The 72,089-nt window shown below is 31.3% G+C and overlaps 3 protein-coding genes across 3 annotated transcripts; all 3 read right to left on the minus strand.

Moving 5' to 3' along the window:
• Positions 1-22,288: 22,288 nt before the first annotated feature.
• Positions 22,289-25,234, minus strand: LOC123673397. The gene has a single exon (XM_045607883.1). It carries the CDS (start codon positions 25,232-25,234, stop codon positions 22,289-22,291), a length of 2,946 nt encoding a protein of 981 aa, XP_045463839.1.
• An 8,749-nt stretch (positions 25,235-33,983) lies between these two features.
• LOC123673398 lies at positions 33,984-41,981 on the minus strand. Its single transcript, XM_045607884.1, has 2 exons — positions 41,686-41,981; positions 33,984-37,053 (listed from the first exon to the last, which is right to left on the minus strand). Exons 1-2 carry the CDS (start codon positions 41,979-41,981, stop codon positions 33,984-33,986), a joined length of 3,366 nt encoding a protein of 1,121 aa, XP_045463840.1.
• A 1,097-nt stretch (positions 41,982-43,078) lies between these two features.
• LOC123673399 (craniofacial development protein 2-like) lies at positions 43,079-44,491 on the minus strand. Its single transcript, XM_045607885.1, has 2 exons — positions 43,580-44,491; positions 43,079-43,516 (listed from the first exon to the last, which is right to left on the minus strand). Exons 1-2 carry the CDS (start codon positions 44,489-44,491, stop codon positions 43,079-43,081), a joined length of 1,350 nt encoding a protein of 449 aa, XP_045463841.1.
• Positions 44,492-72,089: the final 27,598 nt, after the last annotated feature.

Here is a 72,089-nt window from a genome sequence, read left to right on the forward strand (position 1 = left end):
AGTGTAGGTACATTTAAAATATTTATTTGTCATATTTATAATGACTTACCTAATGAGGTTGACGGCCATTCTGAAAATTTTAACTATCTAATGTATTATCAGATGAATAATTCTTGGAATGTATCTGTCAACAAATAAGAAACGACAGTTTAACCCTTTTTTGAAATATTTATTTTTACCAAGGTGATAAAATAAATCAGATATAATTGAACGAAAATAAAAATCATATTCTCTTTTCACATTGTTTAGATTGAATTTCGAAACGTTCAACTAAAGAACGAAATCAGTTTGAGTAGTTTGATACTTCAAAATAAATATCGATATGTAATTAATACACTTTGTTACTTCATATAATGTGAAAATACAAGTAAATGAATGGGGACATTTTTTATTCTATTCATTCCACCTTCAATGCATTTTGTGAAAACCCATATTAATGAACGGCAAAAAAAAATGACGTCCCAAAATGGCGGAAGAATCTAGAATTTCCCCCCCCCCCCCAAAAGTGGGTCCTGGATCCGCGCCTGACGTATTTGAGTACTTAAGTGTGTTGGTACGCTTACTAGCTTAGTATCAGTTCAACAGTGGTGAAGTACAGAACAGATAATTTTAAAGCTAAAAAGATGTCTTTGGATCATTTATATGAGTTCAGTTTCGAAAAGTTGTACAACGACTGTACAGAAAGGTAATGCTTTTACATCATTGTTTTCTTTAATTATTTTTGAAACAATATAATCGAATGTTATCTTCAGTTTCTGAATGTTGCATTTTTATAAAGAAATTTTTGTTCAATATATGTGTATGAAATGAACGATAACCATATTGTACCTATCAAACAGCGAATTAATATGTACTTTTTTTTTCCTAGGGGTATAACTTTTGAGGAAGACTGCAGCGTATGTCTGAGTAGGTTGACTGGAGAACTGTACCTAACCGATTGCAGGCATTGTTTTCACAAAGAATGCATCGACAGGTGGTGCTCCAGTTCTTCCAAATGTTGTCCGATGTGTAGGACAACGTTAATTTTCGAAGGTACCTTCACTATCTTCGATACAAATTGGCAGAATGTCAATATACATCGTTTCGACAAGATGGACAGTGATGAAGAATATGAAGAAGATGAAGAAAGTGTTGAAAGTGAAGAGGAAAATGAAGAAGATAATAAAGAAGAAACCAACAGGGAAATTTAATTTAAGAGTGATGTTTCCTTCATTAAATTTCCCCTGGTTTATATATCTATAAACTCTTGTTATTTTTGTTTGAGAACAATTCCTATTTTCAGGATTGTAAAAATGTGAATCCTACCAGGATAATGATTGAATATCTATTACCTATTCACAGACTAACGAGTACAGAGCGTAATAATTACTAAATCAGTATGAAACTGTTCAATCATTTACCTAGAAAAATAAGATCAATTAAAGAAATTAAACTCTTCAAGAGACAATTATTCGAACTGTTAATTAAATGTGAACCATATTCTTTAAATGAATTTATAGTCTTTTGTCATGTACAAATATCATAGATATATTAGTTCATTGATTTATTTTTTTGTAAGGAATTTGTGACTTGTTTTTATCATTTTGTAATGTACATACAATTCTGGAAATAAATACCTATTATTATTATTATTATTATCCTAAATTTCAATCTATAACCTTCAAATTTAAGGGAGATAAGGGGTGTGTACCATGATCCTATTACGCCCGGTATGTATATTGATGACCATAAGGTTAGCTTCCTCCAAAACAGTTTCCATTATGCATACAGTACCAGGAATACGAAAAAAAAAGATGAAATATAATGACTGTCATTTAATTTTCGATTTAAAATGAATTTCGAACAAGTAGAAACCAAGCCAATCCACAGTATTATTTAGAATTAGGATAAAATATAACAAAATGAAAAAATTGTTTTCCGAGAAGTAAATCAAAAATTTTCACAGCCTTGAAGTCACAGATAAAGGCCACTCCTACTGTTTTTTTTGAGCTGATTCGCGTGTGAGCTTCTCCTACTATCGGTCTATTTGATTGAAGATGGTTGAAATATGTGCAGTCAGTTTTTGATAATTACCTGAAGCACGCAAGATTTGGTGTTTAAACACGAAATCCAATAATAATCCAAAGACAGTTTGAGGTCGTTTATACAAGAAATTCGTAATTGCCTCTGAAAAGATAAATGATTGTTTTATTGTTGGTTTTTTTCATTCAGACTCAAGACAATTATCTTGTCTATGTCTGTGACCTTTTTCATTGAGGAGAAATATAAAAACTATGAAATTTGTGACAAGAAGTAAATAATACAACTCATTGTAGCTTTTCATCGGAAAAATTTATCTAGGATCAATCGAGTAATTTGAAAAGGAAAAAATTTTATTCGAATGTCTAATATGTATTTAGATATACATATATGTGTTTGAAATGAAAATAACCATATTGTACCTTTCAAACAGCGAATTACAGCCATCTATTAGTAAGTTATTATTAAATGCCATTTCATGAGCCATAATAGCTTGACAAATAAACATTTTAAAAAACTTGTAAGAAGTCATCAAACAATAGTGACTTATCTGATAACATCATGCATAAAAAATTATTAATCCATTTTTTAATTACAAACAGATAGTTGAATAACTTTAAGAAGAAAGTATGAGAATTATTCAACTATCTATCAGTAAATAATTAAATAATGCTTTAATGACCATAACGTGATCAGATAAGCAGAAAAAGTTAGACGCTTTTCTTGAAGTTTTTTTAAAATGTTTATTTGTTTTATAATTTTTTTTTTCGTGGTATTTATTTATCACTGACCCCTGAACAATAAGAATTTAGTTGCTGATATCAGGACCTAATTTAGTTTATTCACAAATTCTTATGGATACCTCTGTTATCTATTAGAAAGTTAAATAATGGTTTAATGAACGTGGCATCATCAGATAACCAACAAAAGTTTGACTTAGGTACTCTTAATGAGTGTAGGTACATTTAAAATATTTATTTGTCATATTTATAATGACTTACCTAATGAGGTTGACGGCCATTCTGAAAATTTTAACTATCTAATGTATTATCAGATGAATAATTCTTGGAATGTATCTGTCAACAAATAAGAAACGACAGTTTAACCCTTTTTTGAAATATTTATTTTTACCAAGGTGATAAAATAAATCAGATATAATTGAACGAAAATAAAAATCATATTCTCTTTTCACATTGTTTAGATTGAATTTCGAAACGTTCAACTAAAGAACGAAATCAGTTTGAGTAGTTTGATACTTCAAAATAAATATCGATATGTAATTAATACACTTTGTTACTTCATATAATGTGAAAATACAAGTAAATGAATGGGGACATTTTTTATTCTATTCATTCCACCTTCAATGCATTTTGTGAAAACCCATATTAATGAACGGCAAAAAAAAATGACGTCCCAAAATGGCGGAAGAATCTAGAATTTCCCCCCCCCCCAAAAGTGGGTCCTGGATCCGCGCCTGACGTATTTGAGTACTTAAGTGTGTTGGTACGCTTACTAGCTTAGTATCAGTTCAACAGTGGTGAAGTACAGAACAGATAATTTTAAAGCTAAAAAGATGTCTTTGGATCATTTATATGAGTTCAGTTTCGAAAAGTTGTACAACGACTGTACAGAAAGGTAATGCTTTTACATCATTGTTTTCTTTAATTATTTTTGAAACAATATAATCGAATGTTATCTTCAGTTTCTGAATGTTGCATTTTTATAAAGAAATTTTTGTTCAATATATGTGTATGAAATGAACGATAACCATATTGTACCTATCAAACAGCGAATTAATATGTACTTTTTTTTTCCTAGGGGTATAACTTTTGAGGAAGACTGCAGCGTATGTCTGAGTAGGTTGACTGGAGAACTGTACCTAACCGATTGCAGGCATTGTTTTCACAAAGAATGCATCGACAGGTGGTGCTCCAGTTCTTCCAAATGTTGTCCGATGTGTAGGACAACGTTAATTTTCGAAGGTACCTTCACTATCTTCGATACAAATTGGCAGAATGTTAATATACATCGTTTCGACAAGATGGACAGTGATGAAGAATATGAAGAAGATGAAGAAAGTGTTGAAAGTGAAGAGGAAAATGAAGAAGATAATAAAGAAGAAACCAACAGGGAAATTTAATTTAAGAGTGATGTTTCCTTCATTAAATTTCCCCTGGTTTATATATCTATAAACTCTTGTTATTTTTGTTTGAGAACAATTCCTATTTTCAGGATTGTAAAAATGTGAATCCTACCAGGATAATGATTGAATATCTATTACCTATTCACAGACTAACGAGTACAGAGCGTAATAATTACTAAATCAGTATGAAACTGTTCAATCATTTACCTAGAAAAATAAGATCAATTAAAGAAATTAAACTCTTCAAGAGACAATTATTCGAACTGTTAATTAAATGTGAACCATATTCTTTAAATGAATTTATAGTCTTTTGTCATGTACAAATATCATAGATATATTAGTTCATTGATTTATTTTTTTGTAAGGAATTTGTGACTTGTTTTTATCATTTTGTAATGTACATACAATTCTGGAAATAAATACCTATTATTATTATTATCCTAAATTTCAATCTATAACCTTCAAATTTAAGGGAGATAAGGGGTGTGTACCATGATCCTATTACACCCGGTATGTATATTGATGACCATAAGGTTAGCTTCCTCCAAAACAGTTTCCATTATGCATACAGTACCAGGAATACGAAAAAAAAAGATGAAATATAATGACTGTCATTTAATTTTCGATTTAAAATGAATTTCGAACAAGTAGAAACCAAGCCAATCCACAGTATTATTTAGAATTAGGATTAAATATAACAAAATGAAAAAATTGTTTTCCGAGAAGTAAATCAAAAATTTTCACAGCCTTGAAGTCACAGATAAAGGCCACTCCTACTGTTTTTTTTGAGCTGATTCGCGTGTGAGCTTCTCCTACTATCGGTCTATTTGATTGAAGATGGTTGAAATATGTGCAGTCAGTTTTTGATAATTACCTGAAGCACGCAAGATTTGGTGTTTAAACACGAAATCCAATAATAATCCAAAGACAGTTTGAGGTCGTTTATACAAGAAACTCGTATTTGCCTCTGAAAAGATAAATGATTGTTTTATAGTTGGTTTTTTTCATTCAGACACAAGACAATTATCTTGTCTATGTCTGTGACCTTTTTCATTGAGGAGAAATATAAAAACTATGAAATTTGTGACAAGAAGTAAATAATACAACTCATTGTAGCTTTTCATCGAAAAAATTTATCTAGGATCAATCGAGTAATTTGAAAAGGAAAAAATTTTATTCGAATGTCTAATATGTATTTAGATATACATATATGTGTTTGAAATGAAAATAACCATATTGTACCTTTCAAACAGCGAATTACAGCCATCTATTAGTAAGTTATTATTAAATGCCATTTCATGAGCCATAATAGCTTGACAAATAAACATTTTAAAAAACTTGTAAGAAGTCATCAAACAATAGTGACTTATCTGATAACATCATGCATAAAAAATTATTAATCCATTTTTTAATTACAAACAGATAGTTGAATAACTTTAAGAAGAAAGTATGAGAATTATTCAACTATCTATCAGTAAATAATTAAATAATGCTTTAATGACCATTACGTGATCAGATAAGCAGAAAAAGTTAGACGCTTTTCTTGAAGTTTTTTTAAAATGTTTATTTGTTTTATAATTTTTTTTTCGTGGTATTTATTTATCACTGACCCCTGAACAATAAGAATTTAGTTGCTGATATCAGGACCTAATTTAGTTTATTCACAAATTCTTATGGATACCTCTGTTATCTATTAGAAAGTTAAATAATGGTTTAATGAACGTGGCATCATCAGATAACCAACAAAAGTTTGACTTAGGTACTCTTAATGAGTGTAGGTACATTTAAAATATTTATTTGTCATATTTATAATGACTTACCTAATGAGGTTGACGGCCATTCTGAAAATTTTAACTATCTAATGTATTATCAGATGAATAATTCTTGGAATGTATCTGTCAACAAATAAGAAACGACAGTTTAACCCTTTTTTGAAATATTTATTTTTACCAAGGTGATAAAATAAATCAGATATAATTGAACGAAAATAAAAATCATATTCCCTTTTCACATTGTTTAGATTGAATTTCGAAATCAGTTTGAGTAGTTTGATACTTCAAAATAAATATCGATATGTAATTAATACACTTTGTTACTTCATATAATGTGAAAATACAAGTAAATGAATGGGGACATTTTTTATTCTATTCATTCCACCTTCAATGCATTTTGTGAAAACCCATATTAATGAACGGCAAAAAAAAATGACGTCCCAAAATGGCGGAAGAATCTAGAATTTCCCCCCCCCCCCAAAAGTGGGTCCTGGATCCGCGCCTGACGTATTTGAGTACTTAAGTGTGTTGGTACGCTTACTAGCTTAGTATCAGTTCAACAGTGGTGAAGTACAGAACAGATAATTTTAAAGCTAAAAAGATGTCTTTGGATCATTTATATGAGTTCAGTTTCGAAAAGTTGTACAACGACTGTACAGAAAGGTAATGCTTTTACATCATTGTTTTCTTTAATTATTTTTGAAACAATATAATCGAATGTTATCTTCAGTTTCTGAATGTTGCATTTTTATAAAGAAATTTTTGTTCAATATATGTGTATGAAATGAACGATAACCATATTGTACCTATCAAACAGCGAATTAATATGTACTTTTTTTTTCCTAGGGGTATAACTTTTGAGGAAGACTGCAGCGTATGTCTGAGTAGGTTGACTGGAGAACTGTACCTAACCGATTGCAGGCATTGTTTTCACAAAGAATGCATCGACAGGTGGTGCTCCAGTTCTTCCAAATGTTGTCCGATGTGTAGGACAACGTTAATTTTCGAAGGTACCTTCACTATCTTCGATACAAATTGGCAGAATGTCAATATACATCGTTTCGACAAGATGGACAGTGATGAAGAATATGAAGAAGATGAAGAAAGTGTTGAAAGTGAAGAGGAAAATGAAGAAGATAATAAAGAAGAAACCAACAGGGAAATTTAATTTAAGAGTGATGTTTCCTTCATTAAATTTCCCCTGGTTTATATATCTATAAACTCTTGTTATTTTTGTTTGAGAACAATTCCTATTTTCAGGATTGTAAAAATGTGAATCCTACCAGGATAATGATTGAATATCTATTACCTATTCACAGACTAACGAGTACAGAGCGTAATAATTACTAAATCAGTATGAAACTGTTCAATCATTTACCTAGAAAAATAAGATCAATTAAAGAAATTAAACTCTTCAAGAGACAATTATTCGAACTGTTAATTAAATGTGAACCATATTCTTTAAATGAATTTATAGTCTTTTGTCATGTACAAATATCATAGATATATTAGTTCATTGATTTATTTTTTTGTAAGGAATTTGTGACTTGTTTTTATCATTTTGTAATGTACATACAATTCTGGAAATAAATACCTATTATTATTATTATCCTAAATTTCAATCTATAACCTTCAAATTTAAGGCAGATAAGGGGTGTGTACCATGATCCTATTACACCCGGTATGTATATTGATGACCATAAGGTTAGCTTCCTCCAAAACAGTTTCCATTATGCATACAGTACCAGGAATACGAAAAAAAAAGATGAAATATAATGACTGTCATTTAATTTTCGATTTAAAATGAATTTCGAACAAGTAGAAACCAAGCCAATCCACAGTATTATTTAGAATTAGGATAAAATATAACAAAATGAAAAAATTGTTTTCCGAGAAGTAAATCAAAAATTTTCACAGCCTTGAAGTCACAGATAAAGGCCACTCCTACTGTTTTTTTTGAGCTGATTCGCGTGTGAGCTTCTCCTACTATCGGTCTATTTGATTGAAGATGGTTGAAATATGTGCAGTCAGTTTTTGATAATTACCTGAAGCACGCAAGATTTGGTGTTTAAACACGAAATCCAATAATAATCCAAAGACAGTTTGAGGTCGTTTATACAAGAAATTCGTAATTGCCTCTGAAAAGATAAATGATTGTTTTATTGTTGGTTTTTTTCATTCAGACACAAGACAATTATCTTGTCTATGTCTGTGACCTTTTTCATTGAGGAGAAGTATAAAAACTATGAAATTTGTGACAAGAAGTAAATAATACAACTCATTGTAGCTTTTCATCGAAAAAATTTATCTAGGATCAATCGAGTAATTTGAAAAGGAAAAAATTTTATTCGAATGTCTAATATGTATTTAGATATACATATATGTGTTTGAAATGAAAATAACCATATTGTACCTTTCAAACAGCGAATTACAGCCATCTATTAGTAAGTTATTATTAAATGCCATTTCATGAGCCATAATAGCTTGACAAATAAACATTTTAAAAAACTTGTAAGAAGTCATCAAACAATAGTGACTTATCTGAGAACATCATGCATAAAAAATTATTAATCCATTTTTTAATTACAAACAGATAGTTGAATAACTTTAAGAAGAAAGTATGAGAATTATTCAACTATCTATCAGTAAATAATTAAATAATGCTTTAATGACCATAACGTGATCAGATAAGCAGAAAAAGTTAGACGCTTTTCTTGAAGTTTTTTTAAAATGTTTATTTGTTTTATAATTTTTTTTTCGTGGTATTTATTTATCACTGACCCCTGAACAATAAGAATTTAGTTGCTGATATCAGGACCTAATTTAGTTTATTCACAAATTCTTATGGATACCTCTGTTATCTATTAGAAAGTTAAATAATGGTTTAATGAACGTGGCATCATCAGATAACCAACAAAAGTTTGACTTAGGTACTCTTAATGAGTGTAGGTACATTTAAAATATTTATTTGTCATATTTATAATGACTTACCTAATGAGGTTGACGGCCATTCTGAAAATTTTAACTATCTAATGTATTATCAGATGAATAATTCTTGGAATGTATCTGTCAACAAATAAGAAACGACAGTTCAACCCTTTTTTGAAATATTTATTTTTACCCTTAGGGAGATAAGGGTTGTGTACCATGATCCTATTACACCCGGTATGTATATTGATGACCATAAGGTTAACTTCCTCCAAAACAGTTTCCATTATGCATACAGTACCAGGAATACGAAAAAAAAAGATGAAATATAATGACTGTCATTAAATTTTCGATTTAAAATGAATTTCGAACAAGTAGAAACCAAGCCAATCCACAGTATTATTTAGAATTAGGATAAAATATAACAAAATGAAAAAATTGTTTTCCGAGAAGTAAATCAAAAATTTTCACAGCCTTGAAGTCACAGATAAAGGCCACTCCTACTGTTTTTTTTGAGCTGATTCGCGTGTGAGCTTCTCCTACTATCGGTCTATTTGATTGAAGATGGTTGAAATATGTGCAGTCAGTTTTTGATAATTACCTGAAGCACGCAAGATTTGGTGTTTAAACACGAAATCCAATAATAATCCAAAGACAGTTTGAGGTCGTTTATACAAGAAATTCGTAATTGCCTCTGAAAAGATAAATGATTGTTTTATTGTTGGTTTTTTTCATTCAGACTCAAGACAATTATCTTGTCTATGTCTGTGACCTTTTTCATTGAGGAGAAATATAAAAACTATGAAATTTGTGACAAGAAGTAAATAATACAACTCATTGTAGCTTTTCATCGGAAAAATTTATCTAGGATCAATCGAGTAATTTGAAAAGGAAAAAATTTTATTCGAATGTCTAATATGTATTTAGATATACATATATGTGTTTGAAATGAAAATAACCATATTGTACCTTTCAAACAGCGAATTACAGCCATCTATTAGTAAGTTATTATTAAATGCCATTTCATGAGCCATAATAGCTTGACAAATAAACATTTTAAAAAACTTGTAAGAAGTCATCAAACAATAGTGACTTATCTGAGAACATCATGCATAAAAAATTATTAATCCATTTTTTAATTACAAACAGATAGTTGAATAACTTTAAGAAGAAAGTATGAGAATTATTCAACTATCTATCAGTAAATAATTAAATAATGCTTTAATGACCATAACGTGATCAGATAAGCAGAAAAAGTTAGACGCTTTTCTTGAAGTTTTTTTAAAATGTTTATTTGTTTTATAATTTTTTTTTCGTGGTATTTATTTATCACTGACCCCTGAACAATAAGAATTTAGTTGCTGATATCAGGACCTAATTTAGTTTATTCACAAATTCTTATGGATACCTCTGTTATCTATTAGAAAGTTAAATAATGGTTTAATGAACGTGGCATCATCAGATAACCAACAAAAGTTTGACTTAGGTACTCTTAATGAGTGTAGGTACATTTAAAATATTTATTTGTCATATTTATAATGACTTACCTAATGAGGTTGACGGCCATTCTGAAAATTTTAACTATCTAATGTATTATCAGATGAATAATTCTTGGAATGTATCTGTCAACAAATAAGAAACGACAGTTTAACCCTTTTTTGAAATATTTATTTTTACCAAGGTGATAAAATAAATCAGATATAATTGAACGAAAATAAAAATCATATTCTCTTTTCACATTGTTTAGATTGAATTTCGAAACGTTCAACTAAAGAACGAAATCAGTTTGAGTAGTTTGATACTTCAAAATAAATATCGATATGTAATTAATACACTTTGTTACTTCATATAATGTGAAAATACAAGTAAATGAATGGGGACATTTTTTATTCTATTCATTCCACCTTCAATGCATTTTGTGAAAACCCATATTAATGAACGGCAAAAAAAAATGACGTCCCAAAATGGCGGAAGAATCTAGAATTCCCCCCCCCCCCCAAAAGTGGGTCCTGGATCCGCGCCTGACGTATTTGAGTACTTAAGTGTGTTGGTACGCTTACTAGCTTAGTATCAGTTCAACAGTGGTGAAGTACAGAACAGATAATTTTAAAGCTAAAAAGATGTCTTTGGATCATTTATATGAGTTCAGTTTCGAAAAGTTGTACAACGACTGTACAGAAAGGTAATGCTTTTACATCATTGTTTTCTTTAATTATTTTTGAAACAATATAATCGAATGTTATCTTCAGTTTCTGAATGTTGCATTTTTATAAAGAAATTTTTGTTCAATATATGTGTATGAAATGAACGATAACCATATTGTACCTATCAAACAGCGAATTAATATGTACTTTTTTTTCCTAGGGGTATAACTTTTGAGGAAGACTGCAGCGTATGTCTGAGTAGGTTGACTGGAGAACTGTACCTAACCGATTGCAGGCATTGTTTTCACAAAGAATGCATCGACAGGTGGTGCTCCAGTTCTTCCAAATGTTGTCCGATGTGTAGGACAACGTTAATTTTCGAAGGTACCTTCACTATCTTCGATACAAATTGGCAGAATGTCAATATACATCGTTTCGACAAGATGGACAGTGATGAAGAATATGAAGAAGATGAAGAAAGTGTTGAAAGTGAAGAGGAAAATGAAGAAGATAATAAAGAAGAAACCAACAGGGAAATTTAATTTAAGAGTGATGTTTCCTTCATTAAATTTCCCCTTGTTTATATATCTATAAACTCTTGTTATTTTTGTTTGAGAACAATTCCTATTTTCAAGATTGTAAAAATGTGAATCCTACCAGGATAATGATTGAATATCTATTACCTATTCACAGACTAACGAGTACAGAGCGTAATAATTACTAAATCAGTATGAAACTGTTCAATCATTTACCTAGAAAAATAAGATCAATTAAAGAAATTAAACTCTTCAAGAGACAATTATTCGAACTGTTAATTAAATGTGAACCATATTCTTTAAATGAATTTATAGTCTTTTGTCATGTACAAATATCATAGATATATTAGTTCATTGATTTATTTTTTTGTAAGGAATTTGTGACTTGTTTTTATCATTTTGTAATGTACATACAATTCTGGAAATAAATACCTATTATTATTATTATTATTATCCTAAATTTCAATCTATAACCTTCAAATTTAAGGGAGATAAGGGGTGTGTACCATGATCCTATTACACCCGGTATGTATATTGATGACCATAAGGTTAGCTTCCTCCAAAACAGTTTCCATTATGCATACAGTACCAGGAATACGAAAAAAAAAGATGAAATATAATGACTGTCATTTAATTTTCGATTTAAAATGAATTTCGAACAAGTAGAAACCAAGCCAATCCACAGTATTATTTAGAATTAGGATAAAATATAACAAAATGAAAAAATTGTTTTCCGAGAAGTAAATCAAAAATTTTCACAGCCTTGAAGTCACAGATAAAGGCCACTCCTACTGTTTTTTTTGAGCTGATTCGCGTGTGAGCTTCTCCTACTATCGGTCTATTTGATTGAAGATGGTTGAAATATGTGCAGTCAGTTTTTGATAATTACCTGAAGCACGCAAGATTTGGTGTTTAAACACGAAATCCAATAATAATCCAAAGACAGTTTGAGGTCGTTTATACAAGAAATTCGTAATTGCCTCTGAAAAGATAAATGATTGTTTTATTGTTGGTTTTTTTCATTCAGACTCAAGACAATTATCTTGTCTATGTCTGTGACCTTTTTCATTGAGGAGAAATATAAAAACTATGAAATTTGTGACAAGAAGTAAATAATACAACTCATTGTAGCTTTTCATCGGAAAAATTTATCTAGGATCAATCGAGTAATTTGAAAAGGAAAAAATTTTATTCGAATGTCTAATATGTATTTAGATATACATATATGTGTTTGAAATGAAAATAACCATATTGTACCTTTCAAACAGCGAATTACAGCCATCTATTAGTAAGTTATTATTAAATGCCATTTCATGAGCCATAATAGCTTGACAAATAAACATTTTAAAAAACTTGTAAGAAGTCATCAAACAATAGTGACTTATCTGATAACATCATGCATAAAAAATTATTAATCCATTTTTTAATTACAAACAGATAGTTGAATAACTTTAAGAAGAAAGTATGAGAATTATTCAACTATCTATCAGTAAATAATTAAATAATGCTTTAATGACCATAACGTGATCAGATAAGCAGAAAAAGTTAGACGCTTTTCTTGAAGTTTTTTTAAAATGTTTATTTGTTTTATAATTTTTTTTTCGTGGTATTTATTTATCACTGACCCCTGAACAATAAGAATTTAGTTGCTGATATCAGGACCTAATTTAGTTTATTCACAAATTCTTATGGATACCTCTGTTATCTATTAGAAAGTTAAATAATGGTTTAATGAACGTGGCATCATCAGATAACCAACAAAAGTTTGACTTAGGTACTCTTAATGAGTGTAGGTACATTTAAAATATTTATTTGTCATATTTATAATGACTTACCTAATGAGGTTGACGACCATTCTGAAAATTTTAACTATCTAATGTATTATCAGATGAATAATTCTTGGAATGTATCTGTCAACAAATAAGAAACGACAGTTTAACCCTTTTTTGAAATATTTATTTTTACCAAGGTGATAAAATAAATCAGATATAATTGAACGAAAATAAAAATCATATTCTCTTTTCACATTGTTTAGATTGAATTTCGAAACGTTCAACTAAAGAACGAAATCAGTTTGAGTAGTTTGATACTTCAAAATAAATATCGATATGTAATTAATACACTTTGTTACTTCATATAATGTGAAAATACAAGTAAATGAATGGGGACATTTTTTATTCTATTCATTCCACCTTCAATGCATTTTGTGAAAACCCATATTAATGAACGGCAAAAAAAAATGACGTCCCAAAATGGCGGAAGAATCTAGAATTTCCCCCCCCCCCCAAAAGTGGGTCCTGGATCCGCGCCTGACGTATTTGAGTACTTAAGTGTGTTGGTACGCTTACTAGCTTAGTATCAGTTCAACAGTGGTGAAGTACAGAACAGATAATTTTAAAGCTAAAAAGATGTCTTTGGATCATTTATATGAGTTCAGTTTCGAAAAGTTGTACAACGACTGTACAGAAAGGTAATGCTTTTACATCATTGTTTTCTTTAATTATTTTTGAAACAATATAATCGAATGTTATCTTCAGTTTCTGAATGTTGCATTTTTATAAAGAAATTTTTGTTCAATATATGTGTATGAAATGAACGATAACCATATTGTACCTATCAAACAGCGAATTAATATGTACTTTTTTTTTCCTAGGGGTATAACTTTTGAGGAAGACTGCAGCGTATGTCTGAGTAGGTTGACTGGAGAACTGTACCTAACCGATTGCAGGCATTGTTTTCACAAAGAATGCATCGACAGGTGGTGCTCCAGTTCTTCCAAATGTTGTCCGATGTGTAGGACAACGTTAATTTTCGAAGGTACCTTCACTATCTTCGATACAAATTGGCAGAATGTTAATATACATCGTTTCGACAAGATGGACAGTGATGAAGAATATGAAGAAGATGAAGAAAGTGTTGAAAGTGAAGAGGAAAATGAAGAAGATAATAAAGAAGAAACCAACAGGGAAATTTAATTTAAGAGTGATGTTTCCTTCATTAAATTTCCTATTTTCAGGATTGTAAAAATGTGAATCCTACCAGGATAATGATTGAATATCTATTACCTATTCACAGACTAACGAGTACAGAGCGTAATAATTACTAAATCAGTATGAAACTGTTCAATCATTTACCTAGAAAAATAAGATCAATTAAAGAAATTAAACTCTTCAAGAGACAATTATTCGAACTGTTAATTAAATGTGAACCATATTCTTTAAATGAATTTATAGTCTTTTGTCATGTACAAATATCATAGATATATTAGTTCATTGATTTATTTTTTTGTAAGGAATTTGTGACTTGTTTTTATCATTTTGTAATGTACATACAATTCTGGAAATAAATACCTATTATTATTATTATCCTAAATTTCAATCTATAACCTTCAAATTTAAGGAAGATAAGGGGTGTGTACCATGATCCTATTACACCCGGTATGTATATTGATGACCATAAGGTTAGCTTCCTCCAAAACAGTTTCCATTATGCATACAGTACCAGGAATACGAAAAAAAAAGATGAAATATAATGACTGTCATTTAATTTTCGATTTAAAATGAATTTCGAACAAGTAGAAACCAAGCCAATCCACAGTATTATTTAGAATTAGGATAAAATATAACAAAATGAAAAAATTGTTTTCCGAGAAGTAAATCAAAAATTTTCACAGCCTTGAAGTCACAGATAAAGGCCACTCCTACTGTTTTTTTTGAGCTGATTCGCGTGTGAGCTTCTCCTACTATCGGTCTATTTGATTGAAGATGGTTGAAATATGTGCAGTCAGTTTTTGATAATTACCTGAAGCACGCAAGATTTGGTGTTTAAACACGAAATCCAATAATAATCCAAAGACAGTTTGAGGTCGTTTATACAAGAAATTCGTAATTGCCTCTGAAAAGATAAATGATTGTTTTATTGTTGGGTTTTTTCATTCAGACTCAAGACAATTATCTTGTCTATGTCTGTGACCTTTTTCATTGAGGAGAAATATAAAAACTATGAAATTTGTGACAAGAAGTAAATAATACAACTCATTGTAGCTTTTCATCGAAAAAATTTATCTAGGATCAATCGAGTAATTTGAAAAGGAAAAAATTTTATTCGAATGTCTAATATGTATTTAGATATACATATATGTGTTTGAAATGAAAATAACCATATTGTACCTTTCAAACAGCGAATTACAGCCATCTATTAGTAAGTTATTATTAAATGCCATTTCATGAGCCATAATAGCTTGACAAATAAACATTTTAAAAAACTTGTAAGAAGTCATCAAACAATAGTGACTTATCTGATAACATCATGCATAAAAAATTATTAATCCATTTTTTAATTACAAACAGATAGTTGAATAACTTTAAGAAGAAAGTATGAGAATTATTCAACTATCTATCAGTGAATAATTAAATAATGCTTTAATGACCATAACGTGATCAGATAAGCAGAAAAAGTTAGACGCTTTTCTTGAATTTTTTTTAAAATGTTTATTTGTTTTATAATTTTTTTTTTCGTGGTATTTATTTATCACTGACCCCTGAACAATAAGAATTTAGTTGCTGATATCAGGACCTAATTTAGTTTATTCACAAATTCTTATGGATACCTCTGTTATCTATTAGAAAGTTAAATAATGGTTTAATGAACGTGGCATCATCAGATAACCAACAAAAGTTTGACTTAGGTACTCTTAATGAGTGTAGGTACATTTAAAATATTTATTTGTCATATTTATAATGACTTACCTGATGAGGTTGACGGCCATTCTGAAAATTTTAACTATCTAATGTATTATCATATGAATAATTCTTGGAATGTATCTGTCAATAAATAAGAAACGACAGTTTAACCCTTTTTTGAAATATTTATTTTTACCAAGGTGATAAAATAAATCAGATATAATTGAACGAAAATAAAAATCATATTCTCTTTTCACATTGTTTAGATTGAATTTCGAAATCAGTTTGAGTAGTTTGATACTTCAAAATAAATATCGATATGTAATTAATACACTTTGTTACTTCATATAATGTGAAAATACAAGTAAATGAATGGGGACATTTTTTATTCTATTTATTCCACCTTCAATGCATTTTGTGAAAACCCATATTAATGAACGGCAAAAAAAAATGACGTCCCAAAATGGCGGAAGAATCTAGAATTTTCCCCCCCCCCCAAAAGTGGGTCCTGGATCCGCGCCTGACGTATTTGAGTACTTAAGTGTGTTGGTACGCTTACTAGCTTAGTATCAGTTCAACAGTGGTGAAGTACAGAACAGATAATTTTAAAGCTAAAAAGATGTCTTTGGATCATTTATATGAGTTCAGTTTCGAAAAGTTGTACAACGACTGTACAGAAAGGTAATGCTTTTACATCATTGTTTTCTTTAATTATTTTTGAAACAATATAATCGAATGTTATCTTCAGTTTCTGAATGTTGCATTTTTATAAAGAAATTTTTGTTCAATATATGTGTATGAAATGAACGATAACCATATTGTACCTATCAAACAGCGAATTAATATGTACTTTTTTTTTCCTAGGGGTATAACTTTTGAGGAAGACTGCAGCGTATGTCTGAGTAGGTCGACTGGAGAACTGTACCTAACCGATTGCAGGCATTGTTTTCACAAAGAATGCATCGACAGGTGGTGCTCCAGTTCTTCCAAATGTTGTCCGATGTGTAGGACAACGTTAATTTTCGAAGGTACCTTCACTATCTTCGATACAAATTGGCAGAATGTCAATATACATCGTTTCGACAAGATGGACAGTGATGAAGAATATGAAGAAGATGAAGAAAGTGTTGAAAGTGAAGAGGAAAATGAAGAAGATAATAAAGAAGAAACCAACAGGGAAATTTAATTTAAGAGTGATGTTTCCTTCATTAAATTTCCCCTGGTTTATATATCTATAAACTCTTGTTATTTTTGTTTGAGAACAATTCCTATTTTCAGGATTGTAAAAATGTGAATCCTACCAGGATAATGATTGAATATCTATTACCTATTCACAGACTAACGAGTACAGAGCGTAATAATTACTAAATCAGTATGAAACTGTTCAATCATTTACCTAGAAAAATAAGATCAATTAAAGAAATTAAACTCTTCAAGAGACAATTATTCGAACTGTTAATTAAATGTGAACCATATTCTTTAAATGAATTTATAGTCTTTTGTCATGTACAAATATCATAGATATATTAGTTCATTGATTTATTTTTTTGTAAGGAATTTGTGACTTGTTTTTATCATTTTGTAATGAACATACAATTCTGGAAATAAATACCTATTATTATTATTATTATTATCCTAAATTTCAATCTATAACCTTCAAATTTAAGGGAGATAAGGGGTGTGTACCATGATCCTATTACACCCGGTATGTATATTGATGACCATAAGGTTAGCTTCCTCCAAAACAGTTTCCATTATGCATACAGTACCAGGAATACGAAAAAAAAAGATGAAATATAATGACTGTCATTAAATTTTCGATTTAAAATGAATTTCGAACAAGTAGAAACCAAGCCAATCCACAGTATTATTTAGAATTAGGATAAAATATAACAAAATGAAAAAATTGTTTTCCGAGAAGTAAATCAAAAATTTTCACAGCCTTGAAGTCACAGATAAAGGCCACTCCTACTGTTTTTTTTGAGCTGATTCGCGTGTGAGCTTCTCCTACTATCGGTCTATTTGATTGAAGATGGTTGAAATATGTGCAGTCAGTTTTTGATAATTACCTGAAGCACGCAAGATTTGGTGTTTAAACACGAAATCCAATAATAATCCAAAGACAGTTTGAGGTCGTTTATACAAGAAATTCGTAATTGCCTCTGAAAAGATAAATGATTGTTTTATTGTTGGTTTTTTTCATTCAGACTCAAGACAATTATCTTGTCTATGTCTGTGACCTTTTTCATTGAGGAGAAATATAAAAACTATGAAATTTGTGACAAGAAGTAAATAATACAACTCATTGTAGCTTTTCATCGAAAAAATTTATCTAGGATCAATCGAGTAATTTGAAAAGGAAAAAATTTTATTCGAATGTCTAATATGTATTTAGATATACATATATGTGTTTGAAATGAAAATAACCATATTGTACCTTTCAAACAGCGAATTACAGCCATCTATTAGTAAGTTATTATTAAATGCCATTTCATGAGCCATAATAGCTTGACAAATAAATATTTTAAAAAACTTGTAAGAAGTCATCAAACAATAGTGACTTATCTGATAACATCATGCATAAAAAATTATTAATCCATTTTTTAATTACAAACAGATAGTTGAATAACTTTAAGAAGAAAGTATGAGAATTATTCAACTATCTATCAGTGAATAATTAAATAATGCTTTAATGACCATAACGTGATCAGATAAGCAGAAAAAGTTAGACGCTTTTCTTGAATTTTTTTTAAAATGTTTATTTGTTTTATAATTTTTTTTTTCGTGGTATTTATTTATCACTGACCCCTGAACAATAAGAATTTAGTTGCTGATATCAGGACCTAATTTAGTTTATTCACAAATTCTTATGGATACCTCTGTTATCTATTAGAAAGTTAAATAATGGTTTAATGAACGTGGCATCATCAGATAACCAACAAAAGTTTGACTTAGGTACTCTTAATGAGTGTAGGTACATTTAAAATATTTATTTGTCATATTTATAATGACTTACCTGATGAGGTTGACGGCCATTCTGAAAATTTTAACTATCTAATGTATTATCATATGAATAATTCTTGGAATGTATCTGTCAATAAATAAGAAACGACAGTTTAACCCTTTTTTGAAATATTTATTTTTACCAAGGTGATAAAATAAATCAGATATAATTGAACGAAAATAAAAATCATATTCTCTTTTCACATTGTTTAGATTGAATTTCGAAATCAGTTTGAGTAGTTTGATACTTCAAAATAAATATCGATATGTAATTAATACACTTTGTTACTTCATATAATGTGAAAATACAAGTAAATGAATGGGGACATTTTTTATTCTATTCATTCCACCTTCAATGCATTTTGTGAAAACCCATATTAATGAACGGCAAAAAAAAATGACGTCCCAAAATGGCGGAAGAATCTAGAATTTTCCCCCCCCCCCAAAAGTGGGTCCTGGATCCGCGCCTGACGTATTTGAGTACTTAAGTGTGTTGGTACGCTTACTAGCTTAGTATCAGTTCAACAGTGGTGAAGTACAGAACAGATAATTTTAAAGCTAAAAAGATGTCTTTGGATCATTTATATGAGTTCAGTTTCGAAAAGTTGTACAACGACTGTACAGAAAGGTAATGCTTTTACATCATTGTTTTCTTTAATTATTTTTGAAACAATATAATCGAATGTTATCTTCAGTTTCTGAATGTTGCATTTTTATAAAGAAATTTTTGTTCAATATATGTGTATGAAATGAACGATAACCATATTGTACCTATCAAACAGCGAATTAATATGTACTTTTTTTTTCCTAGGGGTATAACTTTTGAGGAAGACTGCAGCGTATGTCTGAGTAGGTTGACTGGAGAACTGTACCTAACCGATTGCAGGCATTGTTATCACAAAGAATGCATCGACAGGTGGTGCTCCAGTTCTTCCAAATGTTGTCCGATGTGTAGGACAACGTTAATTTTCGAAGGTACCTTCACTATCTTCGATACAAATTGGCAGAATGTCAATATACATCGTTTCGACAAGATGGACAGTGATGAAGAATATGAAGAAGATGAAGAAAGTGTTGAAAGTGAAGAGGAAAATGAAGAAGATAATAAAGAAGAAACCAACAGGGAAATTTAATTTAAGAGTGATGTTTCCTTCATTAAATTTCCCCTGGTTTATATATCTATAAACTCTTGTTATTTTTGTTTGAGAACAATTCCTATTTTCAGGATTGTAAAAATGTGAATCCTACCAGGATAATGATTGAATATCTATTACCTATTCACAGACTAACGAGTACAGAGCGTAATAATTACTAAATCAGTATGAAACTGTTCAATCATTTACCTAGAAAAATAAGATCAATTAAAGAAATTAAACTCTTCAAGAGACAATTATTCGAACTGTTAATTAAATGTGAACCATATTCTTTAAATGAATTTATAGTCTTTTGTCATGTACAAATATCATAGATATATTAGTTCATTGATTTATTTTTTTGTAAGGAATTTGTGACTTGTTTTTATCATTTTGTAATGAACATACAATTCTGGAAATAAATACCTATTATTATTATTATTATTATCCTAAATTTCAATCTATAACCTTCAAATTTAAGGGAGATAAGGGGTGTGTACCATGATCCTATTACACCCGGTATGTATATTGATGACCATAAGGTTAGCTTCCTCCAAAACAGTTTCCATTATGCATACAGTACCAGGAATACGAAAAAAAAAGATGAAATATAATGACTGTCATTTAATTTTCGATTTAAAATGAATTTCGAACAAGTAGAAACCAAGCCAATCCACAGTATTATTTAGAATTAGGATAAAATATAACAAAATGAAAAAATTGTTTTCCGAGAAGTAAATCAAAAATTTTCACAGCCTTGAAGTCACAGATAAAGGCCACTCCTACTGTTTTTTTTGAGCTGATTCGCGTGTGAGCTTCTCCTACTATCGGTCTATTTGATTGAAGATGGTTGAAATATGTGCAGTCAGTTTTTGATAATTACCTGAAGCACGCAAGATTTGGTGTTTAAACACGAAATCCAATAATAATCCAAAGACAGTTTGAGGTCGTTTATACAAGAAATTCGTAATTGCCTCTGAAAAGATAAATGATTGTTTTATTGTTGGTTTTTTTCATTCAGACTCAAGACAATTATCTTGTCTATGTCTGTGACCTTTTTCATTGAGGAGAAATATAAAAACTATGAAATTTGTGACAAGAAGTAAATAATACAACTCATTGTAGCTTTTCATCGAAAAAATTTATCTAGGATCAATCGAGTAATTTGAAAAGGAAAAAATTTTATTCGAATGTCTAATATGTATTTAGATATACATATATGTGTTTGAAATGAAAATAACCATATTGTATCTTTCAAACAGCGAATTACAGCCATCTATTAGTAAGTTATTATTAAATGCCATTTCATGAGCCATAATAGCTTGACAAATAAACATTTTAAAAAACTTGTAAGAAGTCATCAAACAATAGTGACTTATCTGATAACATCATGCATAAAAAATTATTAATCCATTTTTTAATTACAAACAGATAGTTGAATAACTTTAAGAAGAAAGTATGAGAATTATTCAACTATCTATCGGTAAATAATTAAATAATGTTTTAATGACCATAACGTGATCAGATAAGCAGAAAAAGTTAGACGCTTTTCTTGAAGTTTTTTTAAAATGTTTATTTGTTTTATAATTTTTTTTTCGTGGTATTTATTTATCACTGACCCCTGAACAATAAGAATTTAGTTGCTGATATCAGGACCTAATTTAGTTTATTCACAAATTCTTATGGATACCTCTGTTATCTATTAGAAAGTTAAATAATGGTGTAAATTCAAATGTGATATTCTTCAATAACTTTTTTATTTGAAAACTTGACAATTCAGAACTATCAAAAAACTAAACTCCCTTGATTTCCTGTTCACTCGTCTGTCAAATTAAAAAATGAATTTGGCCTTAACATTTCTCCCCCCTGTGAAGAACTTAAATCTTCACTAAGTGGTCGGAAGGATGCACAGCTTCGTAACAGGTCTTTTATAAATGCCTTTCTTCGTTTGAATTTTTGCCACCCTCACAATACCATAATTTCCTTGGTTTTCCCAAAAACGATGGTCCGCTAAACCAATCTCCATCTTGTTTAAGATCGATATTTTTCAATTCTTTGGTAGCCTGATCTGCTACATTTTCTTCAGAAGGATCCCAGTGCCACTGGAAAACATCTGCATTTTCATGGATTTCTCCTATTCGACATGACACGAACATAGGAAACCTTCTCGACTGGGATCTTATTTGTTTAAGTACCACCAATGAATCAGTCCAATAATGTGTTTCGCGAATTTTATGTTCAACTTCTTCCCATATTTTCTTGGATAGTCTGCATGCCAACACTGCTCCTTGTAACTCTAATTTGGGTATGATTTGCTGAGTCAATGGCGCAACTTTATACTCAGCAGTAACAAAGCAGACATGTGTTTCAGTATTATCCTCCTTTTCTTCTGTTCTGAAGTAAGCAACATAGGAATAAGCCTTATCACGCGCATCACAAAACACATTCGCCTTTATGATCAAAGTTGCCAAAAACCCGAAAGGATCAAATATTGACATGATGATCCGCAAGACCTTCCGTTTCGTTGGTGCTATTGATCCTGATGTTTTTTCAATAGGAATTTTGTGAAAGTTCAGCGAATATATGAATTGGTCAGTTTCTGGAGACCAAGACAATCCAAGAACTCTTTTGATTTCTTGTGAATCAATTTTAATGTTTTTTTCTGATTCAGCACGAAGACATTTTGGAATTGATTCTAGAACGCTCTTGGAGTTACTAATCCATTTCACCATTTCAAAACCAACTTGATTATGAACATAAATTACATCTCGTACTCTTTGAATAGCTTCCTCGTATGTGCTACATGAATCCAAATAATCGTCAACATAATGTTGTCTCTTCATTGCTCTGCTTATTCCAGGGAATTTATCTTCGAAACATTCAGCATTCCTGTTCTTGATGAATTGGGCTACGGATGGAGAAGACACGGCACCGAAGATCATAACATTCATTTCATAAACATCCGGAATTCCACCAAGGTTATTTTCATCATGCCAAAGAAATCGTTGAGCACATCGATCTTCCTTTTTTATTAACACTTGGTGAAACATTTCCCTGATGTCCCCACTAAATGCAATTTTTCCCTGCCTAAAGCGCCATAAAACGGAAACCAAGGAAGGAACAAAGTCTGGACCTTGTAGTAAAAAGTCATTGAGGCTATATCCAAATGATCTTGCAGCAGCGTCAAAGACAAGTCTAATTTTACCGGGCTTATGGACGTTCCACACTGCAAAATGTGGTAAAAACCAGTTTCTCGGATTTTCTGTAATCTCCTCTAACTCTAATTTTCTTGCATAACCCTTGTTGATGTAATCCTGGATCTTCTCACGGTACTGCTTTGCGAATTCACAATCTTTCTTCATTTTCCTCTCCATGCAGGAAAGACGGTTGAGTGCGTTTACTTTGCTGTCAGGAAATGCGACATCCATATTTCTCCAAAGGTGTCCAATTTCCCAACGGTTACCAATTCTTTTAGCTGTGCTATTCATGATTTCAAGTGCTTTGCGATCTTCTACTGAGCTGATGATTTTTTCATTCACTCCGAAAGCTTCTAACTTGAAACTATCTTTCACCATACGATGGAGTTCATCATCTTCAATATGTCGGCAACAAAGAGTTGCATGATTCATTTCATTTCCATCAGTTGAATCAGTGAGTGCTCCATGAATAGTCCAACCTAATTTGGATTTGGACATTATAGGTTGATTCATTTTTGGTTGTATGACCTGACGTGGTATAATTAGTCCGCAATTGTCTTGGCCAATGAGAATTTCTGGAGTTGCATTCTCCACGGCCTCTAGAATTTTCCGGTTCAAATGTGGGAAATTCTGAGACAAAAGATCTACATTGATTTTCTGGTTTGGTATACTCAAGTTTTTAACAGTCCTCAAATTTTTCAGATTATAGAAGATTTGTTTATTGCTGTCGGCAGAAATATCAACATCAACCATTTTCGATTCATCATCGAAATGGGTAATGTTATTTGTCCATTGAAAACGGAGTGGAACGATGGGTCCAGAGAGGTTCAATTTCATAGCTAAATTTTCATCCATCATCGAGCATGTGGAGCCTTCATCGAATAAGGCAAATGTCTTGATTTCATTATAAGGCCCACGAAGTATAACTGGTGCTATTCTCAGCAGAGTTTTTTGATCCACATCGTTCAATTTCGCACAAAATTCACTCGAAGCTGCTGTTTTATCTTGTAAAGTTGGATATGAGCTGTTTGGATCTCTTGCCAGATGAAGAAGACTGCTATGCTTTCCTTTACAACCCATTATACCACATCTCGTTCTGAGGAAACATTTATTAGCCATGTGACCCAATTGGAGACATAGAAAACATAATCTCAAATTCATAACTGATTGTCTTCTTTCTGGTATAGTCTTCTCTATGAATTCACCACATTCCTCTATTTTATGATTCGTTCTCTGGCAAAATACACAAACTTTGGAATTTTCTGCCTTTCTCGGCTCGGACTTTTTTGAAAAACTAACTGTTTCTTTCCTTGACATGTGTTTACTTCTCTGGAATGGATTACTTGTAGAAGCCATAGAATTTACCTCTTCTTCGTACCAATTTGCAAAATCTTCAAGGGATGTTGGTATTCCCTGTAAATCTTTCTGATATTTATATTTTCCCCAGTTGTACTTTTGTATGGTGGGAAGTTTTTCAACAATATTCACTAACATTTCCGGATGGAACAAATATAGTGAAGAATTAACATTTCTCATCGTGACCACCATATTAGTAACTGCGTTTGAGAAAAAAATACAGGATTCCAAACTGTCTTCTTTTACAGGGCTGATTTTCTTCACTTTTTCCATGAGAGATAGAACAATCCATTCAGGTCTACCAAAATTCATCTCGAGCATATTGATTATCCTTGAAACATTGCTTGGAGATATTAGAAGAGCTTTAACAGTTTCCCTAGCTTTTCCCTTGAGTGCTCTATCAAGACGAATGAGGTTATCCTGGTCTGATAATCCTTCATTCCACCTTCAATGCATGTTGTGAAAACCCATATTAATGAACGGCAAAAAAAAATGACGTCCCAAAATGGCGGAAGAATCTAGAATTTCCCCCCCCCCCAAAAGTGGGTCCTGGATCCGCGCCTGACGTATTTGAGTACTTAAGTGTGTTGGTACGCTTACTAGCTTAGTATCAGTTCAACAGTGGTGAAGTACAGAACAGATAATTTTAAAGCTAAAAAGATGTCTTTGGATCATTTATATGAGTTCAGTTTCGAAAAGTTGTACAACGACTGTACAGAAAGGTAATGCTTTTACATCATTGTTTTCTTTAATTATTTTTGAAACAATATAATCGAATGTTATCTTCAGTTTCTGAATGTTGCATTTTTATAAAGAAATTTTTGTTCAATATATGTGTATGAAATGAAAGATAACCATATTGTACCTATCAAACAGCGAATTAATATGTACTTTTTTTTTCCTAGGGGTATAACTTTTGAGGAAGACTGCAGCGTATGTCTGAGTAGGTTGACTGGAGAACTGTACCTAACCGATTGCAGGCATTGTTTTCACAAAGAATGCATCGACAGGTGGTGCTCCAGTTCTTCCAAATGTTGTCCGATGTGTAGGACAACGTTAATTTTCGAAGGTACCTTCACTATCTTCGATACAAATTGGCAGAATGTCAATATACATCGTTTCGACAAGATGGACAGTGATGAAGAATATGAAGAAGATGAAGAAAGTGTTGAAAGTGAAGAGGAAAATGAAGAAGATAATAAAGAAGAAACCAACAGGGAAATTTAATTTAAGAGTGATGTTTCCTTCATTAAATTTCCCCTGGTTTATATATCTATAAACTCTTGTTATTTTTGTTTGAGAACAATTCCTATTTTCAGGATTGTAAAAATGTGAATCCTACCAGGATAATGATTGAATATCTATTACCTATTCACAGACTAACGAGTACAGAGCGTAATAATTACTAAATCAGTATGAAACTGTTCAATTATTTACCTAGAAAAATAAGATCAATTAAAGAAATTAAACTCTTCAAGAGACAATTATTCGAACTGTTAATTAAATGTGAACCATATTCTTTAAATGAATTTATAGTCTTTTGTCATGTACAAATATCATAGATATATTAGTTCATTGATTTATTTTTTTGTAAGGAATTTGTGACTTGTTTTTATCATTTTGTAATGTACATACAATTCTGGAAATAAATACCTATTATTATTATTATTATTATCCTAAATTTCAATCTATAACCTTCAAATTTAAGGGAGATAAGGGGTGTGTACCATGATCCTATTACACCCGGTATGTATATTGATGACCATAAGGTTAGCTTCCTCCAAAACAGTTTCCATTATGCATACAGTACCAGGAATACGAAAAAAAAAGATGAAATATAATGACTGTCATTTAATTTTCGATTTAAAATGAATTTCGAACAAGTAGAAACCAAGCCAATCCACAGTATTATTTAGAATTAGGATAAAATATAACAAAATGAAAAAATTGTTTTCCGAGAAGTAAATCAAAAATTTTCACAGCCTTGAAGTCACAGATAAAGGCCACTCCTACTGTTTTTTTTGAGCTGATTCGCGTGTGAGCTTCTCCTACTATCGGTCTATTTGATTGAAGATGGTTGAAATATGTGCAGTCAGTTTTTGATAATTACCTGAAGCACGCAAGATTTGGTGCTTAAACACGAAATCCAATAATAATCCAAAGACAGTTTGAGGTCGTTTATACAAGAAATTCGTAATTGCCTCTGAAAAGATAAATGATTGTTTTATTGTTGGTTTTTTTCATTCAGACTCAAGACTATTATCTTGTCTATGTCTGTGACCTTTTTCATTGAGGAGAAATATAAAAACTATGAAATTTGTGACAAGAAGTAAATAATACAACTCATTGTAGCTTTTCATCGGAAAAATTTATCTAGGATCAATCGAGTAATTTGAAAAGGAAAAAATTTTATTCGAATGTCTAATATGTATTTACATATACATATATGTGTTTGAAATGAAAATAACCATATTGTACCTTTCAAAGAGCGAATTACAGCCATCTATTAGTAAGTTATTATTAAATGCCATTTCATGAGCCATAATAGCTTGACAAATAAACATTTTAAAAAACTTGTAAGAAGTCATCAAACAATAGTGACTTATCTGATAACATCATGCATAAAAAATTATTAATCCATTTTTTAATTACAAACAGATAGTTGAATAACTTTAAGAAGAAAGTATGAGAATTATTCAACTATCTATCAGTAAATAATTAAATAATGCTTTAATGACCATAACGTGATCAGATAAGCAGAAAAAGTTAGACGCTTTTCTTGAAGTTTTTTTAAAATGTTTATTTGTTTTATAATTTTTTTTTCGTGGTATTTATTTATCACTGACCCCTGAACAATAAGAATTTAGTTGCTGATATCAGGACCTAATTTAGTTTATTCACAAATTCTTATGGATACCTCTGTTATCTATTAGAAAGTTAAATAATGGTTTAATGAACGTGGCATCATCAGATAACCAACAAAAGTTTGACTTAGGTACTCTTAATGAGTGTAGGTACATTTAAAATATTTATTTGTCATATTTATAATGACTTACCTAATGAGGTTGACGGCCATTCTGAAAATTTTAACTATCTAATGTATTATCAGATGAATAATTCTTGGAATGTATCTGTCAACAAATAAGAAACGACAGTTTAACCCTTTTTTGAAATATTTATTTTTACCAAGGTGATAAAATAAATCAGATATAATTGAACGAAAATAAAAATCATATTCTCTTTTCACATTGTTTAGATTGAATTTCGAAACGTTCAACTAAAGAACGAAATCAGTTTGAGTAGTTTGATACTTCAAAATAAATATCGATATGTAATTAATACACTTTGTTACTTTATATAATGTGAAAATACAAGTAAATGAATGGGGACATTTTTTATTCTATTCATTCCACCTTCAATGCATTTTGTGAAAACCCATATTAATGAACGGCAAAAAAAAATGACGTCCCAAAATGGCGGAAGAATCTAGAATTTTCCCCCCCCCCAAAAGTGGGTCCTGGATCCGCGCCTGACGTATTTGAGTACTTAAGTGTGTTGGTACGCTTACTAGCTTAGTATCAGTTCAACAGTGGTGAAGTACAGAACAGATAATTTCAAAGCTAAAAAGATGTCTTTGGATCATTTATATGAGTTCAGTTTCGAAAAGTTGTACAACGACTGTACAGAAAGGTAATGCTTTTACATCATTGTTTTCTTTAATTATTTTTGAAACAATATAATCGAATGTTTTCTTCAGTTTCTGAATGTTGCATTTTTATAAAGAAATTTTTGTTCAATATATGTGTATGAAATGAACGATAACCATATTGTACCTATCAAACAGCGAATTAATATGTACTTTTTTTTTCCTAGGGGTATAACTTTTGAGGAAGACTGCAGCGTATGTCTGAGTAGGTTGACTGGAGAACTGTACCTAACCGATTGCAGGCATTGTTTTCACAAAGAATGCATCGACAGGTGGTGCTCCAGTTCTTCCAAATGTTGTCCGATGTGTAGGACAACGTTAATTTTCGAAGGTACCTTCACTATCTTCGATACAAATTGGCAGAATGTCAATATACATCGTTTCGACAAGATGGACAGTGATGAAGAATATGAAGAAGATGAAGAAAGTGTTGAAAGTGAAGAGGAAAATGAAGAAGATAATAAAGAAGAAACCAACAGGGAAATTTGATTTAAGAGTGATGTTTCCTTCATTAAATTTCCCCTGGTTTATATATCTATAAACTCTTGTTATTTTTGTTTGAGAACAATTCCTATTTTCAGGATTGTAAAAATGTGAATCCTACCAGGATAATGATTGAATATCTATTACCTATTCACAGACTAACGAGTACAGAGCGTAATAATTACTAAATCAGTATGAAACTGTTCAATCATTTACCTAGAAAAATAAGATCAATTAAAGAAATTAAACTCTTCAAGAGACAATTATTCGAACTGTTAATTAAATGTGAACCATATCCTTTAAATGAATTTATAGTCTTTTGTCATGTACAAATATCATAGATATATTAGTTCATTGATTTATTTTTTTGTAAGGAATTTGTGACTTGTTTTTATCATTTTGTAATGAACATACAATTCTGGAAATAAATACCTATTATTATTATTATTATTATCCTAAATTTCAATCTATAACCTTCAAATTTAAGGGAGATAAGGGGTGTGTACCATGATCCTTTTACACCCGGTATGTATATTGATGACCATAAGGTTAGCTTCCTCCAAAACAGTTTCCATTATGGATACAGTACCAGGAATACGAAAAAAAAGATGAAATATAATGACTGTCATTTAATTTTCGATTTAAAATGAATTTCGAACAAGTAGAAACCAATCCAATCCACAGTATTATTTAGAATTAGAATAAAAGATAACAAAATGAAAAAATTGTTTTCCGAGAAGTAAATCAAAAATTTTCACAGCCTTGAAGTCACAGATAAAGGCCACTCCTACTGTTTTTTTTGAGCTGATTCGCGTGTGAGCTTCTCCTACTATCGGTCTATTTGATTGAAGATGGTTGAAATATGTGCAGTCAGTTTTTGATAATTACCTGAAGCACGCAAGATTTGGTGCTTAAACACGAAATCCAATAATAATCCAAAGACAGTTTGAGGTCGTTTATACAAGAAATTCGTAATTGCCTCTGAAAAGATAAATGATTGTTTTATTGTTGGTTTTTTTCATTCAGACTCAAGACAATTATCTTGTCTATGTCTGTGACCTTTTTCATTGAGGAGAAATATAAAAACTATGAAATTTGTGACAAGAAGTAAATAATACAACTCATTGTAGCTTTTCATCGAAAAAATTTATCTAGGATCAATCGAGTAATTTGAAAAGGAAAAAATTTTATTCGAATGTCTAATATGTATTTAGATATACATATATGTGTTTGAAATGAAAATAACCATATTGTACCTTTCAAACAGCGAATTACAGCCATCTATTAGTAAGTTATTATTAAATGCCATTTCATGAGCCATAATAGCTTGACAAATAAACATTTTAAAAAACTTGTAAGAAGTCATCAAACAATAGTGACTTATCTGATAACATCATGCATAAAAAATTATTAATCCATTTTTTAATTACAAACAGATAGTTGAATAACTTTAAGAAGAAAGTATGAGAATTATTCAACTATCTATCAGTAAATAATTAAATAATGTTTTAATGACCATAACGTGATCAGATAAGCAGAAAAAGTTAGACGCTTTTCTTGAAGTTTTTTTAAAATGTTTATTTGTTTTATAATTTTTTTTTCGTGGTATTTATTTATCACTGACCCCTGAACAATAAGAATTTAGTTGCTGATATCAGGACCTAATTTAGTTTATTCACAAATTCTTATGGATACCTCTGTTATCTATTAGAAAGTTAAATAATGGTTTAATGAACGTGGCATCATCAGATAACCAACAAAAGTTTGACTTAGGTACTCTTAATGAGTGTAGGTACATTTAAAATATTTATTTGTCATATTTATAATGACTTACCTAATGAGGTTGACGGCCATTCTGAAAATTTTAACTATCTAATGTATTATCAGATGAATAATTCTTGGAATGTATCTGTCAACAAATAAGAAACGACAGTTTAACCCTTTTTTGAAATATTTATTTTTACCAAGGTGATAAAATAAATCAGATATAATTGAACGAAAATAAAAATCATATTCTCTTTTCACATTGTTTAGATTGAATTTCGAAATCAGTTTGAGTAGTTTGATACTTCAAAATAAATATCGATATGTAATTAATACACTTTGTTACTTCATATAATGTGAAAATACAAGTAAATGAATGGGGACATTTTTTATTCTATTCATTCCACCTTCAATGCATTTTGTGAAAACCCATATTAATGAACGGCAAAAAAAAATGACGTCCCAAAATGGCGGAAGAATCTAGAATTTTCCCCCCCCCCAAAAGTGGGTCCTGGATCCGCGCCTGACGTATTTGAGTACTTAAGTGTGTTGGTACGCTTACTAGCTTAGTATCAGTTCAACAGTGGTGAAGTACAGAACAGATAATTTTAAAGCTAAAAAGATGTCTTTGGATCATTTATATGAGTTCAGTTTCGAAAAGTTGTACAACGACTGTACAGAAAGGTAATGCTTTTACATCATTGTTTTCTTTAATTATTTTTGAAACAATATAATCGAATGTTATCTTCAGTTTCTGAATGTTGCATTTTTATAAAGAAATTTTCGTTCAATATATGTGTATGAAATGAACGATAACCATATTGTACCTATCAAACAGCGAATTAATATGTACTTTTTTTTTCCTAGGGGTATAACTTTTGAGGAAGACTGCAGCGTATGTCTGAGTAGGTTGACTGGAGAACTGTACCTAACCGATTGCAGGCATTGTTTTCACAAAGAATGCATCGACAGGTGGTGCTCCAGTTCTTCCAAATGTTGTCCGATGTGTAGGACAACGTTAATTTTCGAAAGTACCTTCACTATCTTCGATACAAATTGGCAGAATGTCAATATACATCGTTTCGACAAGATGGACAGTGATGAAGAATATGAAGAAAATGAAGAAAGTGTTGAAAGTGAAGAGGAAAATGAAGAAGATAATAAAGAAGAAACCAACAGGGAAATTTAATTTAAGAGTGATGTTTCCTTCATTAAATTTCCCCTGGTTTATATATCTATAAACTCTTGTTATTTTTGTTTGAGAACAATTCCTATTTTCAGGATTGTAAAAATGTGAATCCTACCAGGATAATGATTGAATATCTATTACCTATTCACAGACTAACGAGTACAGAGCGTAATAATTACTAAATCAGTATGAAACTGTTCAATCATTTACCTAGAAAAATAAGATCAATTAAAGAAATTAAACTCTTCAAGAGACAATTATTCGAACTGTTAATTAAATGTGAACCATATTCTTTAAATGAATTTATAGTCTTTTGTCATGTACAAATATCATAGATATATTAGTTCATTGATTTATTTTTTTGTAAGGAATTTGTGACTTGTTTTTATCATTTTGTAATGTACATACAATTCTGGAAATAAATACCTATTATTATTATTATTATTATCCTAAATTTCAATCTATAACCTTCAAATTCAAGGGAGATAAGGGGTGTGTACCATGATCCTATTACACCCGGTATGTATATTGATGACCATAAGGTTAGCTTCCTCCAAAACAGTTTCCATTATGCATACAGTACCAGGAATACGAAAAAAAAAGATGAAATATAATGACTGTCATTTAATTTTCGATTTAAAATGAATTTCGAACAAGTAGAAACCAAGCCAATCCACAGTATTATTTAGAATTAGGATAAAATATAACAAAATGAAAAAATTGTTTTCCGAGAAGTAAATCAAAAATTTTCACTGCCTTGAAGTCACAGATAAAGGCCACTCCTACTGTTTTTTTTGAGCTGATTCGCGTGTGAGCTTCTCCTACTATCGGTCTATTTGATTGAAGATGGTTGAAATATGTGCAGTCAGTTTTTGATAATTACCTGAAGCACGCAAGATTTGGTGTTTAAACACGAAATCCAATAATAATCCAAAGACAGTTTGAGGTCGTTTATACAAGAAATTCGTAATTGCCTCTGAAAAGATAAATTATTGTTTTATTGTTGGTTTTTTTCATTCAGACTCAAGACAATTATCTTGTCTATGTCTGTGACCTTTTTCATTGAGGAGAAATATAAAAACTATGAAATTTGTGACAAGAAGTAAATAATACAACTCATTGTAGCTTTTCATCGGAAAAATTTATCTAGGATCAATCGAGTAATTTGAAAAGGAAAAAATTTTATTCGAATGTCTAATATGTATTTAGATATACATATATGTGTTTGAAATGAAAATAACCATATTGTACCTTTCAAACAGCGAATTACAGCCATCTATTAGTAAGTTATTATTAAATGCCATTTCATGAGCCATAATAGCTTGACAAATAAACATTTTAAAAAACTTGTAAGAAGTCATCAAACAATAGTGACTTATCTGATAACATCATGCATAAAAAATTATTAATCCATTTTTTAATTACAAACAGATAGTTGAATAACTTTAAGAAGAAAGTATGAGAATTATTCAACTATCTATCAGTAAATAATTAAATAATGCTTTAATGACCATAACGTGATCAGATAAGCAGAAAAAGTTAGACGCTTTTCTTGAAGTTTTTTTAAAATGTTTATTTGTTTTATAATTTTTTTTTCGTGGTATTTATTTATCACTGACCCCTGAACAATAAGAATTTAGTTGCTGATATCAGGACCTAATTTAGTTTATTCACAAATTCTTATGGATACCTCTGTTATCTATTAGAAAGTTAAATAATGGTGTAAATTCAAATGTGAAATTCTTCAATAACTTTTTTATTTGAAAACTTGACAATTCAGAACTATCAAAAAACTAAACTCCCTTGATTTCCTGTTCACTCGTCTGTCAAATTAAAAAATGAATTTGGCCTTAACATTTCTCCCCCCTGTGAAGAACTTAAATCTTCACTAAGTGGTCGGAAGGATGCACAGCTTCGTAACAGGTCTTTTATAAATGCCTTTCTTCGTTTGAATTTTTGCCACCCTCACAATACCATAATTTCCTTGGTTTTCCCAAAAACGATGGTCCGCTAAACCAATCTCCATCTTGTTTAAGATCGATATTTTTCAATTCTTTGGTAGCCTGATCTGCTACATTTTCTTCAGAAGGATCCCAGTGCCACTGGAAAACATCTGCATTTTCATGGATTTCTCCTATTCGACATGACACGAACATAGGAAACCTTCTCGACTGGGATCTTATTTGTTTAAGTACCACCAATGAATCAGTCCAATAATGTGTTTCGCGAATTTTATGTTCAACTTCTTCCCATATTTTCTTGGATAGTCTGCATGCCAACACTGCTCCTTGTAACTCTAATTTGGGTATGATTTGCTGAGTCAATGGCGCAACTTTATACTCAGCAGTAACAAAGCAGACATGTGTTTCAGTATTATCCTCCTTTTCTTCTGTTCTGAAGTAAGCAACATAGGAATAAGCCTTATCACGCGCATCACAAAACACATTCGCCTTTATGATCAAAGTTGCCAAAAACCCGAAAGGATCAAATATTGACATGATGATCCGCAAGACCTTCCGTTTCGTTGGTGCTATTGATCCTGATGTTTTTTCAATAGGAATTTTGTGAAAGTTCAGCGAATATATGAATTGGTCAGTTTCTGGAGACCAAGACAATCCAAGAACTCTTTTGATTTCTTGTGAATCAATTTTAATGTTTTTTTCTGATTCAGCACGAAGACATTTTGGAATTGATTCTAGAACCCTCTTGGAGTTACTAATCCATTTCACCATTTCAAAACCAGCTTGATTATGAACATAAATTACATCTCGTACTCTTTGAATAGCTTCCTCGTATGTGCTACATGAATCCAAATAATCGTCAACATAATGTTGTCTCTTCATTGCTCTGCTTATTCCAGGGAATTTATCTTCGAAACATTCAGCATTCCTGTTCTTGATGAATTGGGCTACGGATGGAGAAGACACGGCACCGAAGATCATAACATTCATTTCATAAACATCCGGAATTCCACCAAGGTTATTTTCATCATGCCAAAGAAATCGTTGAGCACATCGATCTTCCTTTTTTATTAACACTTGGTGAAACATTTCCCTGATGTCCCCACTAAATGCAATTTTTCCCTGCCTAAAGCGCCATAAAACGGAAACCAAGGAAGGAACAAAGTCTGGACCTTGTAGTAAAAAGTCATTGAGGCTATATCCAAATGATCTTGCAGCAGCGTCAAAGACAAGTCTAATTTTACCGGGCTTATGGACGTTCCACACTGCAAAATGTGGTAAAAACCAGTTTCTCGGATTTTCTGTAATCTCCTCTAACTCTAATTTTCTTGCATAACCCTTGTTGATGTAATCCTGGATCTTCTCACGGTACTGCTTTGCGAATTCACAATCTTTCTTCATTTTCCTCTCCATGCAGGAAAGACGGTTGAGTGCGTTTACTTTGCTGTCAGGAAATGCGACATCCATATTTCTCCAAAGGTGTCCAATTTCCCAACGGTTACCAATTCTTTTAGCTGTGCTATTCATGATTTCAAGTGCTTTGCGATCTTCTACTGAGCTGATGATTTTTTCATTCACTCCGAAAGCTTCTAACTTGAAACTATCTTTCACCATACGATGGAGTTCATCATCTTCAATATGTCGGCAACAAAGAGTTGCATGATTCATTTCATTTCCATCAGTTGAATCAGTGAGTGCTCCATGAATAGTCCAACCTAATTTGGATTTGGACATTATAGGTTGATTCATTTTTGGTTGTATGACCTGACGTGATATAATTAGTCCGCAATTGTCTTGGCCAATGAGAATTTCTGGAGTTGCATTCTCCACGGCCTCTAGAATTTTCCGGTTCAAATGTGGGATATTCTGAGACAAAAGATCTACATTGATTTTCTGGTTTGGTATACTCAAGTTTTTAACAGTCCTCAAATTTTTCAGATTATAGAAGATTTGTTTATTGCTGTCGGCAGAAATATCAACATCAACCATTTTCGATTCATCCTCGAAATGGGTAATGTTATTTGTCCATTGAAAACGGAGTGGAACGATGGGTCCAGAGAGGTTCAATTTCATAGCTAAATTTTCATCCATCATCGAGCATGTGGAGCCTTCATCGAATAAGGCAAATGTCTTGATTTCATTATAAGGCCCACGAAGTATAACTGGTGCTATTCTCAGCAGAGTTTTTTGATCCACATCGTTCAATTTCGCACAAAATTCACTCGAAGCTGCTGTTTTATCTTGTAAAGTTGGATATGAGCTGTTTGGATCTCTTGCCAGATGAAGAAGACTGCTATGCTTTCCTTTACAACCCATTATACCACATCTCGTTCTGAGGAAACATTTATTAGCCATGTGACCCAATTGGAGACATAGAAAACATAATCTCAAATTCATAACTGATTGTCTTCTTTCTGGTATAGTCTTCTCTATGAATTCACCACATTCCTCTATTTTATGATTCGTTCTCTGGCAAAATACACAAACTTTGGAATTTTCTGCCTTTCTCGGCTCGGACTTTTTTGAAAAACTAACTGTTTCTTTCCTTGACATGTGTTTACTTCTCTGGAATGGATTACTTGTAGAAGCCATAGAATTTACCTCTTCTTCGTACCAATTTGCAAAATCTTCAAGGGATGTTGGTATTCCCTGTAAATCTTTCTGATATTTATATTTTCCCCAGTTGTACTTTTGTATGGTGGGAAGTTTTTCAACAATATTCACTAACATTTCCGGATTGAACAAATATAGTGAAGAATTAACATTTCTCATCGTGACCACCATATTAGTAACTGCGTTTGAGAAAAAAATACAGGATTCCAAACTGTCTTCTTTTACAGGGCTGATTTTCTTCACTTTTTCCATGAGAGATAGAACAATCCATTCAGGTCTACCAAAATTCATCTCGAGCATATTGATTATCCTTGAAACATTGCTTGGAGATATTAGAAGAGCTTTAACAGTTTCCCTAGCTTTTCCCTTGAGTGCTCTATCAAGACGAATGAGGTTATCCTGGTCTGATAATCCTTCATTCCACCTTCAATGCATGTTGTGAAAACCCATATTAATGAACGGCAAAAAAAAATGACGTCCCAAAATGGCGGAAGAATCTAGAATTTCCCCCCCCCCCAAAAGTGGGTCCTGGATCCGCGCCTGACGTATTTGAGTACTTAAGTGTGTTGGTACGCTTACTAGCTTAGTATCAGTTCAACAGTGGTGAAGTACAGAACAGATAATTTTAAAGCTAAAAAGATGTCTTTGGATCATTTATATGAGTTCAGTTTCGAAAAGTTGTACAACGACTGTACAGAAAGGTAATGCTTTTACATCATTGTTTTCTTTAATTATTTTTGAAACAATATAATCGAATGTTATCTTCAGTTTCTGAATGTTGCATTTTTATAAAGAAATTTTTGTTCAATATATGTGTATGAAATGAACGATAACCATATTGTACCTATCAAACAGCGAATTAATATGTACTTTTTTTTTCCTAGGGGTATAACTTTTGAGGAAGACTGCAGCGTATGTCTGAGTAGGTTGACTGGAGAACTGTACCTAACCGATTGCAGGCATTGTTTTCACAAAGAATGCATCGACAGGTGGTGCTCCAGTTCTTCCAAATGTTGTCCGATGTGTAGGACAACGTTAATTTTCGAAGGTACCTTCACTATCTTCGATACAAATTGGCAGAATGTCAATATACATCGTTTCGACAAGATGGACAGTGATGAAGAATATGAAGAAGATGAAGAAAGTGTTGAAAGTGAAGAGGAAAATGAAGAAGATAATAAAGAAGAAACCAACAGGGAAATTTAATTTAAGAGTGATGTTTCCTTCATTAAATTTCCCCTGGTTTATATATCTATAAACTCTTGTTATTTTTGTTTGAGAACAATTCCTATTTTCAGGATTGTAAAAATGTGAATCCTACCAGGATAATGATTGAATATCTATTACCTATTCACAGACTAACGAGTACAGAGCGTAATAATTACTAAATCAGTATGAAACTGTTCAATTATTTACCTAGAAAAATAAGACCAATTAAAGAAATTAAACTCTTCAAGAGACAATTATTCGAACTGTTAATTAAATGTGAACCATATTCTTTAAATGAATTTCTCTATTTCTGTATCGTAATGAGTTCATTACAGTTCTAAAAAACAGTGCTGTAATGAACTCATTACAGCATCGTTTTCAGATATATTTTTCGTTTTGTGGTTGTCTATGCTGACGTCCAATCCTATCAAATTTCAACAAACGTCAATAATTGTCAATATAATATAATTTGGGGATATAGAGAAATGATTTGATACATATTCGCAAACTCTCATAATTCAGGTAGTGTTCAATCGATTTCGTCAGACATAATTCATGAATTTAATGTATAATTGTAAATTATGTCTAAATTCGAAACATACGATTCATATTCAAATTCCGTAATCTGTCAATTTCCGTAACAGTCACACCAACTGCCAAGATACAATACAAAAGTCACTAGGATATATAATCTGAATTTTTCATTGAATTTCGACAATATTTCGCAAAACTTGACTGAAATAGAGAAAATATCGTCTAATACTCGTTGCAGAAGGCAATTCCAACACTCATGCGTTCCAAAACTCGCTCCTTCGTCGCTCGTTTTCGAATTTCGCATTCGTGTTGGAATAGGAGCCCATTCTGCAACTTGTTTTAGAATATACTATTATAGTCTTTTGTCATGTACAAATATCATAGATATATTAGTTCATTGATTTATTTTTTTGTAAGGAATTTGTGACTTGTTTTTATCATTTTGTAATGTACATACAATTCTGGAAATAAATACCTATTATTATTATTATTATTATCCTAAATTTCAATCTATAACCTTCAAATTTAAGGGAGATAAGGGGTGTGTACCATGATCCTATTACACCCGGTATGTATATTGATGACCATAAGGTTAGCTTCCTCCAAAACAATTTCCATTATGCATACAGTACCAGGAATACGAAAAAAAAAGATGAAATATAATGACTGTCATTTAATTTTCGATTTAAAATGAATTTCGAACAAGTAGAAACCAAGCCAATCCACAGTATTATTTAGAATTAGGATAAAATATAACAAAATGAAAAAATTGTTTTCCGAGAAGTAAATCAAAAATTTTCACAGCCTTGAAGTCACAGATAAAGGCCACTCCTACTGTTTTTTTTGAGCTGATTCGCGTGTGAGCTTCTCCTACTATCGGTCTATTTGATTGAAGATGGTTGAAATATGTGCAGTCAGTTTTTGATAATTACCTGAAGCACGCAAGATTTGGTGTTTAAACACGAAATCCAATAATAATCCAAAGACAGTTTGAGGTCGTTTATACAAGAAATTCGTAATTGCCTCTGAAAAGATAAATGATTGTTTTATTGTTGGTTTTTTTCATTCAGACTCAAGACAATTATCTTGTCTATGTCTGTGACCTTTTTCATTGAGGAGAAATATAAAAACTATGAAATTTGTGACAAGAAGTAAATAATACAACTCATTGTAGCTTTTCATCGGAAAAATTTATCTAGGATCAATCGAGTAATTTGAAAAGGAAAAAATTTTATTCGAATGTCTAATATGTATTTAGATATACATATATGTGTTTGAAATGAAAATAACCATATTGTACCTTTCAAACAGCGAATTACAGCCATCTATTAGTAAGTTATTATTAAATGCCATTTCATGAGCCATAATAGCTTGACAAATAAACATTTTAAAAAACTTGTAAGAAGTCATCAAACAATAGTGACTTATCTGATAACATCATGCATAAAAAATTATTAATCCATTTTTTAATTACAAACAGATAGTTGAATAACTTTAAGAAGAAAGTATGAGAATTATTCAACTATCTATCAGTAAATAATTAAATAATGCTTTAATGACCATAACGTGATCAGATAAGCAGAAAAAGTTAGACGCTTTTCTTGAAGTTTTTTTAAAATGTTTATTTATTTTATAATTTTTTTTTCGTGGTATTTATTTATCACTGACCCCTGAACAATAAGAATTTAGTTGGTGATATCAGGACCTAATTTAGTTTATTCACAAATTCTTATGGATACCTCTGTTATCTATTAGAAAGTTAAATAATGGTTTAATGAACGTGGCATCATCAGATAACCAACAAAAGTTTGACTTAGGTACTCTTAATGAGTGTAGGTACATTTAAAATATTTATTTGTCATATTTATAATGACTTACCTAATGAGGTTGACGGCCATTCTGAAATTTTTAACTATCTAATGTATTATCAGATGAATAATTCTTGGAATGTATCTGTCAACAAATAAGAAACGACAGTTTAACCCTTTTTTGAAATATTTATTTTTACCAAGGTGATAAAATAAATCAGATATAATTGAACGAAAATAAAAATCATATTCTCTTTTCACATTGTTTAGATTGAATTTCGAAACGTTCAACTAAAGAACGAAATCAGTTTGAGTAGTTTGATACTTCAAAATAAATATCGATATGTAATTAATACACTTTGTTACTTCATATAATGTGAAAATACAAGTAAATGAATGGGGACATTTTTTATTCTATTCATTCCACCTTCAATGCATTTTGTGAAAACCCATATTAATGAACGGCAAAAAAAAATGACGTCCCAAAATGGCGGAAGAATCTAGAATTTTCCCCCCCCCCCAAAAGTGGGTCCTGGATCCGCGCCTGACGTATTTGAGTACTTAAGTGTGTTGGTACGCTTACTAGCTTAGTATCAGTTCAACAGTGGTGAAGTACAGAACAGATAATTTTAAAGCTAAAAAGATGTCTTTGGATCATTTATATGAGTTCAGTTTCGAAAAATTGTACAACGACTGTACAGAAAGGTAATGCTTTTACATCATTGTTTTCTTTAATTATTTTTGAAACAATATAATCGAATGTTATCTTCAGTTTCTGAATGTTGCATTTTTATAAAGAAATTTTTGTTCAATATATGTGTATGAAATGAACGATAACCATATTGTACCTATCAAACAGCGAATTAATATGTACTTTTTTTTCCTAGGGGTATAACTTTTGAGGAAGACTGCAGCGTATGTCTGAGTAGGTTGACTGGAGAACTGTACCTAACCGATTGCAGGCATTGTTTTCACAAAGAATGCATCGACAGGTGGTGCTCCAGTTCTTCCAAATGTTGTCCGATGTGTAGGACAACGTTAATTTTCGAAGGTACCTTCACTATCTTCGATACAAATTGGCAGAATGTCAATATACATCGTTTCGACAAGATGGACAGTGATGAAGAATATGAAGAAGATGAAGAAAGTGTTGAAAGTGAAGAGGAAAATGAAGAAGATAATAAAGAAGAAACCAACAGGGAAATTTAATTGAAGAGTGATGTTTCCTTCATTAAATTTCCCCTGGTTTATATATCTATAAACTCTTGTTATTTTTGTTTGAGAACAATTCCTATTTTCTTCTTCTTCTTCTTCAAGTGCCATATCCGCGGCGGATTTCGGCAACCATCATAGCTATCTTGACTTTGGAGACAGCGGCTCTAAAGAGATGTTTTGAGCTGCATCCAAACCACTCTCTCAGATTTCTCAGCCATGAGATTCGTCTTCTTCCTACGCCTCTTTTGCCTTCTATTTTCCCCTGCATTATTAATCGTAAGATATTGTACTTCTCGCCTCGCATTATGTGTCCCAAATATTGTAACTTTCTCTCCTTGATGGTACGTTCAACTTCTTTTTCTCTACCGATTCTTCTTAGCACCTCGATGTTGGTGATACGATCCTTCCACGAAACTCTCAGAATTCTTCGGTAGGTCCACATCTCGAAAGAGTTAAGACGCCTCATTGCATCTGCATTTAGCGTCCATGCTTCCACCCCATAATAGAGCACACTGTGTACATAGCATTTTGCCAATCGCAGTTTGAGATGCAATGTCAGATCCTTGCTGCACAGGACTTTTTTCATTCTTATAAAGTTGGAACGAGCTTTTTCTATTCTAGTTTTTATTTCTGCGGTATAGTCATTGTTTTCTGTTATAAGTGTTCCTAAGTAAGTGTATCTTTTTACTCTTTCGACCTGCTGACCTCCAACCAGCAGTATTTCGTTTGTGTCATTGTTCTTGCTAATTTTCATGAACTTGGTTTTTTTTGACATTAAGAGAAAGTCCGTACTTCCCGCTACATCTTAATATCTTGTCCATAACTCTCTCTAAATCCTTCAGACAGTCAGCTATTATTACGGTATCGTCAGCATATCTGATGTTGTTGATCAAGACTCCATTCACCTTTATACCAGCTGTCTCACCTTCCAAGGCTTCTAGTATAATTTGCTCCGAGTACGCATTAAACAACAAGGGCGACAGTATGCAACCTTGCCTGACTCCTCTCTTTATTTCCACTTCCTCAGATCTTTCCTGCCCATTTTTTACTGTGGCCCGTTGGTTGTAATACAGATTTGAAATTAATCTTACATCTTGTTTGTCCAGGTTTTTGTTCTTAAGAAGGTCTATAAGTTGGTCGTGTTTTACCTTATCAAAAGCTTTATTATAGTCTATAAAGCAGATATAGAGGTCGCGATTAACATCCAGGCATCTCTGAGTCAACACATTGAGAGAAAACAATGCCTCTCTTGTGCCAACCCCATTTCGGAAGCCAAATTGACTCTCACTTATATCCAGTTCTAGTTTGGAACGTATTCTGGTATGTATAATTTTAAGGAGAATTTTTAATGTATGTGACATTAAGCTTATGGTTCGGTAGTCGCTGCATTCTCTGGCATTAACTTTTTTCGGTAGACATATGAATGTTGATGTTAACATTTCCTTTGGTATAATTCCTGTATTGTAAATTGTGTTGTATGAACTCACCAAAATATCCATGTTTTTGTCGTTAATTAATTTAAGTAACTCACTTGGTATCTCGTCTGGGCCTGCAGATTTCTTATTTTTCATGGATTCCAGTGCATGTTCAACCTCGCACTTAGTTATTTCAGGTCCCACATCTCCATCTTGATGTTCTGAAGGGGTATTTTCCATTCCATTCCAATTCCTCTATGTATTCCTTTCATCGCTCTAGTTTTTGTTCAGTTTCCATTATGATATTTCCTTCTTTGTCGAGGAGTATATTTGAAGTATTTCTTTTATTCATTCCCGCGAGCTCTTTGACCTTCTTGTTTAGATTAAAGTTGTCATACTTGTTTTGTAAATCTTCTATCTCCTTACATTTATCAGAGAAGTATGTTTCTTTTGCTTCTCTTATTTTTCGCCTTATTTGGATTTGTAGCTGCTTGTATCGAATGTTGTTATTTGACTTGCATCTTCTTCTTTCATCCATTAACTCCAAGATTCCGTCTGTCATCCAATCTTCTTTCTTATGTTTGCTTGTTATAAGTTCCTTTTTACTTGGTTCTATAAGTGCTGTTTCAAGGAACTGCCATTGTTGTTCTGCGCTTTCCTCATTTTGCTGAGATTTGGTGGTGGCTTTTTCTAAGTTTGCGTTGATCTGTTGTTTAAGTTTTTCTCTGATTTCTTCTCATTTTAGTTTCTCTATGTCTAGTTTATCAACTTTATGCTTGTTTTGCATCTTTTTTAGCTGTAACTGAAACCTAGCAATAAGAGGATTATGATCAGATGATACGTCCGCACCAGGGTAAGCTTTTACCGTTTTTATTGCGTTTCGATATCTGTGTTTTATTAGGATGTAATCGATCTGATTTCTGACGATGTTGTTGTCTTTGTCAGCTGGTGATTTCCATGTATACAGACGTCTCTTGGGAAGTTTGAAAAACGTATTCGTTACCACAAGATTATTTTCTTGACAGAATTCAACAAGACGATCGCCCCTCTCGTTGCGTACACCAAGTCCGTACTGCCCTACTGTAGAGTCACATCTTCCTTCGCCGATTTTAGCATTAAAATCACCCATAACTACTGTTATATCTCTAGATGCAGTTAGTCGTAATGTCTTTTGAAGGTCACTATAAAAGTTTTCTAACTCTTCTTCGTTTTTGTCAGCTGTAGGAGCATAAATTTGTATTAGGTTTAGTTTTCGGTGAGTTGTCATCAGTTGTAGCAACATAACTCTTTCGGACATTGGTATGAAGCCTGTTACTGATTTTACTACGTTTCTGTCAAGAATTACGGCCACTCCATAGCGGTGTTGAGTGTCATCATTGCCAGAGTAGTAAACTCGTCCATTTTCTGTACTAAGTTCACCCGAACCAATCCATCTTGTGTCACTTATTCCAACAACATCAATCTTTAGTCGCACCATCTCCTGCTCTATGTTTCTTAACTTTCCAGGCTCGTACATACTTCTTACGTTCCATGTCGCAATTTTAAGAGTTGATTTGTATATTTTCAACAAACAGTTGACGACCTGGGAAGCCCTGCTGTTTATGTCATCTCTTCCCCTGCCGAATCTTGGCATCCGAAAACCATGATTAGTGAACTGTTGACTGTCATTTCTCTGAGCCATGACGATTTCTAGGGAGTCTTAATGAGGTAGTTTCCCCTTGCTTTCCTCATCGCTGTGTAAGCACCGCTTCAGTTGTTTCAACCACGCCGCTTAGTGTCTGATTCTCAACCAATAGTAATCAACGGTACTCAACAGTACTTTTCAGGATTGTAAAAATGTGAATCCTACCAGGATAATGATTGAATATCTATTACCTATTCACAGACTAACGAGTACAGAGCGTAATAATTACTAAATCAGTATGAAACTGTTCAATCATTTACCTAGAAAAATAAGATCAATTAAAGAAATTAAACTCTTCAAGAGATAATTATTCGAACTGTTAATTAAATGTGAACCATATTCTTTAAATGAATTTATAGTCTTTTGTCATGTACAAATATCATAGATATATTAGTTCATTGATTTATTTTTTTGTAAGGAATTTGTGACTTGTTTTTATCATTTTGTAATGTACATACAATTCTGGAAATAAATACCTATTATTATTATTATTATTATCCTAAATTTCAATCTATAACCTTCAAATTTAAGGGAGATAAGGGGTGTGTACCATGATCCTATTACACCCGGTATGTATATTGATGACCATAAGGTTAGCTTCCTCCAAAACAGTTTCCATTATGCATACAGTACCAGGAATACGAAAAAAAAAGATGAAATATAATGACTGTCATTTAATTTTCGATTTAAAATGAATTTCGAACAAGTAGAAACCAAGCCAATCCACAGTATTATTTAGAATTAGGATAAAATATAACAAAATGAAAAAATTGTTTTCCGAGAAGTAAATCAAAAATTTTCACAGCCTTGAAGTCACAGATAAAGGCCACTCCTACTGTTTTTTTTGAGCTGATTCGCGTGTGAGCTTCTCCTACTATCGGTCTATTTGATTGAAGATGGTTGAAATATGTGCAGTCAGTTTTTGATAATTACCTGAAGCACGCAAGATTTGGTGTTTAAACACGAAATCCAATAATAATCCAAAGACAGTTTGAGGTCGTTTATACAAGAAATTCGTAATTGCCTCTGAAAAGATAAATGATTGTTTTATTGTTGGTTTTTTTCATTCAGACTCAAGACAATTATCTTGTCTATGTCTGTGACCTTTTTCATTGAGGAGAAATATAAAAACTATGAAATTTGTGACAAGAAGTAAATAATACAACTCATTGTAGCTTTTCATCGAAAAAATTTATCTAGGATCAATCGAGTAATTTGAAAAGGAAAAAATTTTATTCGAATGTCTAATATGTATTTAGATATACATATATGTGTTTGAAATGAAAATAACCATATTGTACCTTTCAAACAGCGAATTACAGCCATCTATTAGTAAGTTATTATTAAATGCCATTTCATGAGCCATAATAGCTTGACAAATAAACATTTTAAAAAACTTGTAAGAAGTCATCAAACAATAGTGACTTATCTGATAACATCATGCATAAAAAATTATTAATCCATTTTTTAATTACAAACAGATAGTTGAATAACTTTAAGAAGAAAGTATGAGAATTATTCAACTATCTATCAGTAAATAATTAAATAATGCTTTAATGACCATAACGTGATCAGATAAGCAGAAAAAGTTAGACGCTTTTCTTGAAGTTTTTTTAAAATGTTTATTTGTTTTATAATTTTTTTTTCGTGGTATTTATTTATCACTGACCCCTGAACAATAAGAATTTAGTTGCTGATATCAGGACCTAATTTAGTTTATTCACAAATTCTTATGGATACCTCTGTTATCTATTAGAAAGTTAAATAATGGTTTAATGAACGTGGCATCATCAGATAACCAACAAAAGTTTGACTTAGGTACTCTTAATGAGTGTAGGTACATTTAAAATATTTATTTGTCATATTTATAATGACTTACCTAATGAGGTTGACGGCCATTCTGAAAATTTTAACTATCTAATGTATTATCAGATGAATAATTCTTGGAATGTATCTGGCAACAAATAAGAAACGACAGTTTAACCCTTTTTTGAAATATTTATTTTTACCAAGGTGATAAAATAAATCAGATATAATTGAACGAAAATAAAAATCATATTCTCTTTTCACATTGTTTAGATTGAATTTCGAAACGTTCAACTAAAGAACGAAATCAGTTTGAGTAGTTTGATACTTCAAAATAAATATCGATATGTAATTAATACACTTTGTTACTTCATATAATGTGAAAATACAAGTAAATGAATGGGGACATTTTTTATTCTATTCATTCCACCTTCAATGCATTTTGTGAAAACCCATATTAATGAACGGCAAAAAAAAATGACGTCCCAAAATGGCGGAAGAATCTAGAATTTTCCCCCCCCCCAAAAGTGGGTCCTGGATCCGCGCCTGACGTATTTGAGTACTTAAGTGTGTTGGTACGCTTACTAGCTTAGTATCAGTTCAACAGTGGTGAAGTACAGAACAGATAATTTTAAAGCTAAAAAGATGTCTTTGGATCATTTATATGAGTTCAGTTTCGAAAAGTTGTACAACGACTGTACAGAAAGGTAATGCTTTTACATCATTGTTTTCTTTAATTATTTTTGAAACAATATAATCGAATGTTATCTTCAGTTTCTGAATGTTGCATTTTTATAAAGAAATTTTTGTTCAATATATGTGTATGAAATGAACGATAACCATATTGTACCTATCAAACAGCGAATTAATATGTACTTTTTTTTTCCTAGGGGTATAACTTTTGAGGAAGACTGCAGCGTATGTCTGAGTAGGTTGACTGGAGAACTGTACCTAACCGATTGCAGGCATTGTTTTCACAAAGAATGCATCGACAGGTGGTGCTCCAGTTCTTCCAAATGTTGTCCGATGTGTAGGACAACGTTAATTTTCGAAGGTACCTTCACTATCTTCGATACAAATTGGCAGAATGTCAATATACATCGTTTCGACAAGATGGACAGTGATGAAGAATATGAAGAAGATGAAGAAAGTGTTGAAAGTGAAGAGGAAAATGAAGAAGATAATAAAGAAGAAACCAACAGGGAAATTTAATTTAAGAGTGATGTTTCCTTCATTAAATTTCCCCTGGTTTATATATCTATAAACTCTTGTTATTTTTGTTTGAGAACAATTCCTATTTTCAGGATTGTAAAAATGTGAATCCTACCAGGATAATGATTGAATATCTATTACCTATTCACAGACTAACGAGTACAGAGCGTAATAATTACTAAATCAGTATGAAACTGTTCAATCATTTACCTAGAAAAATAAGATCAATTAAAGAAATTAAACTCTTCAAGAGACAATTATTCGAACTGTTAATTAAATGTGAACCATATTCTTTAAATGAATTTATAGTCTTTTGTCATGTAAAAATATCATAGATATATTAGTTCATTGATTTATTTTTTTGTAAGGAATTTGTGACTTGTTTTTATCATTTTGTAATGTACATACAATTCTGGAAATAAATACCTATTATTATTATTATTATTATCCTAAATTTCAATCTATAACCTTCAAATTTAAGGGAGATAAGGGGTGTGTACCATGATCCTATTACACCCGGTATGTATATTGATGACCATAAGGTTGGCTTCCTCCAAAACAGTTTCCATTATGCATACAGTACCAGGAATACGAAAAAAAAAGATGAAATATAATGACTGTCATTTAATTTTCGATTTAAAATGAATTTCGAACAAGTAGAAACCAAGCCAATCCACAGTATTATTTAGAATTAGGATAAAATATAACAAAATGAAAAAATTGTTTTCCGAGAAGTAAATCAAAAATTTTCACAGCCTTGAAGTCACAGATAAAGGCCACTCCTACTGTTTTTTTTGAGCTGATTCGCGTGTGAGCTTCTCCTACTATCGGTCTATTTGATTGAAGATGGTTGAAATATGTGCAGTCAGTTTTTGATAATTACCTGAAGCACGCAAGATTTGGTGTTTAAACACGAAATCCAATAATAATCCAAAGACAGTTTGAGGTCGTTTATACAAGAAATTCATAATTGCCTCTGAAAAGATAAATGATTGTTTTATTGTTGGTTTTTTTCATTCAGACTCAAGACAATTATCTTGTCTATGTCTGTGACCTTTTTCATTGAGGAGAAATATAAAAACTATGAAATTTGTGACAAGAAGTAAATAATACAACTCATTGTAGCTTTTCATCGGAAAAATTTATCTAGGATCAATCGAGTAATTTGAAAAGGAAAAAATTTTATTCGAATGTCTAATATGTATTTAGATATACATATATGTGTTTGAAATGAAAATAACCATATTGTACCTTTCAAACAGCGAATTACAGCCATCTATTGGTAAGTTATTATTAAATGCCATTTCATGAGCCATAATAGCTTGACAAATGAACATTTTAAAAAACTTGTAAGAAGTCATCAAACAATAGTGACTTATCTGATAACATCATGCATAAAAAATTATTAATCCATTTTTCAATTACAAACAGATAGTTGAATAACTTTAAGAAGAAAGTATGAGAATTATTCAACTATCTATCAGTAAATAATTAAATAATGCTTCAATGACCATAACGTGATGAGATAAGCAGAAAAAGTTAGACGCTTTTCTTGAAGTTTTTTTAAAATGTTTATTCGTTTTATAATTTTTTTTTCGTGGTATTTATTTATCACTGACCCCTGAACAATAAGAATTTAGTTGCTGATATCAGGACCTAATTTAGTTTATTCACAAATTCTTATGGATACCTATGTTATCTATTAGAAAGTTAACCCTTAGTCACTACGGACGGGTCATTTTGACCCACACGACGACGAGCCGAAATTCTTAGTTTCGCGTGTGAGTAGTGGGGTAATTCTTCTAGTATTCCCTAGCCCTACATAATCTCTGTTCTGACGTGTTATTCGAGCTGTGTGCGTTCCCTGTTTGCTGATATTGCTGTATTTGGGTCAAATTGACCCGTGCGTAGTTTGAACGGTAGTGTTATATGGAATATGAGGTACGTTTTATATTCAATTGGATGAATGAATCATTCCAAATTTATATCAATATCAATTCATTGATCTTGTTTTTTTTTCTACAGTATGAATAGGCCACTCAATGAAGCTGAAATCCTACAAATTGTTGAAGATGAACAGTTCTGGGAGGATTGTAATTCCACAGAAAATTCAGAAGAAGATGAAAATATTTTCGAAGTGCAAGACAGAGTAGCTGCTACTGAAGCTATTCTAGATGAAGGAGATAGGAGTGAACCTGGGGAGAGTGATCATGAAGAAATAAGCGAACATGACAGTGATAGCGAACTTGAATGGCATGATAATGAACAAGAATCTGAAGGTGCAGAGAGAAAGACTAAAGAAGTTGACGAATATAATCGTCAAGCTTTTTATGGCAAAGACAAAACGAAATGGTCGAAAAATGCACCAACAAGAGGTAAAACCCAAAAGAAAAATATTTATACAATAATGCCTGGCTTGAAGGGAGACGCAAAAAAAAATCCACTCTCAACAGTTTTGCAAGCCTGGAAACTAATTTTTTCGGACGCAATGCTCAAGAAAATCACAAAACATACAAACTCCAAAATACAGAATATGCAACTGAAATATAAAATGTTCAAAAGAAGGAGAAATTGCCGATCGCAGTTCTCTGCTTCCTTCATTCATAATACAGACCAAGAAGATAGAGGCTTTCATTGGTCTGCTCTATTTAACAGGCATTCTTAAATCAGGACATGAGGATCTCAGATCTCTATGGGCCAATGATGGAACGGGCAGAGACATATTCAGGTGCACTATGTCACTTGCAAGGTTTTCTTTCTTGCTCTCCTGTATTCGATTCGATGATGATAGTACAAGGAAGGAAAGACTGAAGGAAAACAAGTTGGCCGCAATATCTGAGTTATTTAATCAATTCGTCCATAATTCAAAGAGTTGTTATTCTCCTTTTCTACATTTGACGATAGATGAAATGCTAGTTCCATTCAGAGGTTGCTGTGGATTCCGAATGTTCATGCCAAGTAAGCCTGCTAAATATGGGATCAAGATACAGGTTTTAGCAGATGCAAAAACACATTACATGGTGAACACGGAAATATATTGTGGAAAACAGACACCAAGTAAGGCTTGTTTGGAAAAAGGAGAGAAACTATCCCTTCCAACACAAGTGGTTATGAGGTTGATTGAACCTGTGAAAGGGTCCAATAGAAATATAACTACCGATAATTGGTACACCTCATTAGAACTTGCAAATGCCCTGAAAAAAGAGAAGTTGACGTTAGTAGGTACTTTGAGGAAAAATAAAGCTTTCATTCCACCAGAATTTCTACCGTCCAGAGGAAAGGAAATTGGAAGCTCCCTATTTGGGTTCACTTCTGATTTGACGATTGTTGCTCATGTTCCGAAGAAAAACAAATCTGTGATTTTATTATCCTCTATGCACTCAGATGATAAAGTTGATGAAAAAAGCAAGAAGCCAGATATTATATTATTTTACAACAGTACGAAGGCTGGCGTAGACGCATTAGATCAAAAATGCGCAAACTACAGTACATCAAGAAGAACTCGCAGATGGCCAATGGCAATATTTCACATGATTTTGAATGTTTCTGGAGTGAATGCCAGAGTTCTTTATCAGCTTTCACCCACCGGAAAGGAACTAACGAGAATAGACTTCCTGAAAACATTAGCCAAGGAGTTGTGTAGATCACATGTAGTAACCAGGATATCTAACCCTAAGATATCACTCAAACTTCGAAATTTAGCAGCGAACATATTTGATTTTGAGATTTCCCATCCACTAGAGCCTCAGCCTCGGGTAGGAACTTCGAAAAGAAAGAGATGTGCCATTTGTCCATCGAAAAAAAAACACCTTCTGTTCGATGTGTAAAAAACAGATTTGCAAAGAATGTGCCATAAATGTTTGCCCCTTATGCAAAAATACCGAATAAAATACTTGAGTTAAAAATTAATGTTTGAAAATTATTATTCCCGAATAAAATGTAAAAATATCGTTTGTTTTCTTTTGTTAATATCTATCTAGAAATCGGGTCAAATTGACCCACCGTAGTACTTATGTTACAAAATTTTTGTGTAGTAATTAAGGGTTGAATAATGGTTTAATGAACGTGGCGTCATCAGATAACCAACAAAAGTTTGACTTAGGTACTCTTAATGTGTGTAGGTATATTATTATTATTATAAGTTTTATTGAGCAAAATTAAAACATTTTTCAGAGTACAGTTTCTTATACCAAACATATTTGAGTACAATTCAACCTAAATATGGATACAAAGGTAAATCAATAAACTATTCTTTACCTCGAAGGTGCGTAGGCACCTTGTTTGAGGCATCTACATTGAAATTATTTGTTCTACTCTTCATGTACACAATATATATACACTCAAATATCTAATAGACTATATACACAACATTTTATTAACACCACATTACAAGGCATCAGGAGCCCAATATGCAATTAATCCGCTGTTGTGACCAAGGTTCCCCCCAACATTTCAGGTATGGACATACGAGTTCTTAATATCCAACAAATTCGTAACTTCTTGAGAACTTAAGTTTCCTATCCACGTTTTCAATTTTAATTTAAAAATTTTTAAGCTATTACTTGCTTTAATACACGCTGGTATGTAATTGTACACTCGAGGGGATAAAAATGTGTGCGATCGTTGTCCTATGGTTTTCATTGTTCTAGGTATTAAAATCATTCGTCCTCTGTGTCGCGTTCCATGCAAATGCTCGTTAAATTCCGCAGACGAAATGTTTTTAAATTGATGCACAGCAAGCACGAGCATATACAGCTGTCGAAGATTCATAACAGCAGATTCTTGGAACAGTTTTTCACTCGGATAGCGATATGGTTTATTGTATATTATCTTTAACAACCATTTCTGTGTTACCTCGAGCTTAAGTAAATAATGTTTCACTACCCCTCCCCATCCAAGTAGGCCATATACCAAAAGGGGTTGAACCAAAACCAAGTACAATGTTCTCAACAACTGAGGGTTACAGAATTCTTTAAAAAACCTGAATCTAGGTATCATTTTCCGAATTTTCTTCACAACGTTATCGACTTGAAAATTCCATCTCAAATATGGGTCCAATATTACACCTAGATATTTTATATGATCTGCTGAATGAATTGTGAAGTCATCCTCAACATTTAACGTTCTATACTCAGGCAACACAGTTGAGCTATTGGAAAACAGCATAAATTTTGTTTTCTGCTTGTTTATTGTTAAAACCTTATAATTAAGAAACTGAATTATGTCCTTGAAGTCCATTTCTACCATACTCTTTAGTTGTTCCCAGCTATCTCCCTCATAAAATACTGCAGTATCGTCCGCAAATGCAAATAGTTTCCCCCTGGTGCGCAATGAAAACATCGAGTTAATGTAAATATTAAAAAGAACAGGGCCCAATATTGTTCCCTGAGGCACTCCATAATGTATGTCTGATAGTGAGCTTATCGATTCTCCAACTTGGACGCATTGCTTTCTACCTATCAGATAGCTTCTAAACCAGTTGAGTGGACTACCCTCGACACCCATGCACTCAGAGTGTCAAGCAATCCGTCATGACTGACCGTGTCGAAGGCTTTGGCTAAATCCACGAACACACCCAGACATGGTCTCGACATATCCAGACATCTATATATTTCACCTGTTAGTGCCGCTATAGCATCCTGTGTGGATTTCCCGACCCTAAAACCGAACTGCCTCTCACTCAAAATTTTGCACCCTTCCAGAAACTTCGTGACTCTATTATGTATTATTCTTTCAAATATTTTTGAGATATTTGATACTAGTGATATTGGGCGATAATTATTTACGGACGATTTATCTCCTGCTTTGTGTATTGGTTTTATAAGTGTTGTTTTTAAAGAAACCGGAAACATACCCGTCTGCATAGAGAAATTCACTAGAAACCTAAGGGGAGCGACTATACTTTTGGCAATTCTCTTAAGTAGTGTCACTTGGATACCATAAATACCTGGAGATTTATTCGCTTTTAGTGACTCTATTACTTTCAATATCTCTTGCTCATCACAAGGATCAAAATTTAACTTGAGTTGGTTAGGTGATTCTGAATTATTAAATTTTGTTTTTTTCTTTTTTATTTTATTTGCCAGTTGTGTGCCTATGCTAGAAAAATACGCGTTAAAAGTTTCCGCTATTTTAGTTCTTTCCGTTAATGTAATATTATCTTGCATAATTGAGGAAATCTGTTGCTGATTGAGTTTTTTATCTGTTATGACCCTCCACAACTATTGGGGGTCATTTTTATGTTTTTGTATTTCGTTTTCATAATAATTTATTTTAGCGATTTTAATTAATTTTTCTAAATGTTTTTTATATCTCTTATAATTCTCATTGAGATTCTCGTCCATACATTTTTCCGATTTGATTTTTTTATACATACTATTTTTCTCGTTAATTGATTTTATTATGCCTTCAGTTATCCATTCTTTTCGTTTAATATTTTTTTTGATTATTCGTCTTGAGTTTTTGTCTGTCAAGTATGTAAACGTTTCGATAAATCTTCCCGTAGCCTCGCTCACGTTCGGTGCTGAATAAATATTTAAAATATTTATTTGTCATATTTATAATGACTTACCTAATGAGGTTGATGGCCATTCTAAAAATTTTAACTATCTAATGTATTATCAGATAAATAATTCTTGGAATGTATCTGTCAACTGTAACGTTACAATTGCCCATGAGACTCTGAGGACTAATTTCTAGGGGTGGTTTGGCTTATTTGGCAACAAAACTCCTACCCAGGTTTTTACAAATTTAATAAAATTAAAATATACAATGATCGATCCTTTTCACTCCAAACAAATAATAAAATAGAAACTTAACTTAAAACGATTTTAAATGAGCCACTCTGCTACTAGAATGGAACCACTTCTGTAAACTATCTTCAGCCTTCTGAACACCAATTCCTATCAGGAAGCTATAGTACTCCAATCCCCATTCAACGAAGTTGTTGTGATAATGCCAGGTATTTCGCAGGTATTCTCTCAGATTCAGGAACTAAAGTGGTCTAACATACGTACTATTCGAAATTCTGTATCTCAAGGAAGTAGTTCTTGATATCTGTCAATCCCAAGAAAGGTTTTCTTTGTTCTAATCCCACGGGAGGTTTCTTCGTTCTAATCTCACGGGAGGTTTCTTCGTTCCAATCCCACGGGAGGTTTTCTTCGTTCTAATCCCACGGGAGGTGCTTTGAGAAAATGAACAAAAATGATATCAGAATATGTTAACTGAATTTACAACTCCTTCTCGGATTTCTAACCAAGAAATTACAAAGAAATCATTACATTTATTATCAAATAAACCTGAGAAGGAGTTTTGCTGACATTATTTGACACAAAAAGAATTCTACCAAACCTGAAATACGTTTCGACAAGATGGATGACTCTAAAAAAAAACTACTGTTTCAAATTAAATTGATTCATTCTGGTGAGATTATTACTTGTTGAATACTAATATTCATGTTAACACTTACCGAGAATCCCGACACAATTCTCGCCGATAAATAAGATTCCGAGTCTCAAATTAAATTAATAATGACTGAAATCTAAATCTGAGGTACTTATTCTTGCTGGAGTCTCAATCATCATTGAAAATCTTTCAGAAAATTCTCTCCAGAAACGCGCATCTGCGTTCCGACCGAAAGTACACGATATGAAACGATTAATTGACAAATTACCGCGTCTTCAAAAATTCCAGTAGCGTAACATGGAATGAAGCGTGCAAAATCGTTGCACAACAAATAAGAAACGACAGTTTAACCCTTTTTTAAAATATTTATTTTTACCAGAGTGATAAAATAAATCAGATATAATTGAACGAAAATAAAAATCATATTCTCTTTTCACATTGTTTAGGTTGAATTTCGAAACGTTCAACTAAAGAACGAAATCAGTTTGAGTAGTTTGATACTTCAAAATAAATATCGATATGTAGAATTTCAAAACTGAAATTATAATATATATTATAATTAATAACGAAAGTATTCCATAATAATAGGAGCAAACTACTGAATATGTCGTATTTAACTGAATATTGTGACGATAAATCAGGATTTTCAACTAATGGAACTAGAGCATAATAGGTTTTCTGTGATCGAAATCATAATGCGAAAAATTAAAAAATATCGAATTTGACATTCTAAAATAAATATCGAATATTTTCGATACCTATGTAGCTGTTTTGAATTTCTGGACATCGATATAAAAGTTATGACTCAATATTGCTGAGAGCTCCAGAAATAAATGAAAACAATAAAATATTAATATTATTCAACGGCTGCTTTCAAATATCAACAGGTGGTTTCAACAGGTTCTGGTCACGATAAATCAGAATTTTTGACTAATGCAACTAGATCATAATATGTTTCGTGTGGTCGAATTCATGATGCGAAATATTAAAAAAATATCGAATTTGATGCTCTAAAATAAATATCGATATGTAGAATTTCAAAATTGAAATTCTGCTTAACGAAAATACTCGATAAAAATGGGAGCAAACTACTAAATATGTCGTTTTCAACTGAATCTCGTCATCTGAATCTTATTATTCTCCTCTATGATAGATTAGTATATTGTGCAACAAGTGGGGAAAGTCCAACATTTCTCGCGAGTGTGGAAGTTTGTGGTACGAGCCTGAAAGGCGAGTGCCACTTATAATAAATTTATTCATAGCTATATCATACCTTACTAACTAGATCTTCGTTATTATTTGGATTTTTCTGAGTATTAGGTACTAGAGAATAGTTTGAAATTTTTACTTTCATTACATAATGAAAATTTTAAATTAGAATATCCATGCGAAATTCAAGGTCAATATCTTGTAAAGGACAGGTGCTATGAGAAAAAACTTGAAAAAATCAAACTTCAACACCCTGTATATGGAAAACAAAGAGTTTGGGTGCCCATCCTTCAATTTAGGAACACCCTGTATAAAAGCTGATTTGGAGTTTTATTCAATCCATTCGGTTTCTTTCATGCTGAATGAACCTAGTGTCATTTTGAAGTAAAAAGTGGTCCATTTTGAAGTGAAAGCTTGTATCTTTCCATGATTAAATGACATAACCTACTGAACACAAGTGAAATGGAAAATATCAAAAAATTAATACACTTTGTTACTTCTTATAATGTGAAAATACAAGTAAATGAATGGGGACATTTTTTATTCTATTCATTCCAACTTCAATGCATTTTGTGAAAACCCATATTAATGAACGGCAAAAAAAAATGACGTCCCAAAATGGCGGAAGAATCTAGAATTTTCCCCCCCCCAAAAGTGGGTCCTGGATCCGCGCATGACGTATTTGAGTACTTAAGTGTGTTGGTACGCTTACTAGCTTAGTATCAGTTTAACAGTGGTGAAGTACAGAACAGATAATTTTAAAGCTAAAAAGATGTCTTTGGATCATTTATATGAGTTCAGTTTCGAAAAGTTGTACAACGACTGTACAGAAAGGTAATGCTTTTACATCATTTTTTTCTTTAATTATTTTTGAAACAATATAATCGAATGTTATCTTCAGTTTCTGAATGTTGCATTTTTATAAAGAAATTTTTGTTCAATATATGTGTATGAAATGAACGATAACCATATTGTACCTATCAAACAGCGAATTAATATGTACTTTTTTTTTCCTAGGGGTATAACTTTTGAGGAAGACTGCAGCGTATGTCTGAGTAGGTTGACTGGAGAACTGTACCTAACCGATTGCAGGCATTGTTTTCACAAAGAATGCATCGACAGGTGGTGCTCCAGTTCTTCCAAATGTTGTCCGATGTGTAGGACAACGTTAATTTTCGAAGGTACCTTCACTATCTTCGATACAAATTGGCAGAATGTCAATATACATCGTTTCGACAAGATGGACAGTGATGAAGAATATGAAGAAGATGAAGAAAGTGTTGAAAGTGAAGAAGAAAATGAAGAAGAAACCAACAGGGAAATTTAATTTAAGAGTGATGTTTCCTTCATTAAATTTCCCCTGGTTTATATATCTATAAACTCTTGTTATTTTTGTTTGAGAACAATTCCTATTTTCAGGATTGTAAAAATGTGGATCCTACCAGGAGAATGATTGAATATCTATTACCTATTCACAGACTAACGAGTACAGAGCGTAATAATTACTAAATCAGTATGAAACTGTTCAATCATTTACCTAGAAAAATAAGATCAATTAAAGAAATTAAACTCTTCAAGAGACAATTATTCGAACTGTTAATTAAATGTGAACCATATTCTTTAAATGAATTTATAGTCTTTTGTCATGTACAAATATCATAGATATATTAGTTCATTGATTTATTTTTTTGTAAGGAATTTGTGACTTGTTTTTATCATTTTGTAATGTACATACAATTCTGGAAATAAATACCTATTATTATTATTATTATTATCCTAAATTACAATCTATAACCTTCAAATTTAAGGGAGATAAGGGGTGTGTACCATGATCCTATTACACCCGGTATGTATATTGATGACCATAAGGTTAGCTTCCTCCAAAACAGTTTCCATTATGCATACAGTACCAGGAATACGAAAAAAAAAGATGAAATATAATGACTGTCATTTAATTTTCGATTTAAAATGAATTTCGAACAAGAAGAAACCAAGCCAATCCACAGTATTATTTAGAATTAGGATAAAATATAACAAAATGAAAAAATTGTTTTCCGAGAAGTAAATCAAAAATTTTCACAGCCTTGAAGTCACAGATAAAGGCCACTCCTACTGTTTTTTTTGAGCTGATTCGCGTGTGAGCTTCTCCTACTATGGGTCTATTTGATTGAAGATGGTTGAAATATGTGCAGTCAGTTTTTGATAATTACCTGAAGCACGCAAGATTTGGTGTTTAAACACGAAATCCAATAATAATCCAAAGACAGTTTGAGGTCGTTTATACAAGAAATTCGTAATTGCCTCTGAAAAGATAAATGATTGTTTTATTGTTGGTTTTTTTCATTCAGACTCAAGACAATTATCTTGTCTATGTCTGTGACCTTTTTCATTGAGGAGAAATATAAAAACTATGAAATTTGTGACAAGAAGTAAATAATACAACTCATTGTAGCTTTTCATCGGAAAAATTTATCTAGGATCAATCGAGTAATTTGAAAAGGAAAAAATTTTATTCGAATGTCTAATATGTATTTAGATATACATATATGTGTTTGAAATGAAAATAACCATATTGTACCTTTCAAACAGCGAATTACAGCCATCTATTAGTAAGTTATTATTAAATGCCATTTCATGAGCCATAATAGCTTGACAAATAAACATTTTAAAAAACTTGTAAGAAGTCATCAAACAATAGTGACTTATCTGATAACATCATGCATAAAAAATTATTAATCCATTTTTTAATTACAAACAGATAGTTGAATAACTTTAAGAAGAAAGTATGAGAATTATTCAACTATCTATCAGTAAATAATTAAATAATGCTTTAATGACCATAACGTGATCAGATAAGCAGAAAAAGTTAGACGCTTTTCTTGAAGTTTTTTTAAAATGTTTATTTGTTTTATAATTTTTTTTTCGTGGTATTTATTTATCACTGACCCCTGAACAATAAGAATTTAGTTGCTGATATCAGGACCTAATTTAGTTTATTCACAAATTCTTATGGATACCTCTGTTATCTATTAGAAAGTTAAATAATGGTTTAATGAACGTGGCATCATCAGATAACCAACAAAAGTTTGACTTAGGTACTCTTAATGAGTGTAGGTACATTTAAAATATTTATTTGTCATATTTATAATGACTTACCTAATGAGGTTGACGACCATTCTGAAAATTTTAACTATCTAATGTATTATCAGATGAATAATTCTTGGAATGTATCTGTCAACAAATAAGAAACGACAGTTTAACCCTTTTTTGAAATATTTATTTTTACCAAGGTGATAAAATAAATCAGATATAATTGAACGAAAATAAAAATCATATTCTCTTTTCACATTGTTTAGATTGAATTTCGAAACGTTCAACTAAAGAACGAAATCAGTTTGAGTAGTTTGATACTTCAAAATAAATATCGATATGTAATTAATACACTTTGTTACTTCATATAATGTGAAAATACAAGTAAATGAATGGGGACATTTTTTATTCTATTCATTCCACCTTCAATGCATTTTGTGAAAACCCATATTAATGAACGGCAAAAAAAAATGACGTCCCAAAATGGCGGAAGAATCTAGAATTTTCCCCCCCCCCAAAAGTGGGTCCTGGATCCGCGCCTGACGTATTTGAGTACTTAAGTGTGTTGGTACGCTTACTAGCTTAGTATCAGTTCAACAGTGGTGAAGTACTGAACAGATAATTTTAAAGCTAAAAAGATGTCTTTGGATCATTTATATGAGTTCAGTTTCGAAAAGTTGTACAACGACTGTACAGAAAGGTAATGCTTTTACATCATTGTTTTCTTTAATTATTTTTGAAACAATATAATCGAATGTTATCTTAAGTTTCTGAATGTTGCATTTTTATAAAGAAATTTTTCTTCAATATATGTGTATGAAATGAACGATAACCATATTGTACCTATCAAACAGCGAATTAATATGTACTTTTTTTTTCCTAGGGGTATAACTTTTGAGGAAGACTGCAGCGTATGTCTGAGTAGGTTGACTGGAGAACTGTACCTAACCGATTGCAGGCATTGTTTTCACAAAGAATGCATCGACAGGTGGTGCTCCAGTTCTTCCAAATGTTGTCCGATGTGTAGGACAACGTTAATTTTCGAAGGTACCTTCACTATCTTCGATACAAATTGGCAGAATGTCAATATACATCGTTTCGACAAGATGGACAGTGATGAAGAATATGAAGAAGATGAAGAAAGTGTTGAAAGTGAAGAGGAAAATGAAGAAGATAATAAAGAAGAAACCAACAGGGAAATTTAATTTAAGAGTGATGTTTCCTTCATTAAATTTCCCCTGGTTTATATATCTATAAACTCTTGTTATTTTTGTTTGAGAACAATTCCTATTTTCAGGATTGTAAAAATGTGAATCCTACCAGGATAATGATTGAATATCTATTACCTATTCACAGACTAACGAGTACAGAGCGTAATAATTACTAAATCAGTATGAAACTGTTCAATCATTTACCTAGAAAAATAAGATCAATTAAAGAAATTAAACTCTTCAAGAGACAATTATTCGAACTGTTAATTAAATGTGAACCATATTCTTTAAATGAATTTATAGTCTTTTGTCATGTACAAATATCATAGATATATTAGTTCATTGATTTATTTTTTTGTAAGGAATTTGTGACTTGTTTTTATCATTTTGTAATGTACATACAATTCTGGAAATAAATACCTATTATTATTATTATTATTATCCTAAATTTCAATCTATAACCTTCAAATTTAAGGGAGATAAGGGGTGCGTACCATGATCCTATTACACCCGGTATGTATATTGATGACCATAAGGTTAGCTTCCTCCAAAACAGTTTCCATTATGCATACAGTACCAGGAATACGGAAAAAAAAAGATGAAATATAATGACTGTCATTTAATTTTCGATTTAAAATGAATTTCGAACAAGTAGAAACCAAGCCAATCCACAGTATTATTTAGAATTAGGATAAAATATAACAAAATGAAAAAATTGTTTTCCGAGAAGTAAATCAAAAATTTTCACAGCCTTGAAGTCACAGATAAAGGCCACTCCTACTGTTTTTTTTTGAGCTGATTCGCGTGTGAGCTTCTCGTACTATCGGTCCTATTTGATTGAAGATGGTTGAAATATGTGCAGTCAGTTTTTGATAATTACCTGAAGCACGCAAGATTTGGTGTTTAAACACGAAATCCAATAATAATCCAAAGACAGTTTGAGGTCGTTTATACAAGAAATTCGTAATTGCCTCTGAAAAGATAAATGATTGTTTTATTGTTGGTTTTTTTCATTCAGACACAAGACAATTATCTTGTCTATGTCTGTGACCTTTTTCATTGAAGAGAAATATAAAAACTATGAAATTTGTGACAAGAAGTAAATAATACAACTCATTGTAGCTTTTCATCGAAAAAATTTATCTAGGATCAATCGAGTAATTTGAAAAGGAAAACATTTTATTCGAATGTCTAATATGTATTTAGATATACATATATGTGTTTGAAATGAAAATAACCATATTGTACCTTTCAAACAGCGAATTACAGCCATCTATTAGTAAGTTATTATTGAATGCCATTTCATGAGCCATAATAGCTTGACAAATAAACATTTTAAAAAACTTGTAAGAAGTCATCAAACAATAGTGACTTATCTGATAACATCATGCATAAAAAATTATTAATCCATTTTTTAATTACAAACAGATAGTTGAATAACTTTAAGAAGAAAGTATGAGAATTATTCAACTATCTATCAGTAAATAATTAAATAATGCTTTAATGACCACAACGTGATCAGATAAGCAGAAAAAGTTAGACGCTTTTCTTGAAGTTTTTTTAAAATGTTTATTTGTTTTATAATTTTTTTTTCGTGGTATTTATTTATCACTGACCCCTGAACAATAAGAATTTAGTTGCTGATATCAGGACCTAATTTAGTTTATTCACAAATTCTTATGGATACCTCTGTTATCTATTAGAAAGTTAAATAATGGTTTAATGAACGTGGCATCATCAGATAACCAACAAAAGTTTGACTTAGGTACTCTTAATGAGTGTAGGTACATTTAAAATATTTATTTGTCATATTTATAATGACTTACCTAATGAGGTTGACGGCCATTCTGAAAATTTTAACTATCTAATGTATTATCAGATGAATAATTCTTGGAATGTATCTGGCAACAAATAAGAAACGACAGTTTAACCCTTTTTTGAAATATTTATTTTTACCAAGGTGATAAAATAAATCAGATATAATTGAACGAAAATAAAAATCATATTCTCTTTTCACATTGTTTAGATTGAATTTCGAAACGTTCAACTAAAGAACGAAATCAGTTTGAGTAGTTTGATACTTCAAAATAAATATCGATATGTAATTAATACACTTTGTTACTTCATATAATGTGAAAATACAAGTAAATGAATGGGGACATTTTTTATTCTATTTATTCCACCTTCAATGCATTTTGTGAAAACCCATATTAATGAACGGCAAAAAAAAATGACGTCCCAAAATGGCGGAAGAATCTAGAATTTTCCCCCCCCCCAAAAGTGGGTCCTGGATCCGCGCCTGACGTATTTGAGTACTTAAGTGTGTTGGTACGCTTACTAGCTTAGTATCAGTTCAACAGTGGTGAAGTACAGAACAGATAATTTTAAAGCTAAAAAGATGTCTTTGGATCATTTATATGAGTTCAGTTTCGAAAAGTTGTACAACGACTGTACAGAAAGGTAATGCTTTTACATCATTGTTTTCTTTAATTATTTTTGAAACAATATAATCGAATGTTATCTTCAGTTTCTGAATGTTGCATTTTTATAAAGAAATTTTTGTTCAATATATGTGTATGAAATGAACGATAACCATATTGTACCTATCAAACAGCGAATTAATATGTACTTTTTTTTTCCTAGGGGTATAACTTTTGAGGAAGACTGCAGCGTATGTCTGAGTAGGTTGACTGGAGAACTGTACCTAACCGATTGCAGGCATTGTTTTCACAAAGAATGCATCGACAGGTGGTGCTCCAGTTCTTCCAAATGTTGTCCGATGTGTAGGACAACGTTAATTTTCGAAGGTACCTTCACTATCTTCGATACAAATTGGCAGAATGTCAATATACATCGTTTCGACAAGATGGACAGTGATGAAGAATATGAAGAAGATGAAGAAAGTGTTGAAAGTGAAGAGGAAAATGAAGAAGATAATAAAGAAGAAACCAACAGGGAAATTTAATTTAAGAGTGATGTTTCCTTCATTAAATTTCCCCTGGTTTATATATCTATAAACTCTTGTTATTTTTGTTTGAGAACAATTCCTATTTTCAGGATTGTAAAAATGTGAATCCTACCAGGATAATGATTGAATATCTATTACCTATTCACAGACTAACGAGTACAGAGCGTCATAATTACTAAATCAGTATGAAACTGTTCAATCATTTACCTAGAAAAATAAGATCAATTAAAGAAATTAAACTCTTCAAGAGACAATTATTCGAACTGTTAATTAAATGTGAACCATATTCTTTAAATGAATTTATAGTCTTTTGTCATGTACAAATATCATAGATATATTAGTTCATTGATTTATTTTTTTGTAAGGAATTTGTGACTTGTTTTTATCATTTTGTAATGTACATACAATTCTGGAAATAAATACCTATTATTATTATTATTATTATTATCCTAAATTTCAATCTATAACCTTCAAATTTAAGGGAGATAAGGGGTGTGTACCATGATCCTATTACACCCGGTATGTATATTGATGACCATAAGGTTAGCTTCCTCCAAAACAGTTTCCATTATGCATACAGTACCAGGAATACGAAAAAAAAAGATGAAATATAATGACTGTCATTTAATTTTCGATTTAAAATGAATTTCGAACAAGTAGAAACCAAGCCAATCCACATTATTATTTAGAATTAGGATAAAATATAACAAAATGAAAAAATTGTTTTCCGAGAAGTAAATCAAAAATTTTCACAGCCTTGAAGTCACAGATAAAGGCCACTCCTACTGTTTTTTTTGAGCTGATTCGCGTGTGAGCTTCTCCTACTATCGGTCTATTTGATTGAAGATGGTTGAAATATGTGCAGTCAGTTTTTGATAATTACCTGAAGCACGCAAGATTTGGTGTTTAAACACGAAATCCAATAATAATCCAAAGACAGTTTGAGGTCGTTTATACAAGAAATTCGTAATTGCCTCTGAAAAGATAAATGATTGTTTTATTGTTGGTTTTTTTCATTCAGACTCAAGACTATTATCTTGTCTATGTCTGTGACCTTTTTCATTGAGGAGAAATATAAAAACTATGAAATTTGTGACAAGAAGTAAATAATACAACTCATTGTAGCTTTTCATCGGAAAAATTTATCTAGGATCAATCGAGTAATTTGAAAAGGAAAAAATTTTATTCGAATGTCTAATATGTATTTAGATATACATATATGTGTTTGAAATGAAAATAACCATATTGTACCTTTCAAACAGCGAATTACAGCCATCTATTAGTGAGTTATTATTAAATGCCATTTCATGAGCCATAATAGCTTGACAAATAAACATTTTAAAAAACTTGTAAGAAGTCATCAAACAATAGTGACTTATCTGATAACATCATGCATAAAAAATTATTAATCCATTTTTTAATTACAAACAGATAGTTGAATAACTTTAAGAAGAAAGTATGAGAATTATTCAACTATCTATCAGTAAATAATTAAATAATGCTTTAATGACCATAACGTGATCAGATAAGCAGAAAAAGTTAGACGCTTTTCTTGAAGTTTTTTTAAAATGTTTATTTGTTTTATAATTTTTTTTTCGTGGTATTTATTTATCACTGACCCCTGAACAATAAGAATTTAGTTGCTGATATCAGGACCTAATTTAGTTTATTCACAAATTCTTATGGATACCTCTGTTATCTATTAGAAAGTTAAATAATGGTTTAATGAACGTGGCATCATCAGATAACCAACAAAAGTTTGACTTAGGTACTCTTAATGAGTGTAGGTACATTTAAAATATTTATTTGTCATATTTATAATGACTTACCTAATGAGGTTGACGGCCATTCTGAAAATTTTAACTATCTAATGTATTATCAGATGAATAATTCTTGGAATGTATCTGTCAACAAATAAGAAACGACAGTTTAACCCTTTTTTGAAATATTTATTTTTACCAAGGTGATAAAATAAATCAGATATAATTGAACGAAAATAAAAATCATATTCTCTTTTCACATTGTTTAGATTGAATTTCGAAACGTTCAACTAAAGAACGAAATCAGTTTGAGTAGTTTGATACTTCAAAATAAATATCGATATGTAATTAATACACTTTGTTACTTCATATAATGTGAAAATACAAGTAAATGAATGGGGACATTTTTTATTCTATTCATTCCACCTTCAATGCATTTTGTGAAAACCCATATTAATGAACGGCAAAAAAAAATGACGTCCCAAAATGGCGGAAGAATCTAGAATTTCCCCCCCCCCCAAAAGTGGGTCCTGGATCCGCGCCTGACGTATTTGAGTACTTAAGTGTGTTGGTACGCTTACTAGCTTAGTATCAGTTCAACAGTGGTGAAGTACAGAACAGATAATTTTAAAGCTAAAAAGATGTCTTTGGATCATTTATATGAGTTCAGTTTCGAAAAGTTGTACAACGACTGTACAGAAAGGTAATGCTTTTACATCATTGTTTTCTTTAATTATTTTTGAAACAATATAATCGAATGTTATCTTCAGTTTCTGAATGTTGCATTTTTATAAAGAAATTTTTGTTCAATATATGTGTATGAAATGAACGATAACCATATTGTACCTATCAAACAGCGAATTAATATGTACTTTTTTTTTCCTAGGGGTATAACTTTTGAGGAAGACTGCAGCGTATGTCTGAGTAGGTTGACTGGAGAACTGTACCTAACCGATTGCAGGCATTGTTTTCACAAAGAATGCATCGACAGGTGGTGCTCCAGTTCTTCCAAATGTTGTCCGATGTGTAGGACAACGTTAATTTTCGAAGGTACCTTCACTATCTTCGATACAAATTGGCAGAATGTCAATATACATCGTTTCGACAAGATGGACAGTGATGAAGAATATGAAGAAGATGAAGAAAGTGTTGAAAGTGAAGAGGAAAATGAAGAAGATAATAAAGAAGAAACCAACAGGGAAATTTAATTTAAGAGTGATGTTTCCTTCATTAAATTTCCCCTGGTTTATATATCTATAAACTCTTGTTATTTTTGTTTGAGAACAATTCCTATTTTCAGGATTGTAAAAATGTGAATCCTACCAGGATAATGATTGAATATCTATTACCTATTCACAGACTAACGAGTACAGAGCGTAATAATTACTAAATCAGTATGAAACTGTTCAATCATTTACCTAGAAAAATAAGATCAATTAAAGAAATTAAACTCTTCAAGAGACAATTATTCGAACTGTTAATTAAATGTGAACCATATTCTTTAAATGAATTTATAGTCTTTTGTCATGTACAAATATCATAGATATATTAGTTCATTGATTTATTTTTTTGTAAGGAATTTGTGACTTGTTTTTATCATTTTGTAATGTACATACAATTCTGGAAATAAATACCTATTATTATTATTATTATTATCCTAAATTTCAATCTATAACCTTCAAATTTAAGGGAGATAAGGGGTGTGTACCATGATCCTATTACACCCGGTATGTATATTGATGACCATAAGGTTAGCTTCCTCCAAAACAATTTCCATTATGCATACAGTACCAGGAATACGAAAAAAAAAGATGAAATATAATGACTGTCATTTAATTTTCGATTTAAAATGAATTTCGAACAAGTAGAAACCAAGCCAATCCACAGTATTATTTAGAATTAGGATAAAATATAACAAAATGAAAAAATTGTTTTCCGAGAAGTAAATCAAAAATTTTCACAGCCTTGAAGTCACAGATAAAGGCCACTCCTACTGTTTTTTTTTGAGCTGATTCGCGTGTGAGCTTCTCCTACTATCGGTCTATTTGATTGAAGATGGTTGAAATATGTGCAGTCAGTTTTTGATAATTACCTGAAGCACGCAAGATTTGGTGTTTAAACACGAAATCCAATAATAATCCAAAGACAGTTTGAGGTCGTTTATACAAGAAATTCGTAATTGCCTCTGAAAAGATAAATGATTGTTTTATTGTTGGTTTTTTTCATTCAGACACAAGACAATTATCTTGTCTATGTCTGTGACCTTTTTCATTGAGGAGAAATATAAAAACTATGAAATTTGTGACAAGAAGTAAATAATACAACTCATTGTAGCTTTTCATCGGAAAAATTTATCTAGGATCAATCGAGTAATTTGAAAAGGAAAAAATTTTATTCGAATATCTAATATGTATTTAGATATACATATATGTGTTTGAAATGAAAATAACCATATTGTACCTTTCAAACAGCGAATTACAGCCATCTATTAGTAAGTTATTATTAAATGCCATTTCATGAGCCATAATAGCTTGACAAATAAACATTTCAAAAAACTTGTAAGAAGTCATCAAACAATAGTGACTTATCTGATAACATCATGCATAAAAAATTATTAATCCATTTTTTAATTACAAACAGATAGTTGAATAACTTTAAGAAGAAAGTATGAGAATTATTCAACTATCTATCAGTAAATAATTAAATAATGCTTTAATGACCATAACGTGATCAGATAAGCAGAAAAAGTTAGACGCTTTTCTTGAAGTTTTTTTAAAATGTTTATTTGTTTTATAATTTTTTTTTCGTGGTATTTATTTATCACTGACCCCTGAACAATAAGAATTTAGTTGCTGATATCAGGACCTAATTTAGTTTATTCACAAATTCTTATGGATACCTCTGTTATCTATTAGAAAGTTAAATAATGGTTTAATGAACGTGGCATCATCAGATAACCAACAAAAGTTTGACTTAGGTACTCTTAATGAGTGTAGGTACATTTAAAATATTTATTTGTCATATTTATAATGACTTACCTAATGAGGTTGACGGCCATTCTGAAAATTTTAACTATCTAATGTATTATCAGATGAATAATTCTTGGAATGTATCTGTCAACAAATAAGAAACGACAGTTTAACCCTTTTTTGAAATATTTATTTTTACCAAGGTGATAAAATAAATCAGATATAATTGAACGAAAATAAAAATCATATTCTCTTTTCACATTGTTTAGATTGAATTTCGAAACGTTCAACTAAAGAACGAAATCAGTTTGAGTAGTTTGATACTTCAAAATAAATATCGATATGTAATTAATACACCTTGTTACTTCATATAATGTGAAAATACAAGTAAATGAATGGGGACATTTTTTATTCTATTCATTCCACCTTCAATGCATTTTGTGAAAACCCATATTAATGAACGGCAAAAAAAAATGACGTCCCAAAATGGCGGAAGAATCTAGAATTTCCCCCCCCCCCAAAAGTGGGTCCTGGATCCGCGCCTGACGTATTTGAGTACTTAAGTGTGTTGGTACGCTTACTAGCTTAGTATCAGTTCAACAGTGGTGAAGTACAGAACAGATAATTTTAAAGCTAAAAAGATGTCTTTGGATCATTTATATGAGTTCAGTTTCGAAAAGTTGTACAACGACTGTACAGAAAGGTAATGCTTTTACATCATTGTTTTCTTTAATTATTTTTGAAACAATATAATCGAATGTTATCTTCAGTTTCTGAATGTTGCATTTTTATAAAGAAATTTTTGTTCAATATATGTGTATGAAATGAACGATAACCATATTGTACCTATCAAACAGCGAATTAATATGTACTTTTTTTTCCTAGGGGTATAACTTTTGAGGAAGACTGCAGCGTATGTCTGAGTAGGTTGACTGGAGAACTGTACCTAACCGATTGCAGGCATTGTTTTCACAAAGAATGCATCGACAGGTGGTGCTCCAGTTCTTCCAAATGTTGTCCGATGTGTAGGACAACGTTAATTTTCGAAGGTACCTTCACTATCTTCGATACAAATTGGCAGAATGTCAATATACATCGTTTCGACAAGATGGACAGTGATGAAGAATATGAAGAAGATGAAGAAAGTGTTGAAAGTGAAGAGGAAAATGAAGAAGATAATAAAGAAGAAACCAACAGGGAAATTTAATTTAAGAGTGATGTTTCCTTCATTAAATTTCCCCTGGTTTATATATCTATAAACTCTTGTTATTTTTGTTTGAGAACAATTCCTATTTTCAGGAATGTAAAAATGTGAATCCTACCAGGATAATGATTGAATATCTATTACCTATTCACAGACTAACGAGTACAGAGCGTAATAATTACTAAATCAGTATGAAACTGTTCAATCATTTACCTAGAAAAATAAGATCAATTAAAGAAATTAAACTCTTCAAGAGACAATTATTCGAACTGTTAATTAAATGTGAACCATATTCTTTAAATGAATTTATAGTCTTTTGTCATGTACAAATATCATAGATATATTAGTTCATTGATTTATTTTTTTGTAAGGAATTTGTGACTTGTTTTTATCATTTTGTAATGTACATACAATTCTGGAAATAAATACCTATTATTATTATTATTATTATCCTAAATTTCAATCTATAACCTTCAAATTTAAGGGAGATAAGGGGTGTGTACCATGATCCTATTACACCCGGTATGTATATTGATGACCATAAGGTTAGCTTCCTCCAAAACAGTTTCCATTATGCATACAGTACCAGGAATACGAAAAAAAAAGATGAAATATAATGACTGTCATTTAATTTTCGATTTAAAATGAATTTCGAACAAGTAGAAACCAAGCCAATCCACAGTATTATTTAGAATTAGGATAAAATATAACAAAATGAAAAAATTGTTTTCCGAGAAGTAAATCAAAAATTTTCACAGCCTTGAAGTCACAGATAAAGGCCACTCCTACTGTTTTTTTTGAGCTGATTCGCGTGTGAGCTTCTCCTACTATCGGTCTATTTGATTGAAGATGGTTGAAATATGTGCAGTCAGTTTTTGATAATTACCTGAAGCACGCAAGATTTGGTGTTTAAACACGAAATCCAATAATAATCCAAAGACAGTTTGAGGTCGTTTATACAAGAAATTCGTAATTGCCTCTGAAAAGATAAATGATTGTTTTATTGTTGGTTTTTTTCATTCAGACTCAAGACAATTATCTTGTCTATGTCTGTGACCTTTTTCATTGAGGAGAAATATAAAAATTATGAAATTTGTGACAAGAAGTGAATAATACAACTCATTGTAGCTTTTCATCGAAAAAATTTATCTAGGATCAATCGAGTAATTTGAAAAGGAAAAAATTTTATTCGAATGTCTAATATGTATTTAGATATACATATATGTGTTTGAAATGAAAATAACCATATTGTACCTTTCAAACAGCGAATTACAGCCATCTATTAGTAAGTTATTATTAAATGCCATTTCATGAGCCATAATAGCTTGACAAATAAACATTTTAAAAAACTTGTAAGAAGTCATCAAACAATAGTGACTTATCTGATAACATCATGCATAAAAAATTATTAATCCATTTTTTAATTACAAACAGATAGTTGAATAACTTTAAGAAGAAAGTATGAGAATTATTCAACTATCTATCAGTAAATAATTAAATAATGCTTTAATGACCATAACGTGATCAGATAAGCAGAAAAAGTTAGACGCTTTTCTTGAAGTTTTTTTAAAATGTTTATTTGTTTTATAATTTTTTTTTCGTGGTATTTATTTATCACTGACCCCTGAACAATAAGAATTTAGTTGCTGATATCAGGACCTAATTTAGTTTATTCACAAATTCTTATGGATACCTCTGTTATCTATTAGAAAGTTAAATAATGGTTTAATGAACGTGGCATCATCAGATAACCAACAAAAGTTTGACTTAGGTACTCTTAATGAGTGTAGGTACATTTAAAATATTTATTTGTCATATTTATAATGACTTACCTAATGAGGTTGACGGCCATTCTGAAAATTTTAACTATCTAATGTATTATCAGATGAATAATTCTTGGAATGTATCTGTCAACAAATAAGAAAGGACAGTTTAACCCTTTTTTGAAATATTTATTTTTAACAAGGTGATAAAATAAATCAGATATAATTGAACGAAAATAAAAATCATATTCTCTTTTCACATTGTTTAGATTGAATTTCGAAACGTTCAACTAAAGAACGAAATCAGTTTGAGTAGTTTGATACTTCAAAATAAATATCGATATGTAATTAATACACTTTGTTACTTCATATAATGTGAAAATACAAGTAAATGAATGGGGACATTTTTTATTCTATTCATTCCACCTTCAATGCATTTTGTGAAAACCCATATTAATGAACGGCAAAAAAAAATGACGTCCCAAAATGGCGGAAGAATCTAGAATTTTCCCCCCCCCCCCCAAAAGTGGGTCCTGGATCCGCGCCTGACGTATTTGAGTACTTAAGTGTGTTGGTACGCTTACTAGCTTAGTATCAGTTCAACAGTGGTGAAGTACAGAACAGATAATTTTAAAGCTAAAAAGATGTCTTTGGATCATTTATATGAGTTCAGTTTCGAAAAGTTGTACAACGACTGTACAGAAAGGTAATGCTTTTACATCATTGTTTTCTTTAATTATTTTTGAAACAATATAATCGAATGTTATCTTCAGTTTCTGAATGTTGCATTTTTATAAAGAAATTTTTGTTCAATATATGTGTATGAAATGAACGATAACCATATTGTACCTATCAAACAGCGAATTAATATGTACTTTTTTTTTCCTAGGGGTATAACTTTTGAGGAAGACTGCAGCGTATGTCTGAGTAGGTTGACTGGAGAACTGTACCTAACCGATTGCAGGCATTGTTTTCACAAAGAATGCATCGACAGGTGGT

The sequence above is a fragment of the Harmonia axyridis genome, chromosome 2 (assembly GCF_914767665.1).
Source record: "Harmonia axyridis chromosome 2, icHarAxyr1.1, whole genome shotgun sequence".
Lineage (NCBI taxonomy): Eukaryota > Metazoa > Arthropoda > Insecta > Coleoptera > Coccinellidae > Harmonia > Harmonia axyridis.

Bases quoted from the DNA above. Each gene is read 5' to 3' on its own strand.
- LOC123673398 (XM_045607884.1), bottom strand. From the start codon at position 41,981: ATGAAAAAAGTCCTGTGCAGCAAGGATCTGACATTGCATCTCAAACTG. The intron at 37,054-41,685 runs GTACAATATCTT...CATGCATTGAAG, and splicing joins CACATAATGCGAGGCGAGAA to GTGGAATGAAGGATTATCAG.
- LOC123673399 (XM_045607885.1), bottom strand. From the start codon at position 44,491: ATGGCTCAGAGAAATGACAGTCAACAGTTCACTAATCATGGTTTTCGG. The intron at 43,517-43,579 runs GTTGATAAACTA...CTTAAACAACAG, and splicing joins AGATGCAAAACAAGCATAAA to ATCAACGCAAACTTAGAAAA.
- LOC123673397 (XM_045607883.1), bottom strand. From the start codon at position 25,234: ATGCTCGAGATGAATTTTGGTAGACCTGAATGGATTGTTCTATCTCTC.